The sequence below is a fragment of the Balaenoptera physalus genome, assembly GCF_965194825.1.
Source record: "Balaenoptera physalus genome assembly, chromosome: 2".
Lineage (NCBI taxonomy): Eukaryota > Metazoa > Chordata > Mammalia > Artiodactyla > Balaenopteridae > Balaenoptera > Balaenoptera physalus.
Genome location: NC_138883.1, coordinates 84,233,576 through 84,304,449, shown reverse-complemented (window position 1 = coordinate 84,304,449; position 70,874 = coordinate 84,233,576). Strand labels below are relative to the sequence as shown.

The following is a 70,874-nucleotide window of genomic DNA, read 5'->3' as shown; positions in this document are numbered from 1 at the left end:
GCAGGACACACTGTGTCCTCAGTCATGAGCCAAGAAGAGCTCTGTGGAGGCCTCATGGGGCATGAGAGACCTGCACACACACATCTTCTTGGGCACTCATCCACGGCACACATCCTGAGTGTCTCTGGAAAGGGAAGTCCAGCCTCTCTTGGCATGCCACTGGCTGTCTAGCCTAAGGTGTGATGGGATGCTCCAGAGCTGACCAAAGGGACAGAGTTAACATTATTGGCTCTTTCTCAAGAAAGCAAGGACAGAGTGAGAAAATCACGGCAAGTTACAAAGGCAGGCTCTTAATTAAGCCCTCAGCCCCATGGAGCTTGGGCCTTGATGGAAGGGGTAGGATTTAGCTAAGCCAGGGGAGAGGGTGATGATCTTCCCTTAATACACTCAGTAGGTGCTCAGAAAGTGGATATGTTGCCATCATCAACTTCAGGAAACAGGGGCAGTTGAGACTCTGGATCAAACCAGCCTTTGCTTCCTTTACCAATTCTTGGTGGGAATGTTTAGCTGACCAAAGAGCATCCCTGGCTGTGCTGGGAGGGTAGGCAAGCTCTCCTCCACTTCCATCATCCCAGGAGGTCCTTGGAGGATGCAGGACCCTCAATGGCAGGTGAGATTAAGAAACAGGGCTCCAAATTGTCATTATATACAGATGACATGATACTATACATAGAAAACTTTAAAGACTACACACAAAAACTACTAGAACTGATAAATGAATTCAGCAAGGTAGCAGGATACAAGATTAACATACAGAAATCTGTTGCATTTCTTTACATTAACAATGAAATATCAGAAAGGGAATGCAAACAATCCCTTTTAAAATCACAGGAAAAAAATAAAATACTTAGGAATAAACCTCACCAAGGAGGAGAAAGACTTATATGCTGAGAACTACAAAACATTAATAAAGGAAATTGAAGATGATTCAAAGAAATGGGAAGTTATCCCATGCTCTTGGATTGGAAGAATTAATATTGTTAAAATGGCCATACTACCCAAAGCAATTTAATGCAATCCCTATCAAATTACCCATGACATTGTTCACAGAACTAGAACAAATAATTCTAAAATTTATATGGACTCAAAAAAGACCCAGAATTGCCAAAGCAATCCTTAGAAAAAAGAACAAAGCAGGAGGCATAACCCTCTCAGACTTCAGACAATACTACAAAGCTACAGTAATCAAAACAGCATGGTATTGGCACAAAAACAGACATATGGCTCAATGGAACAGAATAGAGAGCCCAGAAATAAACCCACACACCTATGGACTATGAATCATGGACAAAGGAGGCAAGAATATACAATGGAGAAAAGACAGTCTCTTCAGAAAGTGGTGTTGGAAAAGTTGAACAGCCACATGTAAATCAATGTGTTAGAACACACCTTCACACTATACACAAAAATAAATTCAGAATGACTTAAAGACTTAAATATAAGACATGACACCATAAAACTCCTAGAAGAGAACAAAGGCAGAACATTCTCTGACATAAATCATACCAATGTTTTCTTAAGTCAATCTCCCAAGTAATAGAAATAAAAGCAAAAATAAACAAATGGGACCTAATGAAACTTACAAGCTTCTACAGCAAAGGAAACCATAAACAAAACAAAAAGACAACCTACGGACTAGGAGAAAATATTTGCAGATGATGCGACCAGCAAAGGCTTAACTTCCAAAATATACAACCAGCTCATATAACTCAATAACAGAAAAACAACCCAATCTAAAAATGGGCAGAAGACCTAAATAGACATTTCTCCAAAGAAGACATACAGATGGCCAATAGGTACATGAAAATATGCTCACATCACTAATTATTAGAGAAATGCAAATCAAAACTACAATGAGGTACCACCTCACACCAGTCAGAATTGCTGTCATTAAAAAGTCTACAAATAATAAATGTTGGAGAGGGTGTGGAGAAAATGTAACCCTCTTAATTGCTTTTGGGAATGAAAATTGGTGCAGCCATTATGGAAAACAGTATGGAGATTCCTTAAAAAACTAAAAATAGATTTGCCATATGATCCAGCAATCCCACTCCTGGGCATATTCCCAGACAAAACTATCATTTGAAAAGATACATGCACCCCTATGTTCATAGTAGCACAATTTACAATAGCCAAGACATGGAAACAACCTAAATGTCCATCGACAGATGAATGGATAAAGAAGATGTGGTATATGTATATACAAAGGAATATTACTCAGCCATAAAAAAGAACGAAATAATGCCATTTGCAGGAACACGGATGGACCTAGAGATTGTAATACGAAGTGAAGTAAGTCAGGAAGAGAAAGACAAATACCATATGATATCACTTATATGTTGAATCCAAAATACGACACAAATGAACATATCTACAAAACAAAAACAGACTCACAGACATAGAGAACAGACTAGTGATTGCTAAGGGGGACAGAGGCTGGGGGAAGGAAGGATTGGGAGTTTGGGATTAGCAGATGCAAACTAGTATGTATAGGATGGATAAACAACAAGGTCCTACTGTATAGCAAGGGAACTATATTCAATATCCTGTGATAAACCATAATGGAAAAGAATGGGAAAAAGACTATATATATATGTATAACTGAGTCACTTTGCTGTATGGCAGAAATTAACACAACATTGTAAATCAACTATACTTCAATAAAATTTAAAAAAATGAAAAAAGAAACAGGGCTTCAAACCTTTGGACAAAAAAGCAGGAACCTGACTCTGCTCTGTGGACCCCAGCAGGCCTGCTGGACAAGAAGAGAGGATCCAGCCAGACCTCCAGATTCCACTGATAGCTCTGTGAGCACAAGTGAGGATACAGCTGCGAATGGGGCCCAGGCCAGGACAAGAGCTGGAGTCTCACCTGGGGACACCAGTGGGTCACACAAATTCCATCAGGCTGGGTCAGAAGTTCCTGTGCTGAACTGGGACACTGATTCCAGACTCAAGGGAGGTGTGGCGGAGGCCTGAGTCAGAACCTTGATGACAGCTGGGGGAGGGCATGGTTTGGGGCACATGTTAAGGATGGAGATTAGTGAGGTGGGGGAATAGGGAGCCAGAAATAGCCACAGAGTTGTGAAGACTGGGAAACAGGGATGAGAATGGGGATGGGAGTTGACTACCCACTAGGGTTATTGCTAAAGCTGCTGAGTGAGCTTGAGCTGTGAGGACGGTCAGGGGTGGGGCTGAGGAAAGATCTGGGGGAGACTGGGTCACTGGGGAAGACAAGGTGATGGGGGGAGGAGGAGGGCAGGGCAGGAGGACAAAGACCAAGAGGGCAAACCCCAGGTCCATACAGATGGACACTCAACAGGTGAGGGTGTCAGAGCCAGGAGAGTTCATGACTAGCCCCAAAATAGAGGTCTGCGGGACAGAGGGGCAGGGCAGAGGCGGGTGGGGTGCGGACATGGGGAGAAGTCAAGAACTCCTGACCTCCTCGGTGGGTTGGAGGGCTGCTCTGGGACTTGCTCTGAAGAAGGCTTGGCTCTCGTCACCAGCTGAGCTCACTGAAGCTGCTGACCCTATTTAACACACTGCTGTCCAATCCAAGCAACATCGGAGCGTCGTCTTAAAACTCGGGTCTAAAACATTCTGTTCCGACCTGGCAGAGCGCAGGCCCCAGGGACGGCCCCGGGCGGCCACCCAGCTGGCGGCCCCGCCCCTCCCGGCCGCCGGGTCCAAGCGGGCGCTCAGTCTCCGCCTAGTCGGTGGCGACGGAACAGGCAGTGCGAGATCCGCTTTGGAGCTTCAAGCACGTTCCCGCCGGCTCTGCGCCAGAAGGCGGCGCTGCGAGCGGACAGAGCGGAGACCTTGACCCTGGCCCGGCCCCGGGGGAGAGCGCGCGGGGCCGGGGAACGTGTGCCGGTTCACTCTCCGGCTCTCGTGGTGGGGAGTCTGGGCGGCTGGCGGGCGTGAGGCCAGAGTCACGAGTAAGGGGCCGCAGCGCGGAAAGCTCGCGGAGCGCACAGGGTCCTGTCACCCGCCCGGGTTATGGGCCACTGTGGCCAGATCCCGGAGGGGGACCTGGAGCTGCGCGGCGCACGCGAGTCACACCAGGCCGCGGCGGGGCGCGACAGCTGGGAGGCTGCTCGGTGCTCCCTGCCCAGCGCCTCTCACCAGCCTGAAGCTAAGTGGGAGGGAGTAATTTGTACTCCAAAGAGGGGTTTTGCTGGTCCACTGGCGAGGCAGAACCGGTGCCTGCTCTAGCCACATCCCCACCGCCCGCGCGCCCACCTGGAGGTGAAAAGACACCCTGATTGTTACAGAAACATTTGTGTTGCAGCACTAACCCGAGCCCACAGCGTGGAGTGAGGCAGGTTCTTCCGCCAGGCGTGTACACACGTGTAACACGACATAAAATGTGTCGTTTTTTTAAGCGCGTTACCTGAACCCAGGACTGTGCAAGGCACATGGGTAACCCAGATTTGGATGTTTGCAGCCTATCTTTCCTCCCTGTGTCACCCTTGAAGCAGGACTTAGCTATTCCTCTCACTCCTCTCCAAAAAATCCACTTACACAAGAGCTTTAGGAAATCTTGTAGGTTTTTTTTGACGGCTTATAGGGGAGACCAAGGAAAGAGGGGATTTTATACATACAGCACAGGGTGCAGCGTTTCATTCCGTTAGACATCTGTTCCCTTAGTTGCCTTTTTGGTGTTCCTCATCCACCCTTTCTCTGAGAGGCCTCTGAATCTTACCCAACCCCGGGCACTCCCTCCAAGATCTTCCTCTGGGCTTCTGCATCTCTCCCCCTTCCTCAGGCAGAGAACAGCTGGGCCATGCCTTCCTTAACTGCTCATGGGAACACATGCTCTCAACCACACCAGACAGCCTGCTCAACAAAGACCCTCTCATCACCAGCATTCACGCTCTGCAGAGATCAGCAACAGTTTTTATTTCTGAAACACATGTCTTCTCTCATCCAGTTGTTTCAAAAATCCACATGGGGTTGTTCCCATTCTACAGATAAGGAAACTGAGGCTTAGGAAGATTAAATAACTTCCTCAATAGCATATATAATAAAAGCTGAACCAGGACTTCCCTGGTGGCGCAGCGGCTAAGAATCTGCCTGCCAATGCAGGAGACACAGCTCAGAAATCTGTGCATCTTCATCTTTTGTATTTGGGGCAGTTTAAGGCTCAATTGGGAAAAGAAAAGAGTAAAATGTATATTATTTTCTGAACCCTCAGAGGGAAGTTGACCTGACCTTAGATGCCACACTGATTTCTGAAGGATCTGGGGGCACGTTGATGCAATATTTGAGATAATGTAAGTGAAAATACTTTGCAAATTAAAAAATAAAATGTAACCATGAAGTTCTATTCACATACTGTCCAGATTTCAGCAGCAGTATCTTCATCTGATACCATGGAACTCTCAAAATCAGTGTTAACGCTATGATATAAACTTAGGTTAAGTCATATTCCCCTAAGACCCTGTGTTAAAATTCAGGTTTTTATTTCCCTCACTGATTTTCATTTTGAATAATTTCGTACTGAATTTTAAGATCCTATTAGGAAGAATAATATTAAGAATAGCTAACACACAGTACTGACCCTGTGCCAGGCACTGTTCTAAGTGCTTTATACATAGTAACTCATTTAATGCTCATAACAACCTTATAAGGTAAGAGGTACTACTCCTGATTTGCAGAGCAGGAAGCTGAGGCACACACAGGTTACTCACCCAGAAACATACAACCAGTAAGTGGCAGAGCTCCTATCCCCGGTGTCAAGCACCATCCTGCTCTTTGTGGCAGAATGCCCTCTCCTCCTTTCCGCATCCAGCCCATCTGCAGATACTGTTTTCCTCTGGTACAAAACCAGACCCCAGAGGGAGCTTAATGGTCTTTCAACTCCTAAAGCATGTTATCACTTCCACTCATCTGGCTCTTTTCTTATGCTGCCTCATTTTGTTAGGTATGTCTACATATATATTTGTCAGCTCTCCCCACCTAGTTCTGAGGACCAAAAAAAGGCTCTAAAACATCCTTACATCTCCCCTCCATGCCTATGACATCAAGCACAGTGCCTTCATAGTAGATGCTTAAGAAATTCATTCATTTGGTCTACACAAATTTGAGTGTCTACTCAAATTTGACAGAAATATGACAGAAACTCTGTAAGGCAGTGGAGATTCATAGGTAAGAAGACTTGGTTCCAGTTGTTGATTGATTACTACTTTCTCAAGCACAGTGTGTACTTAAAAATGAAGACAATAGTTTATTCTCAACTCTGTTCAACCTGTGATCAAGATGTAGGTGGGGGGGCTTCCCTGGTGGCACAGTGGTTAAGAATCCGCCTGCCAAAGCAGGGGACATGGGTTCGAGCTCCAGGAAGATCCCACATGCCATGGAGCAACTAAGCCCATGCGCCACAACTACTGACCCTGCGCTCTAGAGCCCGCGAGTCACAACTACTGAGACCGCACGCCTAGAGCCCATGCTCCGCGACAAAGAGAAGCCACCACAATGAGAAGCCCGCGTGCCACAACGAAGAGTAGCCCTCGTTCACTTCAATTAGAGAAAATCCCGGGCTCAGTAACAAAGACCCAGCGCAGCCAAAAATAAATAAATAAATTTATTTAAAAAATAAAGAAAAGCTGAACCAGCCTTCAAACGTAGGCAGTCAAGCTCCTTTTCCTGTCACAAGTAGCCTCTTAGAGGGGCAGTTTAAATAGCCACATCTGATGTGATGTCTTTTGGTGCATCTATGCGTATTTGTCATGGAATTGTTGCGTGTGTGATGTCCCTTGCATCATTCTGTGGTTCTTTGATATGTGGACTTGAAGCAACATTTCTCAGATATAGAAATTATGTCAGAAAGTTAAACTGGGTGACTTAACTATCCGCATTTATATTATTATTACTCAAATACAAATGTAGCTGAGATACACAGCCCCATTTAATCCTCACAACTCCCTACAAGGTTGGGACAGTGGTAAAGTGATTCCACCTCCTCCAGTGTGAATTCCTTTATAGAAAATTCTGTTGCCTCCAAGTTTAACAGTCTCTTCTGGTGCTAAGGATGAATACCTGAATGAACATGATGTCCTATACAGTAGCTATTATCCACATTTGGCTTTCAAGCCCTTGAAACATGGCTAGTGTGACTGAGAAACCACATTTTAAATTTCATTTTATTATGTTTAATTTACAGTTTAAAACTGATACTTGATACAACTCTTGGAGGAATTTTAAGCATCTTTGGAGCAACTTAGATATGTGAATCTACTTTTTCAACTGTACATTTTATAAAATCTAAACACAGATTAAGTATTTGTGATGAAAATTTAGCATCCAAATTGAGATAATGTGATGGCAAAATACACACAGAATTTTGAAGACTTATGAAAAAAGAATGTAAATAGCTCATTAATAAGTTGATGTGGATTACATATTGAAATGAAAATGTTTTGGATTTATTGGGTTAAATAAAATATATTAATAAAGTAAAAAAAAAGAAAATTCTGACATATAGTACTTCAAAATAAAATGTCTTTCCCACAGTGCCACAGATATCAGATTAATTATTAATACTATATATAAATGCCATATAAATACTACATGTATATACTACTGTAAATACTATATAAATACTTATATGGTAATATCCGTGTGCCAGGCATTGCTCTAAACACTTTACATATGCACTCATTTAATAATTACAACAACTCTGTAAGGTAGGTCCTATTATTTTTCCAAAGATATTTTTAACTTGAAGTTTAATTTACATAAAATACAACACACAAAATTTAAAGTACAATTCTATGATTTTTGACTAATGTATAGACTCATGTAACCTTCACCTCAATCAAGATATAGAACATTTCCATCGCTCCAGAAAGTTCCCTCTGCCCTTCTCAGTCTTTACCATCCAAAGAAACCACTGTTCTGATTTCTTAGACCATAGATCCACTTTGCTTTTTCTAGAAACTTCCTATAAATGGAATCATAGAGTCTGGCGTATTTAGTATAATCCTTTTGAGATTCGCTCATGCTGAAGCATGTATCAGTAGTTGTTCCTTTTATTGCTGAGTAGTATTCTATTGCATGAATACATTACAATGTGTTTCCAGTTTACTCGCTGATGGACATTCGAGTTGTTTCTAGTCTTTGGCTATTGTGAATTAAGCTGCTATGAACATTTGTAGACAAGTGTTTCAGTGAACGCAGATTTTAGTTTCTCTTGGGTAAATACTTAGGAGTTGAATAGAGTAAGTGTATATTTAACTTTACAGGAAACTACCAAATAGTTTTCTAAAGGTTGTAAAGTTTGATATTACTATAAAAAACCGGAAACTGAGTCCCAGCCAGATTAATTAATTGACCCCAAATAGCTTGCCCAAGCATATGTGTTCTAGAGTTTCTCTAGTGGGGAATGAATTAGAAAAAAGGAACCCTGGGGCTGGGAAAAGAAAAGGTTGTGAAGTGGGAGGGAAGAGGGTGCTAAAACCTGGGGATCCAGCCCTGAGCGCCCTCTCTCTGCCCTGGGGGAGGGGCCGTGTGCGGCCAGGGGACTGGGTTGTCCAGGCTGGGCCCTGAGGATCCAGCCTGGGGGGTGGCAGATGACATCCTTCTCACCACACTTCTCTGCCCCCCTGGCCCGCCACTGCTCGCCCAGACTCCCCCACCAGGAAGCAGCGGGCGGGCAGGGCTGTAAGCTGCCCTTTACACCCCGACTTCCGAGATGCACGAGGCTAGAACGCTTTGCCCAGGACGATTCTCTGCGGATCCTGAGGGCGGGACCCACTCCCTCCACCAAAGGTGGAGGGTGGGTTTCCACCTCTTGGAGGGGATCCGGAAGCCCCCTCCGCCCGTGGCGGGAGTATTTCAGACTTGGCTGCCTCTGCCGCCGCCAAACCCAGCGGTCAGCACAGCACTTGCTGGACTCTTCATGTCTTTTTCTCTTTGCTCTACTAAGTGATTTTTCAGGAAGCAGCTCACACGGAGGAGTGAGATCACATTTATATCGTAAAATCAAACATCTCAGCTGAATTATCTTTTGGCTGGAAAGACACCAACTTGCAGATTCTAACAATAGAGTTGTCGACATTGAAACAGGAGCGGAGGAAATAGATTTTTTATTATAGCGAGGAAATAGATTTTTAACTGTTGGCATTTGATATAGACAGCCATTTGAACCAGAAAATACCATCCAACATACAATAGGTAATTGACTGACCAGAAAGCAAACACATTTTCATCAATGAGATGGAGACTGCCCTTATTTTTAACCTGAAGATACACACTCAGGAGGCCAAATTTACCTGGCAACTTTCTACCTCACTTGTCCTTTCACTCTAATATTTTGATTTACTTGAAAGGAAGAAGTGGAAACGCATAACAGGTGCTCATGATGAAAAGAGATGAAAGTCAGAGGCCTAATCAATGGACAAGTTGTCCTCAGACCCTGGACGGATGCCTAGGTTAGACCCTGCAGAGGCTCCAGAAGAGGCGAAGGCCGTGGGTTTCACTGGGGAGACAAGATTTGAGCAGAAGCAATCAGTGAGCCATACAAGACGGTCTGTACCGTACAGTTATGTCACTAGTCATGAAAATTCACATTTTCCTTAGACCATCATCATCCCACCAAAGCTGAATTAAAATTTCACCGAGATCTTGTTACTTCTAAAAATTTAACGTATTGAATAGACAATACATTAACAAGGCTAAAACATCAGGAGATATTTGAAACATTTTCACAAAAGTCTCCCTTCTATGGCATCTCTCAGCCACCGGTTCCCATCTGTTCTCCTCCATTGTTATTAGTCTGAGTCTCTTTATGTGCCAATAAGCACATAGGAATAATCTCTCTTTTACACAGTGTAGCATACGGTTCACACTGGTCTGCATCTTGCTTTCTCCCCTTAATATATAGGTTGAGGATCTTTCTATATCAGCTCACGGAGAGCTTCCTCATTAAAAAAATTTCTTTTTCATAATATGAGAGTGTTTTGCTGTATGAATGAGCAATAAATTAATTATCCAGTCCTCTTATCTATGAACATTTAAGTTGTTTCCAACATTTTTGCTATTACAAACAATAATGCAATGAATAACCTAGTATACATGTCACTGTGCACATAAGTTATATCTCTAAGGTAAATTCCTAGAAGTAGAATTGCTGGGTGGAAAGTTAAATGCATTTTCAGTTTTGAGAGATATTGTCAAGTTGCTCTCTGCAGAGGTTGTCCCACATTATCCTCCTAATTTTCTCCACACCCTCACCTACAGCGTGTGTTATCAAAAGTTTAAAAGTCTTAGTGAAATATGTTTTCAGTGTAGTTTTAATTTACACTTATTTGATGAATGAGATTGAACATCTTTTCATACATTTAAGGCCCACTGTATTTCTTTTCTCTGTGTGGTCTTTTATATTCTTTGCTCATGTTTCTATTGGGTTATTAGTGGGTTTTTATTTTTGTTTTATTTCTAAGAGTTCTTTGTATAAGAGGAAAACTCGCTTTTAACAATGCAAGTTGCAAAAATTTCCCCAAATTTTACATTGTTTTCTGACTTTGCTTATAGTATTTTTGCCATGTGGGGATATTTTCTTTTTAATGCGGTTAAATATATCAATCTTTTTGGTGTGTGTGGCTGCTGGAATTTAGTTAAAGATAAAAATATTTTCCCACTTTAAGAGAGGAGCTTATTAAAACAGCTCAACATATTATATTTTTATAAGACTATTTACAACAAGGCATTTATTACATAAAATTGATCCCCTCCCCTGCCCCACGTTAGTACATTAGATAAATAAGAATGATATGATCAAAAGTGACTACTATTTAAAATAGAATATGTCTGTATTCAGATAGTTTTAGACATTTTATTTATTATAGTCTAGTCATATATAGAACAGAAATTTAGTACCTTAACTAATTGTCACATTCAGAGGTGGAGAGCAGATTCAAAACTAAAGACATGAGAAGACCTCAATTGAGGGTACATTTTCAAAAAAATAATAATAACAAATTAAATTTAAAAAATAAATAAAAAGGGAATTCCCTGGTGGTCCGGTGGTTAGGACTGTGCACTTTCACTGCTGAGGGCCCGGATTCAGTCCCTGGTTGGGGAACTAAGATCCCACAAGCCACGCAGCCTGGCCAAAAAAATAAAAATAAAAATAAAAAAATTTTTTTTAGTTAAAAAATAGGGTACATTTTCACATCAAAGAAAGAGTGTCCATGAAGGGGATTGATGCCTATAATATATACAAAAGTATTAAAATAAATATTTTAGAACAGAATACTCAGATAAGGCACAGTCATAACAAACTCTGGATCCACCTTAATCCATCAAAAATCAATATATACTTAGCAGGGGCCTGCCGTGGCAAGGCACTGCCAGGCACTGCAGGGAATATAAAGAGATTGAGAGGCATTGTTCATGTTTACCCTTCAAAATTTCACATTATTTTTCACATATGTATATGATCATTTAGGTATTAAGGCATCTTTCTAAGGTATTTAGCTGGCAAGTCATCCAGAAACTTTGGCCAAAAGAGAACAAACGTGAGTAACCATGTGATTTTTGTTACTAAAACTAAAAAAAGAAAACAGTTGACATTTCACTTCTTTACCGACTTGAAGGGCCACAAGAAGGAGACCAGACTGTTGCCTCCCTCATACTGATTTATCTTGCCCTCTCTCTGTATCTGCCCCCAACAATGGAGTGAAGAGAGGTGAAGGTTAGTCATCTTGCCACTCTCTATGGCCAACTCTTTCCATCTTAGGGGTACAGTTTTATGACCATTGCCTTTGATGCAATAGCGTAGTATCCCTATAAAACATAAATGATTACACAGTCTTTTATTATTTCTATTATTTCACACCATGCATTTTAAGTATTATTTAATGCATTTTGGGGGCAGTGATAACGGGTAATGATTTGTGAAGTCTGAAAATACATCTAGATTATTTTGTATGCATTTTTGCAGCCTTATGGAAATAATTACCATTTAGAAGATAGCAGAGATAGAGAGCTATAGACCAGACTTCATGCTCCTCTTTCATAGTGTAATATATTTCTATAAAGGGGCTTCCCATCCTGGATCTGTATTTCCAGCTCCCCTTATGGGAGGGACCACGTGCTAAATTTGCGTTGGTAGAATACGAACAGAAGTCATTTTATACCATTTTCAGGCCAAGTTTAAGAAATGTGGGTGCCTTCTCCAAGTTCTTTCTTTGCTGATTGGCTGCAGAGGGTAACAAGGCCCTGGGAGATGGCAGAGCCATGTGAGGGAAGGAATCACCAGAGGAAAGACAGGTACCCACTGAGCAGCAACGTTAACACCAGACGGTTATATGAGGAAGAAATAAACTGTTGTGTTAAACCTCTGAGATGTTGGGGTTTATGTGTTACAGCAGCTAGTGTTACCCTAAATAAAAAAAAATCCTTTTATTATAAGTTGCATTTTTTTGTAATATAACTCCAATATGGAATGTAGATCACTCCTCTATTACGGCTATGTAAGTTTGGTCCCTCTGTCCTTATGGAGGTTATAATTTAGTTGACTGCTCTGTCTTTAGCCATGTTCTCATTTAGCGACCTCAATGAACAATAGAGGGTCTAAAAAGAAATTTGCAGACAGACGCAAAGTTGAAAGGGATAGCATGATGTTCAATGAGAGAATCAAGATCAAAAAGTTATCTAGATTGATAAAAAGGAACAAGATGAAATTTAGGCATGCAGTAAAATGATATGCTTTCACAGACAGTGGTTTGAAACAATTATAATGATTCAGACATTATTATGAATTGGGAAAGGGAACATTTGATAAGTAATGGAAGAAAAAAGCGATCATTTCTATTATGTGTAAGGAAAAAGCAGTTCTTGTGAGATGCAGCTTACTCTCCAGTTACCCGAATAAAAAATCTGGGGCAGAATGTTTTAAATTGTCATCTATATACTTTAAGTGTATATGGCTCAGACACAGAGACCTCCCTCCACTTGGAAAACCTTGTTTACTTGAAAAACAACAATAAAACATACATCAGAAAGACTGGATTCAGGGCTTCCCTGGTGGCGCAGTGGTTGAGAATCTGCCTGCCAATGCAGAGGACACGGGTTCGAGCCCTGGTCTGGGAAGATCCCACATGCCGCGGAGCAACTAGGCCCGTGAGCCACAACTACTGAGCCTGCGCGTCTGGAGCCTGTGCTCCGCAACAAGAGAGGCCACGATAGTGAGAGGCCCGCGCACCGCAATGAAGAGTGGTCCCCACTTGCCGCAACTAGAGAAAGCCCTCGCACAGAAACGAAGACTCAACACAGTCATAAATAAATAAATAAATAAATAAATAAAAGAACGTGAATTTCTAAAAAAAAAGAAAGACTGGATTCAAAAGATTAAAACCTACAGTTTATAAAATTCATTAGAACTCACGTGTGTAGAAAAAGGAGAACTCATTCTAAGTCAGACTCTGTCTAGGTGTCTAGGGGAAATGGAATAGAGTTCTGTGTGAAATTACCATAACAATAATCACTCATCTTTATAGTGCCCTAGAGCAGGGGTCCCCAACCCTTGGGGAATGGTACCAGTCCGAGGCCTGTTAGGAACCAGGCCGCACAGCAGGACCGAAGCTTCATCTGCCATTCCCCATTGCTCGCCTTACCACCTGAACCATTCCCCCCATGCCCGCCTCCTAATCCGTGGAAAAATTGTCTTCCACGAAACCAGTCCCTGGTGCCAAAAAGGTTGGGGACCGCTGCTCTAGAGCAGTTCTGTCCAGTAGAAATATAATGTGAGTCACATATGTAATTTTAATTTTTTTAGCAGCCACGTTAAAAAAGTAATAGAAACAGGTGAAATTATTTTTAGTGTTAGATCTTATTTAACTGGTCATTTCCACATATATTCCACATGCAAAATTATTAGTGAGATATTTTGCATTCTTTTTTTCAGACAAAGTATTCAAAATCCAGTGTATATGTTACACTAGCAGCACATCTCAGTTCAGACCAGCCACATTCCAAGTGTTAGTAGCCCCGTTTGGCTAGCCGCTGCTGTATTAGCACAGTTCTGAAGAGTTCATTGTCTTGTTTAATCTTCACAGAAACCCTCCACCATAGGTATTATTATTCACATTTTACAGATAATAAAACTTTTACAGAAGCGAAGTAATTACCCCAAGACACCCAGCCATAAGGGAAGATTCACTTTCTGATGGGCAGTGTATCTCAGGGTTAAGCAGGCCAGTGTGGAGTCAAACAGAACTCTGGCTTCAAATCCTGGCTCTGACATTTTCTTAGCTGTTTTACCTCGGGCACATTTTTTTCAACATGTGATTTCATTAACCGAAACCTGGTCATAATAAGAACCCTCATAGGCTATTGTGGGATTAAATGAGATAATGCCTGCAAGGTCCTCAGCACAGCACCCACCCATGGCAAGTGCTCCCTGGAAGTTAATGGTTATCACCTTGACGACAAGCCCAGTGCTCCTCCCACCTTCCCACACTGCTGCCCGGGAGCCTCATCTTCCATTCACCCAGGGTTCATTCTCCACGTGTGACTTTTACCAGGAACCAGGGAACTGAATTTTGGTTCTGACTCCAAGACCAGACTCATCCCAATACATCACAGCTGCTTTGTTGTCATTTTTTTTGTCAAACATATTGTTGTCATTTTCCAACAGCACAGGGTGTGATGACTTGACAAACCACAAAGTAAATCCGGAAATGTTGAAAGGCAGCCACGGAGTCTCATTCTGAGACCCCTCCAAAGCGCCCCCTCACAACTGCGGGCATTGTAGGAATACCTGTCACTTGGTTCTGGGACTGTGCCACCCCTCTTCGTGCCCTTTGCAATCTGCACAGCTGAAGGGAGGAGATAGAATGTCTCTAGGCAGGAGCTGGGGCGTTCTCACAGCCTCCTCCCTGCCTGGCACCAGTATCCCCACTTATCTGCAGTGTCGTAACATGACCCCTTCCCCCAGAGCCAGGTTGAACTTCCCGCAAGGCAGTAACAGAGTGTTTTTTACCACCCTGAACGAAATACTTTAATAAACTATGGGGTTGGAGTATTGAACCCACAAGTAGTAATATGGTGGTGCTCACACACGCAATGCACGCTGGTTAGGGACTGCCCCCCAAAGTGCTTTCTTTCGTCATAGAGCAATGGTTTTACCGAAGACAGGCTCTCAAAAGATTGACACATAATGAAGTGAATCTTAGTTCATTCACTCATTCAACAGATACTTATTGAGCCCCTACCACGGACCAGGTGTCGTGCAGGGTGCTGGGGATGCGATGGTGGGCATGAAAGACAGAATTACCGCCTTCAATGAACTTATCTTCTAGAGGGGGATGTAGATAGAAATCAAATATAGAATTACAAACTGTAGTAAGAGCTGGAGGAGAGGGAGCAAACCGCAGAGAGATCTGATCTGGTCTGCAGGTCAGAGGAGGCTGCCCTGAGAAAGTAAGGACCGAGCTGAGGAGGCTTAGGCTATGTGAGGGCCTGAGGGGATAGGGGAGGCATCTTGGCAGAGGCGAAAGTGTAGCAAGGATTATGCTGGGGTCATCTCAGGTCTAGGATAACAGAGCTGGCTATCAAGAACCTCTTTTATACAGAGGCCCACTGTGTATCCTGTGGAAATGGCAGAGGGATTTTGGGGTTCAAAGTTGGACTCCGGAGGTTCCAAAATCATCTCTCCTACGGAATTCCCTGGTGATTCAGCGGTTAGGACTCCACACTTCCACTGCAGGGGCCCGGGGTTCGATCCCTGGTCCGGGAACTAAAATCCTGCAAGCCACGCAGCGTGGCCTAACAAAATAAAACAAAACACAAAATCAACTCTCCTAAATAAGAAAGAGAAAAATGCTGCCCAAAACTTCTGAGAGAAGCAAGCTGGGTGGGCAGGTATGAGAGGGTTAGGCCACTTGTACACACCATCCCGGGGCACTAGCTGGTGTCCCACTTGCAGGCCAGACGGTTCAGGGTTTGCCCAGACTTGAGAAAGCTGAGTGTGGTGACAGTGGAGGAACCATCCTCCCACCCCTGCCTTGATGGCAGCAGCAGTTGAATGCCATGAGGGCCAGGGTGGTGGCCCTGGCTTCTTTTTGTCACCGGGTGGCTGGAGCAATAAGGAAATGGCAGCTACAGAATGTAGTAGGGTGGGAGAGGCAAGCACAGCGCGGGCAGCTTCAGCTGAGCTGAAGAGGGCAGATCAGGGGTGCTGGGATCTCACCCAGTGATGTCAATGTATTGGGGGCTTGTCACGAGAGATCATTGCATTTTTAATGCCCATGACTGACCTCCAGGTTGTCAGGTTGTGAGAACATAATGATAAAGCTCAAAAAATGTCCAGACTTGGGAGGTGTGTTCCTCTTCTCCCCCGCTTCTCTCTTCCTCTTCTCTTCTTTTCCCTTCGCTTCTCTTTTCTTCCTCCTCTTCCTTTTTCTTGGGAAAAACATGAGTTTTGGACATGTTGAGTTGGAAGTACCTTTGAGACATCCAAGTAGTGATGTTAATTACCAGCTGGACATGTAACTCTGTAACTTAGAGGGCGAGACCTGGGCTAGAGATCTGTGTGTGAGCTCATTGACATACATGGTACTTGAAACACTGGGCATGAATGCATGGCTGGGGGAGAAAGCAAGAGAGAAAGGGGCCCAGGAAAGGTCTTGAAGAGCCTCAACATGCAATGACTGAATGAAGATGAGTCCACAAAGCAGCCAGAGCAGTAGGGTCAGAGAGTGAGGAGGGACACCAGTAGAGGTGGTTGTCCAGAAATCTAAGGAAAGAGTGTGTTTCAGGTAAGAGTGTGGTCCACAGGGTTGAATGCTCCTGGGAGGTTAAGAATGGAGCCTGAAGAGGCCCACTGGATCTAGTGAGTCAGAGGTCATTGGCGATCTTGGGGAAAGATGTTTCTATGGAGTTATGGGGGCTGGAGTTTAGGAATAAATAGGAAGTTCGGAAATGGAGACAACAGGTGTAAACAACTCTTTTCTAGAAGCCTGATTATTCTGTTAGAGCATGCAGTTGTGACGTTGAAATCTGTGCATTAGGATTCACTGAAGGAGGTACCATATTTCAGTGGAAAGAGAGCCATCATTTGTCAATGGGAAATCACATACTAACAGAATTGGCGCCCCCCTTAATGAACCTGTGGAGCATTGACTCTGGTGGGATTGCTACATACATCATGGCAGCAACAAGACAAATGTTCTTCATTTTGGGTATGCACCTGTAAACCTAAACAGCATGATCTGTACGTGCAGATGGTTTTGTAAACAATTACTGATATAGGGGCATTTTTAGCCCATTGATCTACTGGGAACAGGAAGTGACAGGAAAAGAGACTAATCACGGTGATGGATGTGTGCATCAGAATTCCTGACTCACAGCATGCCTCAGCACCCAGGTCTCAACACCATTGCCTGTGACACTTCAAACGGCATTGAGGCCACCTTAAAGCCAAGGGGGAGGGTCTGCCATGGCAACACAGGCATGTGGCATTCATTCAACTCTGACAAATGTGAACTGTGAAGGCGAGAGTGTGGGACCAGATTTTTGGAGACTGAAACATTTACTAACACCCACAGCTTTGATGCCCAAAGTCAAAGTCAGAGGATTATTTCAGTCATTTTTGATCGCAATACTTCAGACATTTTGACCCATTTGAAGACGCTGACAACACTTACTTGGTTCTGAATAGGAATCAGCACTTTTTAAAAATCTGTGTGCATACGCCTCAAATCTCTTAACTCTAATTTCTGACACCCAAAGCGTCCATTTTAGAGGCGGATACTCCTCTTTCTATTTTATCCTTTTTACCTGGAAAGAAGTGGATCCTGAAAAGCTGAACTACATGTCAGGAGAAGGGAGAATGTTTGAAACTTTCAAATCAGTGTTCATTAAGATAAGTATCTTGATGGCACATCATACTGACGGCAGAGACGCCATACACTGAGAGCGTTGGTACTCACTTAAAAACGGCTTCGGGCACATTTGAAACGTACTTATTCATAGACTGTGCATAAATTAAAGGGAAGGGTTTTCAGAAACAGTTATCTGATGGTGACAGTTATCTATGTTCAGACATCTGGTGCTTGTCTCTCCTCATGCCTGAGCTCCTCGTTGAGTTTAAGAAAGATGCCAAAGCTGCCAAAATATCTCTTTTGCGCCCAAATTCACTTTAATAAACACTTACGTCTCCATGTCTTCGGGAGGAAGAGAACGAAGTAGGTGGGCTGAGGCAGGACACCAACGTGGGCAGCACCAGAGGACCCCGGGGTCTCCTTATTACCAGGGAGAGAAGGTGACCTCCTGCCTGGGGTGATTTTAGAATGCCTGGAAAGGACCCTCGGGGGGGAGGGTGGGAACCATGACGAACTGAAACCACAAAACTCCCCCACCTGTAAGTCAGGAATCCCTCTAACAGGAGCTAGAGATAAAATGTAAATGCTTATGGCTCTGTGAGAGATAATTCAGAGATTTTAATTCACCCTCAGGTGTAAATGGTGCTTCCAGAAATCTGGTCAAGCCTGAAGGAAGGAGCGTGGGAGAAAGACCCAGGCAATAGGGCAAGGGCTGCCTCAAGGGCCCAGGTGTCCTCCGGGGGGAGGCAGACAGGATCCACATTTTAGCTTTGGTTCAGGGCTGGGTCTGACTGGGAGGGAAGCGGAGAGAGAGGGAAACTGTGAGAGATGGGAGTGGGTTCTTTGTACTCTTGGGAGCAGGGTGGTGGGTTGTCGGATAGTGGGCACATCAGAAAGATACCACCCTTTGGCTGCCTTCTCTGCAAGCTTCAGGCACTTCTTTCACAAGGACGCCTCCAACGTCTTTTCATCAGTCTTGACAACTGCCATGTCAACACAGGACCTTAAAATTTGTTGCAAGATACCATTTTCGGATATGCTCAGAAGAATCAATCCTGTCCACTACCTTCACTTTCTGAGAGAATCAAAGTGATAGTTGGTGGGGACCAAACCAGATTTAGGGGAAGGACCCCACTGAACTCTTCTATCCCTAGTTTAATATTATGGTTTTAGCATTTGCATATATCTTCTTAAATAACATTTAGGACTTTGGGCGATTGGGATTGACATGTATACACTGATGTGTATAAAACTGATGCCTAATAAGAACCTGCAGTATAAAAAAACAAACAAACAAAACAACTAATACTAAACTTTCATTGGGTTATTTGTATGAAGATGACTTTTTTAAAATTTATTTTTTTAAAGGTTTTTTTGATGTGGACGATTTTTAAAGTCTTTATTGAATTTGTTACAACACTGCTTCTGTTTGGCTGCGAGGCATGTGGGATCCTAGCTCCCCGACCAGGGATTGAACCCGCACCCCCTGCATTGGAAGGTGAAGCCTCAACCATTGGACTGCCAGGGAAGTCCCTAAGTTCATAGCAATATAAACTCAAGTTTGAACACAGCTAAGTTTCAATCAGTTACAATTATTATCCTTTTTGAAGTTAAAATTGTCCCATCTTTGGCTTGTGGGAGCCTTTTTAAGTTGGCTCCTGAGTCTTTTGACATGACTGAAGTAGATTTTGATCACTTCCTTGCTACCCAATAAAACAAGATGCCCAGGCTGATCTTGTATACCTCTTACCCCAGACCTGGAATCAACCATCTCTCCAAGAAACTGTGGTTTCTTTTAGTAGAAAATGGTATTTCAAGACTACAGTCTGGGTACTATAGATACTCATTGCTCCTAGGTTGGTCACTGTTTCTAGGCCTCTTCAGTTGACAGAGCTAGGATGGATAGATCAATTGACAGATCAATCAATAGATAGGTATAAACTATCTCATGAGTTCCTACTGATACTTCCAATTCAAATTCAGGACCAAAGGGGTTTTTTTTGTTTGCTTTTGTTTTTGTTTTTTGGTTGCACAGCTTGCAGGATCTCAGTTCCCTGACCAGGGATTGAACCTGAGCCAAGCAGTGAAAGCCCAGAATCCAAACCACTAGGCCACCAGGGAACTCCCCTGTTTTTTGTTTCTTTAATCTTAGGGGGTTTTATTAGTCATGTATACTTTAGTAAGAATTAGCTAGACCCTTTCCAAATTGACAGATGAGAACAAGTTCTCAAGCAAGCTTAGGCAGAAAAGGGAAATTTAGTATAAGGATACACAGAGCCCAAGGACAGAAATGCAGACAGACCTCAGGAAAGTGGTGAAACCAGGGACAAGAAAGTTATCAGGGATCAGGGCAGCCCTTCTCTATGGGAAGCTTCTTGCTTTTCTTTCATCAGATCTACTTTCTCCACTTCATCATCCACGTGGTTGGTAAAAGGTGTCCAAACACTTCCAGGAGATGGGCATTTTCCTGTGTTACAAACATGGCTACTGGGGGTGGAGACTAGGTAAGGAAAAGGAAGGGCTGTTCCTAGGCAAGAGGGAATCTCAATCACCTGGAGTCCATGTCATGAGAGGTGTGAGTGCATAAAGTCTGTGGGCACAAGGGAGGGCAACCATGCTCGTGAAAAGAATGCAGGACGGGGTTTTCACTTAACCTTTTCTGTATCACATTTGTATCTCTTTTCTTCCACTCCAAGAAGCCTGGTTCTCAAGGACACAGGGCAGGATAAAATTAGAATATCACATAATTAATAATCTACTTTAGGACTTCCCTGGTGGCACAGTGGTTAAGAATCCACCTGCCAATGCAGGGGACACGGATTCGAGCCCTGGTCCAGGAAGATCTCACATGCCACGGAGCAACTAAGCCCATGCGCCACAACTACTGAGCCTGCGCTTTAGAGCCCGCGAACCACAACTACTGAGCCCGCCAGCCACAACTACTGAAGCCCGCTCGCCTAGAGCCTGTGCTCCACAACAAGAGAAGCCATTGCAATGAGAAGCCCACGCACCGCAACGAAGAGTAGCCCCAGCTTGCCGCAACTAGAGAAAGCCCGTGTGCAGCAACGAAGACCAGCACAGCAAAAAATAAATAAATAAATAAATCTATTTTTAAAAATAATAATAATCTACTTTATCCCACTTCACACACACAATAGTCTCAGAGTAACATTAATACCACCACTATCAATGTAATTACTGAGAACAGTTAAAACTCAGTTTTCACATATGTTCTCCCCATTCTCCCATTTTTACAGTTGTCTGTAGCTACACTGTATGAGCATATGGCCTTTGTGCCCTATATTTTCTGTTTTAACCCTCACTCAGTCTTAGTTCTATGAGTAACCCTTTATTTAATGCTCACACCAGTCCTTAGGTTGATGTTTTTCTAGTCATTTTTATTGTCTTAATTGTGAAAATTTAAGACTATCCATCAAAATTGTATTAGTATGGTTTTCCAAAGAAATACAACCAATAGAATGTGTGTGTGTGTGTGCGCGTGTGTGTGTGTATTTATTATAAGGAATTGGCTCAGGCAAATATGAAAGCTGAGAAGTCCTAAGATCTGCAGTTGGCAAGCTGTAGACCTAGGGGAGATGATGGTGTAAGTTCCAGTCCAAAGCCAGCAGGCTCAAGTCTCAAGAAAAGCCGAAGTTTCCATTTGAGTCCAAAGGCAGGAAAAGACCAATGTCCCAGCTTAAGGTAGTCAGGCAGGAGGAGCTCCCGCTTACTCTCAGGAGGGTTGGCCATTTTTTCATTCAGACCTTCAACTGATTGGATGTGGCACACCCACATTAGGGAATTTAATCTGCTTTAATCAGTCTACCAATTTAACTGTTAGTCTCATCCCCAAACACCCAGAATAATGCTTGACCAAATAGCTGGGCACAGTGTGGCCCAGGCAAGATGACACACAAAATTACCCATCACAAAAGTAGAGGGCAGGAAGACTTTTTGCTGCCCCTAAAATCAACAAGAAGTCATTCATTCTGCCTGCTAGTTCACAAGGCCAGACCTAGTAAGGGTGCTGGTATTATAATGAAAGGTTGCAATTTACAGAGCATTACATGTATTATACCATCTAAATCTCCAAACAAACCATAGTCTACAGATCCAGAAACTGAGGCTTCGAGAACTAAAGCAATTTACCCAGTGTCATACAGATAAGTAATGAAGTGGGGATTTGAATACAGATCTCCTTGATTTCCAACCCTGTGCTCTTAACCACTATGCTAGATGTCCTGGAAAGAACACAGGCTTATAAGGATAGAAGGTGAAGTTTTTTACTCTGTGGCACACAGTTCAGCTGAGTGATATTTACATGTGTTCCAAGCCTCACAGTCTCTTTAAGTATCCTTGGAAAAAAACAGGTTTAAAATAGTAGATAACTGAGAAAAGAATAAACCTGTCATGACCATTTTTTTTTGGCCATGCTGTGCGGCTTGTGGGATCTTAGTTCCCCAACCAGGGATTGAACCTAGTCCCTTGGCAGTGAACGAGCCGAGTCCTAACCACTGGACTGCCAGGGAATTCCCATGACCAATTTTTAAATTTGCTCACTACAGTTTAAAACTTCAGGAAGCTCATTTCTCCATTTCTAGAGTTCACACAGAATACCAAATAGTGGTATGTGGATTATAAAAGCTATGATACTTAGAATTAAAGCAAGAGAAAAATAATTTTTGACAAAATATATATACAAAAGAGCATACATAAAATATACGTACAGTTCAAAGAGTAATAAAATAAACACTCATGGACGCATCTTTCTACCTGAATTATGTCTACTAATTTCTACTACTTCTGGAAATTAGAAGTAGATGGAAACACTTAGTACATGTGTTTATCTGCAGGAGAGAGTCAAAATTACAAAGCTGATTTAAGAGCTGGTCTGAACCTCCTAGAGACTTGTCTTTCCCAAAGTGGATTCAGAGGAACCCCAGACCTGTGAAAAAAGGGATTCTATAGTCAAATAAGTCTGGAAGAGCAGTGCATATTCCCCTGTCTCCACCTTCCACTCAGATCTACAAGGGACACATTAACATACCAGGAAAAAAAGCCCTGTAGTAACCTTTTAAATTCTGTGTAATGCTGGATTTCCCCAACATATTTGACCACCAAAACTTTTCAGGAGGCCTGTTACCACCTGAATGCAACTTGTGTTCCCCTGGGGAAATGCCAGCACAGGTGCCCACTGGTGACAGGGGCATGAATGGAAGCTTTCCTGACCAGTGATGCTGATGAGAGCACAGTCTGAATGGTCAAATACCTCTAGACTCCTGAGAAAAGTAGAGGTTCAGGAGGGAGTGGGGAATGGGAACAAAGTCATAGCCACTCTAGTCAAGGAGATGGGCGGAGACGGGAGCCAGCACAAGATGAGCAAATGTGCTTTGCTGCTCCAAGGCAACATTACCTTCAAGTTTGCAATTTAGGTGGTGGTTTCCAGGAGGCCTATGAAAAATAAAGGCATAAGATCCTGTTATTTGACTTGTGTTTTAACCGGTAAGAGTCTCTGTCTTAGTTCAGGCTACTGTAACAGAAAACAATAGACCACAGGCTTAAACAACAAACTTTCATTCCTCACAGTTCTGGAGGCTGGGAAGTCCAAGTGCTGGCAGATTTGGTGTCTGCTGAGGGCCCTTTTCCTGGTTTGCAGATGGCCACCATCTCACTGTGTGCTCACATGGCAGAGAGAGAGAGAGAGAAAACTCTGGTCTCCATCCCATCATGGGGGCTCCACCCTCATGACCTCATCTAAACCTAATTACCTCCCAAAGGCCCCACTTCCTAATACTATTACACTGGGGATTAGTGCTTCAACACATGAATTTTGAGGGGAGTACAAACATTCAGTCTATAGCAGTCTCATTAGCAATGATTGCATTAGCAATTATTGTACAAAGCTTTGTTGTCCCATTATGCAACAAAAGCAAAAGCAAAAATAGACAAATGGGACTACAGCAAACTTAAAAACTTCTGTGCAGCAAAGGAAACAATCAGTAGAGTAAAAAGGCAACTTACAGAATGTGAGAAAACATTTGCCAAACATATACCTAATAAAGGGTTAATATCCAGAATATATAAAGAACTCATACAACTCAACAACCAAAAAACAAACAAACAAACAAAAAAAACAAATGACCCTTTAAAATGGGGAAAGGACTTGAATAGATGTTTCTTCAAAGATGATATACAAATGGTCAACAAGCACACGAAAAGATGCTCAACATCACTAATCATCAGAGAAAGCAAGTCAAAACCACTATGAGATATCATCTCACATCCATTAGGATGGCCAATATGAAAAAGGAAACACAAACAAACAAACAGAAAATAACAAGTGTTGGCAAGGATGTGGAGACACTGGAACGCTTGCACACTGTTGTTGGGATTGTAAAATGGTACAGCTGCTCTAGGAAACAGTATGGAGGTTCCACAAAAGAATAAAAATAGAACTACCACATGATTCAGCAATCCCACTTCTAGGTATATATCCAAAATAATTTATAACAGAATCTTGGGACTTCCCTGGTGGTCCAGTGGCTAAGACTCCATGCTCCCAATGCAGGGGGCCTGGGTTCCATCCCTGGTCAGGGAACTAGATCCCACATGCCACAACTAAGAGTTCACACGCCGCAACTAAGGATCCTGCATGCCGCAACTAAGACCTGACGCAGCCAAATAAATAAATATTTTTTAAAAAAATCAACAAAAGCCCCCAGAATCTTGAAGAGCTATTTGCACACCCACATCCATTTCAGTATTATTCACAATAACCAAAATGTGGAAGCAACCTAAATGTCCACCAATAGATGAATGGATAAATAAAATATGGTATATACATACAATGGAATATTATTCCACCTTACAAAAGAAGGAAATCCTGGCATATGCTACAACACAGACCTACCTTGAGGATATTATGTTATGTAAATAAGCCAACCACAAAAACATAAATGCTGCATGATTCCACTTATATGAGTTATCTAAAGTAGTCAAATTCATAGAAACAGAAAGTAGAATGGTGGTTACCAGGGGCTGGGGGGAAGGGAAACAGGGAGTAGTTTAATCAGCATAGTTTCAGTCATGCAAGATGAAAAAGTTGTAGAGAGCTATTGTAGAACAATGTGCATTTATTTGACAAGACTGTATTGTACACCTAAAAAATAAGAGGGTAAGTTTATGTTATGTGTTTTTTAGCCACACACAAACAAAAAAAACGCCTTGTCTAGGAACTTCCTCGGATGCTGCTCTGAGTAATATTCCTCAAGCAGTATCCTCCAGCCAGGCCCCGGGAGACTTATTTTCCAAGTTTCTTCTAGAAAAGGAACGTAAAACTGAGTTTTCTGGGTACTTCAAGAGCCAGAATGATGGAAGAGAAACCATCCTGACCTCAAGGAGTCAGGCAGGGCAGTACGGGGAGCTGTACTTGCAAGTACGGACACGACAGCCTTGAGTACACACTGGTGGAGTGGGGAGGAGTTGGTGCCAAGAGGAAGCTGCCCTGAGGAGGGGCAGAGCTGGGGCCAAGAGCCACTCTACAGACTGGTGTGCAGCCTGGAAGCAGAGGAAGGTCACCAAGACAACTGGAAAAGCCCCCACAGCAGGGGAAAGGCAATGTGAGCAGCTGGGACTCTTAGAGAGGGAGCCTTTAGTTCTGGGAATGACACTGCTAGAATGAATGGGACTCAAGAGTCCAACAAGGGCTACACACCATTTTAAAATGCCAACACTGGTAAATTGCTTGATATTTAATCCTCAAGAGGGTCAAAGTTAATCACCATTTTTGACTCCTTTGAGACAGACCTTAAAGTTGAACCCTTTGACACTTTGTAGGTTTTCAAATTTTTAGGTCTTACTACAGGGAAGAAAAAAAAAAGTATATATATATATATATATATATATATATATATATATATATATATATATATACACACACACACATATATATATATACACACATATATACACACACACACATATATATATACACACACACTTTTTTCTGTAGCATATATATACATATATATTATATATAATTTTTAAACTATGGCACTATAGAAAACATGACTTAAATGCCTTCCAAAGTAGATTGGGAAAGGAGGAATATTTCATGTATACCAGATGCTCAGCCCAGCCTACCCCCTTGACTCCATGACAGGAGGGCACCCCCAACTGCCACCCATGATTAGTGCTTACATCACGAGGAAGCCATATCTTGGGAAAGTCAAACTGTCCAAAGTGCTCACTGGAATAACACCATCCACACACTTCAGTCCTCAAAATATGGGAAAGTGACTTTGGACAAGTCAAGGAATCATACACTTGATATTTCTAGAAATTACTAGGTAATTTGCTGTTTAATCCTGTATCTGGCAAGCCTTTGAAATAGAGTCACTCTAATACTTGAGACCCTAACTCAGTTATTCTTCAAAAGAAAAAGGGGTAAGCTAGAGAGGGAAACATGAAGAGTTACCAGTAAGTGCCGGAGCCCAGCATTTCCCACCCTTGAGGAACGTACCCTCCTTAAAGGAGAAGAAAAATTGCCCAGCTCTCTGGCGTCCACTTGTTACTCAAGTAAGTACAAAACCTGAAGCTGAGGAGACTTATGCTAATACTTATTATACTGCTGTAAAAAACAAAACAAAATTACAAGTTCAAACAAAATCGCAACTAAAAACCATTCAAATTAAAGTCATTAATTTTATGTGATAAATGATATTGTGTTGCTACACTGAATTCTGCCCACCTGACTATGGTGCCGACCGCAAGGACACAGGTTCTTTGAGTTCACCTTACTTCCTTCTACCAACTTCCACACCATTTTTTTTCTTTTTTTTTGTACTATCATCAGGGAACAGTTCTGGTGGAGCTGCTTGCATCACCTCTGCTGTAAATGCAAACTTGGAAGCTGAGATGATATGGCAGTACTGGATTATAAGGTAGTCGTTCAAACCATCAGGAATGTTATACGATAATTCGTTTAGGTTAGCATCAAAGCTGAACATTCAAAATTAGAAGATGTCCCAGAATACATCCTTGGGTCTTAAATATTTTGACAAAAACTTCCAAAGCCTAAACCTGAGGCTCTTAACTTTTTTGTACCACAGCTCCCTTTGGTGATCTGGTGAAGCCCCAGAATAATATTTTGCATAAAAAATGATAGGATTGCAAAGGAAACCAATTATATTGAAATTTGGTTATCAACATATTAAAAAATGAAAATGTGGTATTGATATATGCTTCTTTATGAATATATTATTCATAGGATCTAGTGGCAGGTCTGGTAACTCATAATTTCTAGGTAGTGAAAAATGTAATTGATAGTTTGTGATATCTTCAATAACTGTAAAGTGGTATTAAAAAGTGCTATATACACTACCAAATGTAAAATAGATAGCTAGTGGGAAGCAGCCGCATAGCACAGGGAGATCAGCTCGGTGTTTTGTGACCACCTAGAGGGGTGGGATAGGGAAGATGGGAGGGAGATGAAAGAGGGAGGAGATATGGGGATATATGTATACGTATAGCTGATTCACTTTGTTATAAAGCAGAAACTAACACACCATTGTAAAGCAATTATACTCCAATAAAGATTTTTTAAAAATAAAATAAAATGAGACCTCTTGGAGAGTTAAAAAAAAAAAGTGGTATTAAAAATATCTGTGATTTCTATACATGACAAAGCTACCGATTTTACTAATATTTCATAAAACTATGAATTTATAATATTTTATGCATTTCAGAAGAAGTTAGAGAAAATAAAGATGTAACTTTCCCCCAAGTTCTTGAATTCTGTCCACAGACCTCTAAGGGGTCCCAAGGACCCCAGAGAAGGACCCTTGCTCTAAATCTTACCCGAATAAAATGGTTAAAGTTATGCACACGTATTCAAGGTTCACTGCAGGCTTAGATGATTAAGGAGCTGCCCAGGTACATGGATTATCCATCTCTCTCCCTTCACAGAGCAACTGGCCAGGACCCAAACCCAGCAGACCTCTGAACCTCTGTGGCACCACACCATGAGAAGCTGGAGTGTCCTGGCATGATGTTCTTACCTGGATCTTCTCCTTTCACCCTCTTCTCTTCAAAAATTCACTGCAGGGTGAGATGTGTGTCCTCCCCTTAGCTCTCAGGAACTCCTCCCTGGGAGGAGCCCCACATTCTGTAGTGCACTTGTGTGGCTCCCAAGTCAGGAGGAAAGGCCCTGAAGAGACTCTGCTGATCTCCTATGAGGAAGGGAGTAACCACACAGAGCACAAGGACCTCCTTAGTCGTTAGGCAACTGGTCAAGAGGAAGTAGGGCCAGGAGACCTCCTGAGCAAGAGACACCCAACCAGTCACGTGGTTGCCCTCTCTACCCACCCTCTGGCTGGGAAGGGCTGAAATGCCCTAGGATTGCTAGGCAACAGGAAAGAATTCACTGATGATGGTACCCAGAAGACTGTTACACCCTTGGTAGTCGGTGGCATGTGGTATGTGTGTGTATGATGTGCCCCATCACTTCCCCTGGAGGTCTAGAAGGGGGCAGAAAAAGTCAAATTTCTAAAACAGCTTAAAGGGGCTTTTGGGGGTTCCAGCCAGGCTATGAAGGCTAGGGCTCACCACAGTATGTTGAAGGCGCCCCTCCCCTGGGGTGTCCCTCTTCTTCCCGTACTATTCTGACTTCCTGTCAAAATCTGCTCTCCATTCGTGGTCAAGGTGCTAAAAGGGACTGGTAAACAAATCCATCATAAGAACCCAAGTGATAAGACTTCCCAGCTGCTCCCTGCAGTGTGGAGAACGAGCACAGACTGAGAACCAAGCTCTCTGCGTCAGCCCCGGCTCAGCCTCTCAGTAGCTGTGTCGTGACCGCCCTCTCTGAGCCTCAGCCTCCATTTCTGTAAAATGGAGCAGTAAAAACCATCAGAGAGTCACTAGGAGCATCAAGCATGCAGGCCAACCTGAATCTAACCAGGAGGAGACCATCCGAAAATCCAAATTGAGGGACATTGTGCAAATGACTGATTCGAATGCTTCGAAATGTCCATGGCATGAAAGACCAAAGAGGGGGAAAAAAGGTGGGAGACTGTTTTAGATGAAAGCAGACTAAGAAGTCATGACAACTGAATACAGGGCATGATCCTTGATTTGGTTCAAAAAAGAAAAAGTCAAAAGACATTATCCAGACAATTGGGAAAATTTGAATATGGATTTAACACTGTTGTATTAATGTAAAACGGCTTAGGTTTGATTGTGGTATTGGGTTACATAGCAGAATGCCCTTTTCCTTAGGAGATACATGCTGAAATATTTTGAGAGTGAAGTATTACGATGTCTGTAGTCTATCCTGAAATGATTCAGCAAAACTTATATACACAGAGAGACAAAGCAAATGTGGCAAAATGTGAAATGATGAATCTAGGTCTATGAGTGCTAACTGTACGAATTTTTCAACTTTTATGTAGGTTTGAACATTTTCTAAATAAAAGATAGGAGAAGAGGAATACAGACATCTCTTCACAGAGGGCCTGGCACAAGGAAATAGTTAATCAACTATGATTGTTTGACCTTTGCATCTACAAAGGGATGATTTCATAAACCAAAAGAATGACTATAGAAAATGGAATGACAGGCTCTGGCACGGGATGGTGTCAGGACTCCGTGTGCTGGGGCCTCCCTGCTCTGCCTGCCCCTCAGGGGGTGATGACAGTGTCCCTGACACAGAGCGAGAGCTCCTCCTCTCACCTCTGGGAGGAGGACATCCTGGCTAGCCCAGCCCAGGCCATCGGCCGTGTTCACAGCCTGGCCTTGAGACTTCTCTGTGGAAGGTAAGAGATTAGAGCTGGAAAGGACACTTTTAATCCCAGGCTTGATGGCTGCAGCCTCCCAGGTGAGGAAATTGGAGAGCAGACGGTACCTTTGTGAGAATGAGAAACAGGTGCTCCTTCCTCTGGGAGACCCAGCCCGTGTCCAGGCACTGGCCGTCCAGTCGCACACAGCAGCCCTGATTAATCCCGTGTATGTAATATTAGCTTCCATTAACTGAATGCCAGGCATGTTCTGTGACTTATTTTGAAACCTCACAACTCTTCAGGAAAGATGTTATTTTGCTCATTTCAATTGTGAGGGAAAAGGCTCAGAGGCTTGTTCGATTGGCCCAGCTAGTAAGTGTCTGAGCAAGAGAGCAAGTATCTGAATCTAGGACTACTAAGCTCTCATCCCACTGCCGCTCTCCAGCCTTCTGTTTGTGCAGAGTTTTATGCCATGCCGAACTCCTTTCCTCGTGTGGTCTGCAAGTCCCCATAACTCCACAAAGTAGAGAAGGTAACAAGTGAGGAAACTGAGAGAGAAGGGACTTGCTCCAGATCATCAGAGGCATGTGGCACAGTCTGGAATGTAGGAATCGGGTCACTCTGTGTCCTTAAGGGACTCCCTCCCAAATAACCATTGGAGGCTGTGACCCACCTCCTCTGGAAGCCTAAATGGGTTAGGAACAAATGAACACGGCCCCCTTTCACCTCTGCTTTAGGGAAGCCGTTTGACTGTCGAAAGTTCCTCCCTTTGGGGAATTCACATGGTCACGCTTTGACTCCCAGGCTCCTCTCTTGGTTTTACTTTTCATGACATCTGTCTCTTACCTATGTTCCTGCCAGTCTGGGTGGCACCCCTTCCCTCCTATATCTCAGCAAGCCCAGGACCTAGCCCTGCCTCAGCTGTTTCCTCCATCTCCCAAACCTGTGCTATTGCTTCCTTAGTGGAACATCTCTCCTTCCTTCCAGGCTTCTCGTTTTAAGAAGCAATATGCTAACCACCAGATAGATGTTCACTGTGATTCTTGATTTCTCTTCCTACAGAAGTTCTTCTTCCTCTATTCCCCTTGCTGCCCATCTATCCATCCATGTACTTCCTCATCCATCCTTCCATCTATCCATCCATCCAACTACTTATCCATTTAGCCATTCATCCTCCCATTCATATATGTACACACACACACACACTTACTCACACATCTATCGATCCATCCATCCCTCCATCCATCCATCCATCCATCCATTCATACATCCATGTATTCATCCATCTATGTATTCATCCATCTAATCATCTGACCTTCCACTTATTCAACCTTTATTGAGCACCTATGATGTGCTACAAATACAAAGAGAAACAAAGTCTGGCCCTTGTCTTTGGGAAACTCCTGGCCTATAGGGCAGGGGTAGACAAGTATCACCATGGGTTGAAAGCTCTCCTAGAAGTATGTACTAGGGACCATGGGACTTCAGAGGAGGAAGGGGCTAACTGGCCAGTGGCTGAGAAAAGCCTCAGGCAGGGCCAGGCATCTGAGCTGTGACTCTGAGTCCCCTTCTTCGTTCTGTTCCTCCTCTGTGCCCATCGTTCCCCCAGTCTTCCATCTAGTCATTTTGTTATCTGTATGTGCTTGGGCTGAAGGCAGTCTCAGTGGACAAAAATCGAAGACTCCTCCCCCAAAGTTGCACAGGTGCTGGCTTTTCCCTCCTGGCTTTCCTTCTTTAGTTAGGCCAGTCTTCCGTTTCATCTATCAGAGCAGCTCTCTTTTTATCTCTGGACACTTGCACTTAGGCAGCAGGAGACAACCCCCCCCCACCCGCCGCCACCTTCCAGGGGACGAGCCTGCCACTGAATCCAGCAGTTTCTGTAGAAGAGGCTCATTATAGCTCCTCTCACTGGGAGGCGGGGAGGGGTGTGTGTGTGAGGGAGGCATACCTGGACTTCCAGGGATCAGCTGGCGCCCAGTTTGGCTTAGCTCCTCAACCGGAAAGCCTTGCCCCATTCCCGCCACCCCTGCCTAGCCAAACCCACTGTTCTTGGGCCTTCCTCCAGGGAGCCTGTGGCCCTCAGCAGCACTCAGGGGCCAGCCTGAACCCCGGCTCCCATGGACTCCTCTGTTCTGATGGCCCCTCTGGCCACAGTGCCTGGACTCTTGGGACTCTGCTGGGGCTCTGGTGGGGGTCTCAGGGGCAGCTCAACTCGCCAGGGCTGCAGATGGAGAAATGATCCAGTGGATACTTGATGACTTCCTGCCCCTTGGGCTGCTGTGAGATTGAAACCTGGCTCCCTCTATCTGCAAACAGTCACTGAAGTAGTGGCCCAGCAGGTCTGGGGGCACGGCAGGGCCAGTGGTAGGAGTAATACAACAGGTTTCTCCTTCCTGAGCTCCTCAAGCCCCTCATGTCTTTCTGTCCCCCAAGCCCCACCCAAAGGCTGAGGCTGGCAAAGCTTTCCTGCTGGAGGGTTGAGGGGCAGAAGAAGACCTGGCGTGACCTTGGTCCTCCTTATCTCCTCACAATGGCACAATCAGGACTAATGCTGTGATTCTCTTTGTTTCTGTGGGGACTCCTCTGCAGAGGGGTCCAGGACCAGGCAGTATGAAGAGCTCAGCAGGGGGATTCTGCAGAACACCTGGTGCTCCTGGGCATGAAGATCCCTAGAAGCTCCCTTTAGGGGAATTTTGCTTCCCTCTCAGGCTGCCCCTGGCATTTAAGTCCAGCTGGATGATCATGTTGGGAGGAAGCCTAGACTGTATCCCCTGGGAAGTCTGGGGCTCCAGCAGCCAGACTCAGTTTTTGGGTGAATCTGCTCTCAGCTGAAAGGATGTGAGCCTATGAGAGATGGGAGCTAAGCTAAGGTGATCATCAATATCCACCCAATTCATGACAGTGACACAAACCAAAGGTAATCAAAACCTGCAGTGAGTTGGGTAAACTGCAAAGAAAACATCCTGAAAATTACAGTATGGGCATTTGGGCATGATGATGGCACATGTCTTCCAAAGCCCAAAAGAAGAGCCGGGCCAGCAGTCCTGCTATAAAGCCAAGGAATGGCCATGGGGAAGAGTTTAGTTCAAGATCCCCCAGACATCTACTAGAGGCTCTTGCTAGGCCAACAGCTGTTTTCTGTTTGTTGAAAAGGTCGTTATGTCAACAGAACCTATGGGGACCAGTGCCCGTAAGCTGGAGTAGCCAAGCTCGGTCTGTGAGGCAGCTGGGGAGGTGCCCTGCTCACATCTCCTTTCAAGAGAACCTGCTGTGAGAAGTGTAATTGGCTGATAGTCCCCAGCCGTGGCACCTTTCAGTCTGCTTCAATGGTCAGGTCCCCCCATTTCTGCCCAGTGGAGGAGGACTCCAATAGGCAACCTTTGCCACTAGCCTTGCTGAGATTTTCTTAGAGCTGCACTGTAATCTGAGACTCTTCCCACCTAATTCTTCCTTCCCGCTCTCCTTTCACAAGTGTCAGGAGACACTTCCTGCCTATTCCTGCTCCCTTCCCCCTTTATCCTTCACAGCTGTTTTCTCCTATAATTCTCTTTTATTTTATTTTATTTTTGGCTGCGTTGGGTCTTCGTTGCTGCGCAGGGGCTTTCTCTAGTTGTGGCGAGCGGGGGCTACTCTTCGTTGCGGAGCACCGCCTCTAGGCTGCACGGGCTTCAGTAGTTGTGGCACGCGGGCTCAGTACTTGTGGCTCATGGGCTCTAGAGCTCAGGCTCAGTAGTTGTGGCGCACGGGCTTAGTTGCTCTGCAGCATGTGGGATCTTCTCGGACCAGGGCTTGAACCTGTGTCCCCTGCATTGGCAGGTGGAGTCTTAACCACTGCGCCACCAGGGAAGCCCCTCTCCTGTAAATCTCTTGCACGTCTAATTCTGCCTTGGCATCTGCTTCTTGGAAGACCCAAACTGAATATCTACTATATTCACGGTCTAGGGCTTCCCTGGTGGCGCAGTGGTCGAGAATCCGCCTGCCAATGAAGGGGACATGGGTTCGATCCCTGGTCCGGGAAGATCCCGCATGCCGCAGAGCAACTGAGCCCGTGAGCCACAACTACTGAGCCTGTGCTCTAGAGCCCGTGAGCCACAACTACTGAGCCTGTGTGCCGCAAGTACTGAAGCCCGTGCACCTAGAGCCCGTGCTCCACAACGAGAGAAGCCACCGCAATAAGAAGCCCGCACACTACAACGAAGAGTAGACCCCGCTCGCCGCAACTAGAGAAAGCCCGTGCGCGGCAACAAAGACCCAACACAGCCAAAAATAAATAAATAAAATAAATAAATTAAAAAAAAAAAGAGGGCTTCCCTGGTGGCGCAGTGGTTGAGAATCTGCCTGCCAATGCAGGGGACACGGGTTCGAGCCCTGGTCTGGGAAGATCCCACATGCCGCGGAGCAACTAGGCCCGTGAGCCACAATTACTGAGCCTGCGCATCCGGAGCCTGTGCTCCGCAACAAGAGAGGCCACGATAGTGAGAGGCCCGCGCACCGCGATGAAGAATGGCCCCCGCTTGCCGCAACTAGAGAAAGCCCTTGCACAGAAACGAAGACCCAACACAGCCATAAATAAAATAAATAAATAAAATTAAAAAAAAAAAAAAAAGAAAGAAACAGAAATACTATATTCATGGTCTGGATCTACTGGAAAGTAGATTCTCAGGGTGGGCAAATCTGGAGAATTTTATAATAGCTGGAGAGGTCTGTGGAGTGTTGGGAAAGAGGGTTGGAGAAGGACACAAAAATTAGAGAAAATGAACACAATGCTTATCAGCAAATGCAATGAGCTGGATAATTCGTGATGCATTCGACGGAGCTGGATTTTCATCTCAACGCCACCACCTCTTTGGGCAAGTCACTTAGGATTACTTTCTTCATCTATAAAATGGGAATACTTTTACTTACCTTGCTGGGTTGTTGTAAGAAGGAAGAGGATGATGCGCGTAAAGTACTTCACAGCACGGCTGGCACAGGTGCTCTCAATTCAGAGTACCTATCGTTAATTCTTATTTCCCTTTAGGAAGAGAAAGAATGTCTTTCCTCTTGTTTGAAGCCAGGCAGGGACTGGTTCGATAAATAAAAGCACTGGATCCATCCTGGGAGGGGGCCCGCAGGCTTGGTCCCCTTTCAGCCTCTGGGAAAGGGGAGGGCTCTGTATTTGCCCAGAGGGCAGGTCAGCGACTCCACTTGGACCTTGTTGCTTCCTGCAGAGGGTCCGTGCGGTGGGTGTGGGACAGAGGTGGGAGGGGGAAGGGGAGGGGAAAGGACCTTAGAATCTAAGGGGAGGTGGTCTCTGGGCAGTAGCTTCAGACGCCATGGAAGATGGACCAGAAGTGGAGCCTGGAGGTGGAGTCAGGACCCAGACCTGGAGGGCCGGGCCCCTCTGGGCTCCTCCCCTCTCCTTGTTCATCACCCTCAGCTGAGAGAAGTTAAGCTGCTAGCCTCATCCCCCTTGCCCAGGAGGACTCAGTTGTCTGGGGACTTCTTCTTCAGAGTCACCAGGCAGTGGCGTAGGCTTGGCTCCATGTGGGGATGAGGGCAGACCCAGTGAAAGGGAGAATCCCAAAAAGAAACAGCCCAGGCGTCTAGTCCCGAGAGTGCCCTTGCCCCGCTCCTGGTGACCCAGAGCCTGTCACACACCCCCAGCTCGGGCCCGGGTGCCCAGTGTAAGGCAAGCCCCACTAGGGCTAGCTGGACCCGCACAACTCTCTGCCACCTCCGTGGCAGCTTCTTTTAAGAAGTCCGTTTTCCTGAAAGGAAAGGTAGATGACAAATTAAGTTCCTCAGGGGCTGATTCGAGGGAGAAGAACGACGGTAGGTGGCAGTTCACCTCAGGAGGCCCTGTCCCTCTTACCTCAGACCTTCCTCCCCACACCACAGGTGTCTGGTTCTGGCTGTCAGGATGCTCTGTGGCCTGGCACCCTTTTCCGCCTGGCAGAGAGTAGCCAAGGAGCTAACCACATCAAGGACTTCATCTGTCTCCCACTCCTCCAGGGCAGGGACTGGTAAATGTCAGCTGAGCTGAATTGGGTTCTCTGCAAATGAAGGAATGAAAGAACTGCAGAGGGAGAACGTGTGCAAACACCCCTAAATCCACCCCCATTCACCCTTCTCACCCTTCATCTTCCTTAACCTTCCCATCCCCTCTTCTCTCTCCCCCCACCTTCCATAATCTCTCTCTCGTCTCCTCTCTCTCTCGGTCACTCTCCACATCACCCCCCCATCCCCATAATTTGGGAGGCACACGGACCTGGGTTGCACCTGCTCCCATAATTGGGAGGCACACAGACCTGGGTGGGACTTCGGGCAGGTTACTTAACTCTCTCTGTGCCGGTTTCCACGTCTGTAAAACAGGATAGCACCTGTGGAACCGGGCTGTTGTGAGGTTGAAAGGAGATGAAGCAGACACAGCAGCTGGGCTCCAGGCTGCAGGGCCTTGGGAGGGGGACTGAGTAGCTGCTATGGGTCCAGAGTGGCAGTTCCCAGCCAAGGAGGAAGAAGCTGGGGGTGGGAGGCTCCTGAGGGGCCAGAAGCTCAGAGAAGATCTGACTGGTTAGCAGAGGAAGTGGGTCATGGGTCAGAGGAGCCCTGCCCAGAGGCAGCTCTGGTCTCCAATGCTGGGTGGACGCAGTGTCCTGGCTTCTCCCTTGTCCCCACAGGTCTCTGAGGGATCAGGTGTTCAACTAGCACTTCAGAGAACACCTTTTGAGCCAGCTGCTGGGATAGGCCCTTTAACTCATTTTGTCTTCATTCTCACAGCGATCTACATAAGATAGGCATTATTATTCCCACGATACAGAGGAACACATGGAGGCTCTGAGAGATAGGCAGCTGGTGAGGAGTAGAGGTGGGACTTGATCGGTCCAGATGACTCCAAGCACAGTGCCGTCTGTCCTGCAGCAAGATGTACACCTTGGTTCTGTTGGGTCATCGACCTCCTGCCAGCCCCTTGGGCTAGGTTCTGGGAATGTCACGTGAACAGGACAGACACGGTCTCAACTTTCCACAATTCACATTCTTGGTGGGAGAGACTGACAAGTAACTGGACAGATACAGCAGCGCATGGTAGGTGCTATCTGAGGTGAAATCCCCAGGGCCAAATGTGAAATCCCAGAACCTGAGGATCAGGTCCTGTACAGGGGATCAGTTAAGGCCTCCTGGGGAGTCATGGCAGAGAAATATGAGTGCCTATAGGAGCCCCCTCCCCCAAATTTGGGGAATATGGTTGGTTTACTCCTCCAAAGTCAGGCCAATAGCAAGGCTAGGTATAAGTGACATTGGCAAGGAGGCTCTTCCCACCTCCGTCCCTCACCCCCTTGGGCACCACTTCTCACCCCAGCCCCAGGTCCCTGAAGTACAGCAGTTCCCACTGGGGATGTATGAAATAGGACTAACAGAGAAAAGCCAGCTCTGACCTTGAATCTCTCCCATGGGCATGGCTGGCCCAGCCTTCTATTCTCCATCCCCTGGTGGGTCTGTGATCTCTGGAGAGCAGTGGGGAACGGGTCACACTGAGGCCTGTCCTCTACTACCCTGACTGTATTCCTCCCACATTGCCCACAACTTCCTCTGAATCTAAGTCAGCAAAAGCCCGCCCCTCACTCAACCTCCTTGCCTTCCTTATAATTCTCAATGCCAGGAATAACCTCCCCTTGTTCACACAATGATCCCCTTTTTCATCTGAGGGCCTCCTCAGTCAAGTATTCCTGCCGAAGAGGAGGAATATCTCTTACTTAGCTTCAGGGAATAATCGTGTAGACGTGCTCTAGACCTGGAGCCATTCCTAACGGGGCTTGCCCTTTGGTGGCATCCCAGAAGCTGAGTCAGTGATCCGGTATGGCTTATGGGAAGCTCCCAAAGGCTCCATGGTATGACGATGGCCCACTGCACTAGCCCTAGCAAGTTACAGCTTATCTTACTTTCTCTACCTTCAAGCTCCCTCTCCTGACCTGGGGAAAGAGACATCAGGGGGACTTGGTGGACACACAGGAGCTCAGAGGGAGAATCAGAGATGTTGACTTTGTATACAAAATGGCTTTATTAAAAACTCAGTTATTAGGAAAACAAAGCCTTCTCAAAGGTTCTATCAAAAAGTACAAATTTTAAATAAATGCATCAGAAAAGTGGCAGCCAGATACACAAGCCACAGTCACTATCCTGGGGGACAGGAGAGAGTGCCCAGAGTCCCAAGAAGAGGCTGGGCACAGGGGTCTTTGGATGCTGCAGGGCCAGGTCCTGGAAGGGCCCTTTCAGTTTTCCTTTCCTTGGAAAAAAGGGAAAGAACCCGGCAAGTGTAGGAAATTCTAAGTCTGAAGCGGAAAGATACAAAAGTCATTTCTAAGGCACGACTGCTGACTCCAGCCCTGAGGCACATGGAGTGGATGAATGGGTGATCAGAGCCACAGGGCCCCCCCGCTGTGGTCATCTCCTGATTGGTGCCTCCTCTGGATTTGGCTACAGGTTAAGTTAAGGTGGCTCAAGTGGACTGCAGAATCCCTGCAGGCAGGGCCATGGAGACAGTCTTGAGAAGAGATGTGTTGCTACACCAGCAAACTGGTATCTAGCCCTGCCAGGGCAAGAAGGATCACACTGGCTCCCAAGAAATCCCCCTATGGAGAGCACCAGGCCACCTGTCCAACCCTGGCCTCTGAACCACTGTGTGCACCCACCCTGGACAAGGAACTTCCAAGGGCAATTCTTTCCACCTAGGCATCTGGAGAAGCCCCAGGCCCCAGAGCCAGGATTTCTCTGTATGGCAACACAGAAGGGGGCACTGTCAAAACCAGTCCCCAACAACTGCTGGCTCACACCCATGGTCACTTATGACAGGACTCCCTGGTGACGTTAGGCAGTGGGTAGGCAAAGAGGGAGAAGTCCAGGATATACTTAGGCAGCACGTCCTGCAGCAGGGCCCGTGGGGCACTGCACAGGTGGTAGTGCAGGCTTTCGGGGCTGGCCGGCCGGTACCAGGCCTGGCGAGCTGGGAATCGGACATGGGGCGGTGCCCGCACCCACTCCAGCACCTGGTTGGCATCTGCCTCCAGTCTCTCATAGGAGCCCACAAAGTCGTAGCGCACGGCACAAGGCTGGCACAGGTGGTACACGGGCATCCAATGCTCGTTCATGCGCTCAGGGTCCTCGTCCACCAGGTATCTCAGGAACTCGGGGAAGGTGACATCGTCCCCCGCAGGGCTGGGCCCCGCTCCAGCCCTGTACCGCCTCACTATCTCAGCCCCATAGCGCTGCTGGTACTCTCGGATCTCGCCAAACTTGTTGCGGTAAGCAGAGAGAAGGCGTTCCAAGGGGTCCCGCACAAACAGGAACTTGAAGTAGTGCTGCAGGCGGTAGCGAATCTCATCAGGCCTTAGGTCAGCCAGGAACACCAGGTCGCTGCGGTGGTCCATCTTCAGGCGGACGTCCACGTTGTCCAGGACGCCCGCCAGCACCTTCAGCACCCGCTTCCAGTTCGAGCAGGCCACCTTGGGCACGTAGCAGTAGAGGAAGCGGTAGCGGTCATTCACGAGGATGTGGCGCAGCAAGGTGCGCCGCTGCCCCACCGGCAAGTCCCAGGGGTCCCGGGGCATGCCTGGTTGTCCGCACACTGCCCGCAAGGTCCGGTTACGGACGTCCTGCCTCACCTGTAAGTCCGAGTCCCCCGCATCCAGGGACAGCCTCCCAGGCCTGGGGACGGTCCCACGCCAGACCGCGTCCTCGCGGTTGGGAGGGTGCAGGGGAAGGGGCTTCATCTCGGCCAGGATGCCACGCTCGATCATAAGCAGCAGCCCGCTGGAGGCCACGATAACCGCGAACATCAGCATGGACGGCAGCAGCAAGGGCGGCCCGCCCAGCCCGGCCCGGGCCCTGCCCAGGGGGGCCCGCCTCAGCGCCCGGCCCAGGGGCTCGGCGCCATTTGGGGCCGCCAGCGGGGTCAGCGGGCGGGGGAACATCGTGCTCCCGGGGCGGGGGCCTGCGCGGGCCCAGCCGATCCGAAGGCTGCCCGGGAGGCGGGCTCGGGCTGGGGGCGGGCCCGAGGGATTGGGCCCGCGGAGCCGGGAGGGGGTAGGGGAGCGGAGCGCTGGCGGGAGGCCCCGGCGCGCGCGGGGGTGGCCGACTCCCGGGCTGCGGCGCCGGAGCGGGCGGCGGGCAGCGGGCGGGCGCGGCGAGGGACCTGGGCCGGATGTCCCGCCCGGCCGCTCTCCGCCCCCGGCCCCGCCGTGACACAGGCGCGGGGGCGGGCCCAGGCCGGGGGCGTGGAGAGGGGCGGACGCCCCTGCAGCGAGGGGGCTGGGAGGGCGCGTGCGGACCCCCACCCTGGAGAGGGCGCCTGAGCTAGGGCCGTCCTAGTCCTCCGGGCTTCGGGTTCAAAAGCTGCCGAGGCCGCGAAGGCAGGAAAGACCCAGGCCGCGGTTCCCTCTCCCGCGCAGCGCGTGCCCTCAGGGAGCTGGAAGGAGAGGACCTGCACGCAACGCCCTGCCGCACACTCTGGCCCGGCCGAGCCCTTACTCCAACAGCGGGTCTGGAGGCAAGGGGCTTCCGCAGTGCTCTCCACCGACTCCCAAATTTGAGTCCCAAATTTCTGGAGGTCTTAATTGCTGGAAGCAGAGTCCCCAGTGTGCTCCCCCTACCCGCCGTGTCCTGGCCACTCCAATAAAGAGGAACTAGACAGACGGTCAGGCACTGACAATGGCTCAGCTCTATGGTGACCCTTAGATTTAAGACAGTACCTAGTGGTTACAGTGTTTATCCACTGGGGAATGCTGAAATGTCTGGAAATGGAATCTTCTCTCCTCTGTCTTCCCTCTTCCAGGCCTGAAGAGGTGGGACACTCTCTGGTGAGGGGCCAGTGACAAGTTGGTGCCTCGTGACCACTGGTGTGGTCAGCACACATTTTGAAGGGTGAGGAGCTGGGGGCACAGAGCAGCAGCCTCCTTGCCTGGAGTCAGACGTGCTCAGGGGCACCGGGCTGGCCCCGTGGACTAGAGGCAGACATGGGGAATGCCTGGGAAGTCAGGAGCCAGCCTTTACTGATCTGAACTGGGCACCTAGCTAAGTACCCAGACTTCACCCTGTTACATGTGGGGAGCCCGTGAGGCTCTGAACCAGAGTGTCCACATTATTGAGGCAGGTGTCATCTGTTGTATTCATTACCTTCTTTAGTGGTCACAGCCACCCGGGGTGGTAAGTACTATGCGCATCCCCGCTGCACAGCTGAGGAAACAGGCTCAGGGAAGCTGAGACTCTGTGTGGGTTGGTCTGATTCTAAATCCTAAATTCCTAATCACGATCCTTCAGAGATGAATGGAGCACAAACACGGAGGGAGAAAGCAGCTGACCCCAGAACACACTGTACTGAGGGGGTGATGGAACAGGAGATGCCACAGGCTTTTAGTGAGAATGGAGTTACCACTGATAAGAGGAATTCAGAGGATGAGGACTCCTGAAGGACGAGATGAAGCTAAAAGACGCACGCATGGCCCGCCCAATCCTAGCAGTGTGAGCACAGCAGATGCGCAAGGGTAAAGAATGGGAAACCTGGTGGCCTTCCAGCTCCTCAGGATAGGCTCCCTACTCACTGTCTGAATGCTGGGGTGCATCTCAGGATGCACCATTCACTGATTTAGAAGTCTGCATCAGGGTTTAGCCCTCACTGAACTGCTCCTTGCTTCCAATAGCACTGAAGGTAGATTTCTGGTCGTGGGATTATTTCTACTGAAATCTTTTATTTCTTTTCTTTTAAACGTCTTCTATACTAGGAGAGGAAAAAACTTTGAGAAAGATTTTGGTAACTGCGTCACATGTGCTCATTTCTCTGAGCAGTTTTCTGTGTTAGCAGTCACAGTGAGGCAGTCTGAATACAGGAATAGCCACTTACTCTGGGGGAGTCCTTAGACAAAGTACTGGTCTCCACACCAGTTTCTCGTCTGTAGAATGATGGGATACTGCCCATCTCATGGGACTCTTGTAGGCAGCACGCTGATGGCAGTGCTGCAGTATGTCCACAATGGTGTCTGTGCCACTAACAAGCTCTATGGAAGCGCAGCTGCCCAGATGTCCTTACAAAATGCAGGAGCGGGTTGGGCAGCATATCTGCCTCCTAGAAACCCCGACAGCCTTAGGTCCACCCCACCTTGAACACAGTCAACACTGAGGCTTTGGGGCTAGGGCTAGGTTGACTGAACTAAGCGTCCAGGCGGTCTGAGCCCTCGGCCTCACGATGTAGCCTTCATTTCCTCAGCAAGGAGTGCCAGTTGCAAGATACCAAGGCCCTCGAACGGTTTCTGCTGGCCAGGTCTCCAGGGGCATGATCCAAGGTGATGAGGCGGTATCTTTACCATGCAACCACTTGGAGACCAGTTCCCAAGGGTTTCACTCAGCCCACCACGATGGGAAGAAGTCACCTCCAAGTTCCCATTCCCTTTGTCTCCTCTCCTCCCGCTGTTTCCCCGCACATTCCTGTGCTTTTTGCTTACTGACCTCAGTGAGCCCCTGCACTGCAATGGTTAAGGGTGGTGAGCCCCTCTGCACCCACACACAAAAAGATGACACAACACACAGGAAATGGTCCTTTTCTAAATCAATACAATTTCTCAAATTTATTATTTTTTTTTCTTAAAGAAGTACTTCTAATCTCTGTCAAAAGGGAGGTGAGGAAAGGTCCTCCCTCCCTTGTAAACACTGAAATACAGATCTGAGAAACCAGGGTCGACACACACAAAAAGTGCATTTTACAAAATATCAACTAAAATATATTTTACATGAATTATGCTTCCATTGAAATTCTACCAGCTGCATTTTCAGGTTCGAAAAAATATTTCCACATCTAAGAGATTTCAAAAGCATTTAAGTTGTGGGCAGTAGACCCTGCCTCCTGGGAGACGAGGGGCCTGATCTCCTGCTGGGTGAGGCTGGGCTCCTTGGCAGCAAGGGCCCAGCGCCCTGGGAAAGAGCAGGCTCCAAGGCTGGGTCTCCAGAGCCGCCACGGCCCCACCCCACGGCCACCCTGCCAACCTCTCTTACTGCCCCGCCCTCCTGGACTGATGATGCCTTCCTCCAAACAGCTTATTTAATACAAGGGGACCCAAGTTCCTTCCCTTCAGGTTTGGGGTTGGGCTTCCCATGTGTAAATTCACCTCTGAATGGTCCAGGCCTCACCCAGCCTAATAACCAATCAGGAGCAGCCATCTGCTCAGGGACAGCACAGGGCTGGGGGATCGCTGGGAGAGCCCTCAGGATTCGCTTCCACCTCCCGCCCAACTGTCCTCACCCAGTGCCACCTCCTCAGCCTGCAGGGTCTGTGTCTGCCCCTCCCTAGGGGAGGGGGACCCAGTGCTGCCCTCCTTGGCTCCTGTCCCCAGGGTTGTGGCCTGTGGAATCACTCACGAGCATGTGCCCAGCGCCGGGCCCAAGCCACACTCCCTCTCCCCACCAGGCTCCTCTTTGGTACAAATAGGAAAGAACCAGACTGCTCCAGCCGCCACACGGAGTGCCCCAGGGCCAGGGCCTAGTTCTGGCAAGGATAGCAGGGGGCTGAGTCTCCTAATCTACTCTGGGGAGCAGCATGAGGTGAGAACAGGGCCCCTGGGCAACAAGAACAAACTGAAAATGCAGGTCCTTAGCTCCTAGAGTGAGTGGCTGCAGCTCAGCAGGTCTGTGGACTGATACAGTGTTGATTCTCGCTGGGATGTAAATTAGTGCAATCTACAAAAGACTAGGGTAAGAGGTGGCAGGGCAAGGGGAGCCACAGCACTCCTTTGGTTTGATTTCAGGTGGGTGTGGCTTGAAAAGTCATGTGTGAAGTTCTGCAAGAGGTTTCCTAAACCTCCAAGTGTAAGGCAAGAGGAAAAGTCTTCAATAAATCAGGTAGCAATTTTCCTTGCCCCCTGCCCCCACCCCCTCCCAGCTCCCTTCTGCTCTCCCAGACATGACAAACCCCATGTTGATCAGTTAATGTCTGGGAGCCCAGACCTGCTGGGTGGCCTTCACCAGGAGGGGGACAGGAAGCTGACTCCCACACGCGGGCCACACCCATGACTGTGAGGGCTGGTAACTTGTCCCAGCACCAGGGGCTGCTGCAGGGGCAAAGGAGGAATGCCAGAGAAAGGCCCCAAGTCCAGGAAGAGAAAGTCAATGCTCTGGGAGCCAGACTTTGGCTCCCTAGGCCTCAAAGGAATGAGCTCGGAGCTGTGCTAGAATCTGGGAGAGCCTGGTCCCAGGCTAATGGGGAAGCAGCGGGTCACAGTGGGTGAGGTAAAGCTGGCTCCCACTCCCCCCTGAAGGGCCCAGGGGAGGATAAAGAAGGGCCTGGTTCCTGAAGGACCTTCCCCCAACCCCCCCAGGGGCCATGCCCCTGAGGCTTGGCCCAGCCTCAGGGAAGACTGCTTCTTCAGGAGCCTCTGTCCAGGGGACCACAAAAAGGCGCCCTGGGCCAAGCTGAGGGCTCTGATGCTTTTCTTATACCCTGGCCTCCCCTTCCCTCCCATGGGGCCCAAACCCATAGGGGCCCCTGCCCTCCCCCCACAAGAGAACCACAGGCCAGCCACCTCAGGCTCCTGTGGCCCCTTAACCAAGTGCTGTGCTTCAAGCAGTGCCCCCTGCCCTGAGCCCCACTTGCCCGTGGGCAGCCCCAGTGTGGGCGTGAGGAGGCTACTGAGGGTTCTTGAGGATGCGGCCATGGCGGAAGTCATAGACATGGCGGCAAAGAAACACCAGCTCAGGGTCCGTGTCCTCGGGCACTGTGCGGTGTGGCGGGGTGGAGTAGTCCGCAGAGGGGGGCACCAGTGCTGTCTTTCGGCTGGGGAGACCCTCGCCTCGACGCTTGGCCATGGCACAGAATCTGCAGTGACACACCATTCGCTGTCTTTACCACAGCTATCTTAGCAGGAAGACCAATTCCTTCCCCACCCTGCCCAGAGGGCTGGGACACCCCCTCCCACCTCCACAAGGGCAGGTGCTGCCTCCATCCCTGTCCTGGGGCCTATGCCCTCTCTGCCAACCATCTTCTCTGTCACTGGGGAACCACACCTACCGGGGCCTCCCTCCCAATCACCTGTCAATTCTCCTTGATTTTTTCTGAGAGCAGTACTGTAACCATCCCCGCCTCTGCAACTCTGCCCCAATCACTCTGCGTCAGAGGGGGAACAATTTTTCTTTTTTTTTTTTCCATAAAAATTAGATGATGGAAGCAGACTGTGGGAAGAAAGTTCTAGGAGATCAGGCCCAGTGAGTCAGATCCCCTTGGGGATCACAGGCTGCCCCCAAATAGCCCTGGGAAGTCTGAAGGGAGAGGCTAGCCAGAGGTACAGGGCACCACCCACCTGCAGTACTCAGCAAAGGTCAACACGTAGCACTTCTCTTCAATGCAGGCCACACTATTCTGGTCCTGATGTCTCGATGCAAAGACTTCATTCTGCAAAGGCTCAAGGGGAGGGAGGAGGAGGTTGGCTACCAGGGTGGGAAGCACCTAGCTCCAGGAGCAAGGCAGACATTAACCACTCTGCTGGGACTCCTGACCTGAGATAGACAACTCCAGCTAGTGCCCAGAAAGCTAGGGAGCTTCCCTGGAATTTCAGCCTAACTGCTCCGCATCAAGCAGCCCAAGGCATTCCTCCCAGGTCCTGTCCTACTCAGGAGCAGCCAAGTGCCTGCTCCAGCCTCTGACTAACATCAGCCTCCCGACCCCCACCCCAGCCCAGGGGAGGAGAGGGGAATTGGTGTGCATTCTCCCATTTAGATGAAAAGTCCCAGCGAGGGAAAAAAAAGTAAAAGGGAGCCCAGACCGGGGGTGGAGCAACCCACACACACGGCTTGGTAGATACCAAGGGATGTCAGTAGAGTCTTTTCTCCCCTCCCTCTCCTGCTGCAGACAGTAAAGGTGTGCAGCTCCACCTCCCCTTTCCTGTCGCCAGGAACACACAACTACTTGCTCCCATTCTGGCACCCCTGCTCTTGGGGGCTCCCTTTCTGCCCCACCTTTCAAGACAAAGGTTACTATTCCCTTCAAAACATGAATTGGGGCAGTGTTGGGAAAAGAGGCTAAAACTCAGGCCTTTCCCCAGGTTCTCTGGTGTCCAAGGTGATGAGTCCAGGGACCTGAATGCCCAGGCTGCCACCCCATACCACGTTCTCAGTGCCCCAGCCTCTCCCCCGCCAGGCAGCTCACCTCGTGCATGCTGGGACTGCGGCCTCCCTGTAAGTGCTCTGGTCTGTAATACCACAAGAGGCTCATCATCAGCTCTCCTAGGGGGGAAAGAGAAACAATCAGGGCTTGAGCTGGCAACTCCAGAGTTACTTAGATAGGCAGGCGGGCTGGCCACCTGCCCTGGAGGCTCATCCAACTTCAAAGCCTAGGCCAATTGTGCAGGCTCCGGCCACCCCTATCCCCTGCCTTGGGCCAAGTCTGGCAATTCAGTGGCCTAGAATGCTGTTAGGTATGGAGGAAGGAGGAGGAAAAGGCACTGACAGGTGAGGCAGGGTGACAGGCGCCCAGGCCCCAATGGCTGGAAAGGTTAATGAGCTGATCCAACCCAAGCACAAGGCCGTCTGCAGCCCTGAGCACCAGACAGACGCTGGCTTAGTGGAAGGCCGACTCTGACAAGGACGCAGGACACTAGTGCCAGGCCGAACTCTAGACAAGGGTACCTGATTCCGGGTTCTCCCAGAGGGCAGAGATCTTGGCCACATAAGGTGTGGACGTCTTTCGAGGGCCTGACTTGAGCAGGACAGTGTCCCGGACTCGGATCGTCTCTCCATGCCGCTCCACCGCCTGGTAGCTCTTTCGGATGGCTGGTTCTGGTTCATCCTGAGCAACAAACCGATGACACAAACAAGGCTTGTGGGGCCGCACTCAGCATGGGGAGGGAGTGACATCCTCTCTGTGCTCTCCTCAGGGCAGTCAAACCACTGAGGATGGGAGACTGCCAAAGTGGTTTGCACTCTGGCCCCTCCTCCCTGAGCCTGGCTTTCAGGGGCAGGGAAGGGAATCCTCACCGTTGGAGAAAGGAAGAGAAATGGGAACAGGGGTAAGAAAGCGGATCGAAACTTCTGGGGCTGCACTCTGACCACCACACCCACGACAGCCGGCTCTTGTGCTCCAAGCCCCCAGCACCGGGTAGGTCCTCAAGCTTCCTAATGGACAGTCTGGGTTTGACTCTTAAACCACCATGGTATAAGCGGCAAAGCCTTATCACGGGCAAATGACTTAATCTACTGCTAAGCCTGTTTCCTCGTCTGTGAAATGAGGGTAGTTCTAGGACCACGGGGTGTGTGCGTACCTCACGGGGCAGCGGTGACGATGAAAGTGGATAATGCACGTAAAGTGCTTAGCTCGGTTCTGGCACCTAAGAAGTGCTCAATACATTTCAGTCTACATTCTTTTCATCATCCCAGATGTTCCTGTATCACCAATTTTCTCTGCCTATCCCAATTTCCCCTATACATACTTATCCAAAAAGCCTCCAGGGAAGTCCTCCACTTTATAATCCAGGATGAGAGGTGAAGACACTTCAGGAGGCTTCCCTGTGTCGGTGACAGAGATGGCAGCCACCAGCTGTGACTGACTGTGCATTCCGTAACTCCCCAAGGCACAGGGCACAGGATCAGTAGGGGCTGGGGGAGCAGGCCGGGCCAGTGTGATCAGTTCCTGGGGTACAACTGAGCTGGAACCCCTTGTCACTTCCCAGAGTGGCTAGAGCCAGGGGTTCCTGGGACCCAACTCACTGCAGGTCCTATGTCCGTACCGCCACCCTCCCTTCTCCCCATCAGCTGAGCTGGCACTCACCAAGACATAGACGGCTTTCTCACAGGCAGCCCCAACGGGCACCCAGCCGTTAGTGCGGCGGCGGCGGCGGCGGCGTGGGCGTGGGCGCTGGACGCGAGGCTGCTTGGGGTGGCTGGGCCTGCGGGCAGCCTTGCTCCGCGCAGTGTGCCTACAGCTGGAGCCCGTGCGCAGACCTGACTTGGAGCCGCTAGGAGGCTTGGCGCTCTGAGGGCACGCGCGAGCTACCGTCTGGGGCTCCGAGGTGGGTGTCTGAAGATGGGGGACAGGCTCTGCTGCAGGTGGCACGCTGGGCACAGGGCATCCCAAGAGGGGGTGAGCAGGTGAGGCAGGGTGGCCAGCTTCCGGGAGAGGAAATTCCAGCTGGCCCAGGGACCTGCAGCCTTCTGGGAAAAGGAGAGAAGGGGGTCAGGGAAGGTAAAGCAGGGAACCCCCGGCCCCTCTGCTTTCAGAGCCTGCTTCTTTTAATTCTAAGCATGAACCCAAAGGCCACTGAGGTGGCAGGTGGGGTCAGAGGCTGTTAAGGTAGATGATCAGTGACAGGCCAAGGGTTTTTCTTGACCTTGGAAACTGGCCCACAGACATCTCCATCTCCTCTTCTAGCCTGAGAGAAGGGGAAGTAATGGGAATGGCATCTCTAAGCTCTGACTTAATCTTCCTTCTCTAAAGCTTCCACTGTACTTAGGAGCAGGGGATCTGGAGTGAGACCAGGATATGAGTCCCAGATCTGCCACTTACCAGCTGTGTGACTTCAGGCAAGTCACTTTACCTTTCTGTGCCTTGCAACAGAAGTAGTAGTTATGAGTATCATATAGTGTGTCCTAGGTGTTTTCCTATCAACGTATTAACTCTTCACATCCTTACAACAACCCTATGAGGTAGGTACCATTACCCCCATTTTACAATTAAGGAAACTGAGACACAGGGTGGTTATTGGTTTGTCCCACAGTCACGTGGCTGAGGAAGTGGGGAGAACATTTCAGTCTGGCTCCAGAGTCTGTGCTCAATTAACATGCCATATGGCCTCCCATATATAAAGCACTAAGAACAAGCGCCTGGCACATGGTGCTTACTGGTGTCCCAGGGCAAGGGGCTAAGGGTCTTGGGTCCCACAGGTTAAGTGACTAGACTTAGAGAGTGGTACGGAAGAAAAAGAAAAGCCTAAAAAGAAGCTTGCTCTCATTTCTTAGAGCTCCAACTCATGCGAGAACCTGAAACAACCAGTCTGGCCAGAGTCAACCGGTCTATAAAGTTGTTTTATAGACCCCTTCAAGAAGGGCTGTGCAGGGGAGGGGAGAGCCCTGAGAAGGCCTGGCCCCTCACATCACCAGCAGCAGGGCAGACCTGCTGGCTAGCATGGCTCTGGTCACCTCATTTCCACCCAGGAGCCAGGAAGGGAGCCTGGAGAGGCATGTGAGGACACTCCTGCCAGTTTGGGGAAAGAGAGATCACTTAGGGGTGTCTCATCAACTATGGCACGAGACTCTCAGGTGTCTGGATCTTGCCAAGAAGGTAGACACCAAAGCCCAGGCCCTGATGGCAGCCTGTCTGTTCTCAGAGTGTGCCCACCTAGTCTGCACCTAGCAAGGTGATTCTAAGTCTGAGCATTACTTCCCCTTCAAGGCCTGTATGGCCAGGACAAAGCTGTCCTATTGCAGCTGGTACCACCTACCAGGCCTGGTGCCCACCACCCCTCCCGTGAATGCTGAACTCGGTTGGCATGCAGATGGTCTGGGTTCCCGGGAAGTAAGGAATTCTAGCTTTCCTCGAGGAAAGCAGAAGGACATGGGAACAACTTGGCAAAAGTGCTAATTTCAGCATCTAACTTGCTACTCAGAGTCTAAGAATGGGCATCCCAGTGGAGAGGGAGGAGAGACACTCCCTGCCCACTTCACCACCACAATGCTACCTAACTGCCATGCCGAGAAACCTCCATAGACAGTGGGGACGGAGCAGGGCTGCTAAGAGCTAAACACGGGCCTCTTTCCCGGGAATCTCCTAGGCTGGGGGCACAAAACTAGAGGAATCCTCCCTTCTCAAAACCCCCGACTCTCCCACACAGTAGACAGATGCCAGTGCGCCCCACCCTCTTGGGACACTGCTTCTCAGAGACTCCCTGGTGTACCCCACCTCCAGGAAGGCATACCTGCTGCAAAAGGCATTTTGTAGGGGCAGCCGCCACAGGTAGTGCCAATGTGGGTAAGAGACGGGGGCAACATTTCACAGATGCTGTAGCCATTCACTCCAGTGTCCTCACTGGAGCAGTAGCGAGAACCCCACGGAGGGTGCTGGAAGTGGGTGCCCGCGGCGGGCACTGAGCTCGGGGCCAAGAGGAGCCCCGCGTTAGCTGCAGCCACTGGGGACAGCTTGCCCTCGGGGAGCACGGAGCAGGAGGAGTAGCCCCCACACCGCAGCCCGGCCTGGCTGCAGTACAGGTAGAAGCTGCCTAGCGCGGTGAGCTCAGGCCCACCACACAGGCCACTGTAGTCGGCGGGGTTGCCAGGCATCGGTAGCGGGGAGAGCTGGGGTGCAGGGAAAGAGGGCTGGTGCAGTTCCTGCTTGGGGGCAGGTGACTCCTCGCCTGGGCGCCCGGGCTCCGGCTTCAAGGCTGCTTGCCCACCCATCAGCAGGGGCAGGTGAGGGCGCAGCCCCAAGGGGCTCTCCAGAGCCTCACTCAGGGGCTGGTAAGGTGGCTGGCTGGACGGCCCACGAGGGGTGGTAGACGGCCATGGCTCCTCGGGGTGTCCTTGCCAGCTGGGTGGGCCCGCAGCCTCCCCAGAGCCAGCCCCCTGCCGGGCCTTGGGATAGTTCTTGCCATTGACCTTGGCCCACTTTGGCCTCGGGGCCCTCAGTGCTGGTGGCTCAGTGGAGTGCCCATCTGCTTCTGGGTGGGCACGAGGCGGCCGCAGGGGTAGCTCCCGCTCCTGGCTCAGCTTTAGGAAGGCAGCTGCATTCAGGCTGGCCAGTCTCTTGGGAGCTGGATCACCATCTCGGCGGGCCCCTTCATCCGGTGCTGGCTCTGGGGACAGGTCCCGACTTCCTCCTCCGAGGTCCCCCAGCCGGGGCCGCTTCTTGGAGGAGGCCCAGCCTCCAGTGGCCCGGTCACGGTCCCGGCTGCGGTGGGGGTCTCCCCCTCGGCTGCGGCGGGTGCCCATCAGGCTGCTGGTCTCTTCCCGCTCCAGCAGCAGGTTATTGAGGGCCTCGGCGTTGAGGGAGGCCAGGCGCCGCTTGCGGGGCTGGGGGAGGCCAGTGTCCTCACTGGATGGGGCCGGGCTAGGGGGCTTGGGCAGGTCGGGGGGCAGCTCATCAGCCTCATCTGCGCTCCGTGGACCAGCCACATTCTCCAGGCGGGTCAGCAGCACTTTGCAGGCCTTGGGCTTCTCGGGAATTAATGGGCGCTTCCGCAGTGGGTAGTTCTTGCGGCGCCCCGTGAGGTGCCCCGGGCTCTCAGGAGGTCCTGGCTCCACACCCTCTGCCCCCTGCTCCATACTGCTGCCCTCCATCTGCAGGGGCTCCTGGCGGCCCGTGGGGCCCGAACTCAGCATGGGAAGAGACTTCCTCCGAGTGTGTGTCATGGAGTACCTCCAAGCTGCAGGACATAAGGCAGGCAATGAGAGAAGCCTGCCCTGGCCTGCTTTCTCCCCCACTGCAGCCCATCCCACGTCCCCTGCAGTAACTCTGGCCTACCCTCACCCCAGCTCCAGCTTGGATGTTCCCGGGACCCCCCCCTTCCAGAGTGCAAAGGTCTAGCGGGGTCAGGCTACCAGCAGCTGTGCAAGGACTGGCTGCCCCACTCTCCTCTGAACGAAGCCCCCTGGGGACCCTATGGAGCAATGCAAACCCCAGAGCTGGAAGACAGAAGAAGCTGGGGGCAAAGCTCTCGGTTGTCTCCACCTGTTCTTCTCCCAATAGATACTCATCGCAAGACAGGAGGAGACTGCCCTGAGGACACAGAGCCAGGATAGGGGCTTGGGCGGTGGGAGCCCACCAATTCCTTCAAAGACATTATCAGCCCCCTCCCCCGTCTTGAGGCTTCTGAGATTGGCCACAGGAGGATAAGGAGATGGACAGTGAGGAGCTGAGATGAGGAACTGCCTGCTGGGCCGTGGAGGAGGCAAAGTCCAGCCTGTGAGGACACCTGCCTGGCACAGACAGCAGGACAGCCATAACCTGGGTATTGCTGGAAAGCCCCCTCAGAGTGAAGGCCTGGCTGTGAGGAGCCTGTGGGGGGAGGTCTCAGCCAGCCCGTGGAGCCAGCCCCACCTTAGCTCAGATTCCAAACAGCTCAGTGCCAGTGCCTGGGGGAGGGATGTCAGTAAGGCTAGGGCCAGCATTCCCAGGTAGGAAACCCAGGGACCACACTCTAGACCTGTGGTACAGCTTTAAAGGCCCACCAGCCACTAAGAGCTGGGAAAAGAAAGTACCAAACAGAAGAACTAACTCAGGCGACAAACCCAGGCAGCCTTGTTAGTCCTGCCTTATTCCTCAGGACTCCCTCCTTGTAGGCAAGATGCCAAGCAGGAGGCAGGATGGGGGTGAGTCACAGGAAACCCAGAGCGCCCCAGACAGAAAATGCCCGCGACCAGGCATCATCCACCCCTTAACTTTGCTTAGCAGACACACCCCCAACTTCCAACATACCTGGGCCCCCCGGGTACCCCCCTAAATGAAAAAGGCAGCAGGCTGTGTGCAGGAAGCTGGCACAGCCCAGGCAATGGAGAGCTGAGGGGCAGGGTGGTGGGAACGGATACTGCCGGCATCGGTGGTCAGAGACTACTATGCTGTTCACTCCCTACCTACACCCCAACAAAGCAAGATGCTGCCGAGTAAGGTGTCAGACGGAGCTCTGCCCTCCCCAGCACTCCCGACCCCTCCTGCCCAGCAAGCTTTTCAGCTTGATTTCTCCGCTGCTATTGTTATTCACACTCGCTCCACCAGAGGAGCTGGGAGCAGTCCCTGCAGGGCCAGGATTTAACCCTGAAAGTCCCAAGCCTGAGGACTCCCAGGGAATCCAGAGCCCTTCCAGGAGCTCCTGTGGCCTTGGGCCAGTGGCTGGGGTCACTGGGTGCCCTCTACCCTCTCTCCAGAGACATGCCACACGAGTTGAGAAAGAGTGCTCCAAAAACCAGGCTGAGGGCAGCGGGGGTGTCCCTCACCCCTGAGAAAGAACTTGGAAAACTGGAAAAGGGAGGCGGGGTGCCAGGCACTGCTCTGGCCACATGCGGGGACCTGCATACCCAGAGACCAGGCCTCAGGCAGGACAGAGAGTCACAGAGGCAAATCCATTCATTCCTGAAGCACAGACTGGAGTGCTCCTGAAAAACCCCAGGCATCTGCTAGGCTACCTAAGACTCTTTCTTTCTTCTAATCAGGGTGTCCACCCATCCCTGATTGCTCAGCACACTTATTAGCAATGCCTTTTTTCACCCTCAAAAGAATCCCAGTTGCTTATAACCCCAGGCCCTTCCCTCAAGGGCAGGGCACCCCTGTGCCAGAGGTGAGGGAGCAGGAACAAGGAGAAGCACATCTGTATTTCCTAGGGAAGCCTGCGCCCAGCCCTCCCCCACCCCCAAAGGGCCTGGAGAAGGAGGACAGTGCATAGACCACACAGCTGAGCAGGGGCCAAAGCCCCTCAGCAGGTCCCAAGTTACCAGAGGAGTCAGACCTGGGAATGGCCGGTGGCCAAGGCTGAGGTCACCTGGGCTTATGGCCTTTAAGGACATGGACACCAAGCAGAGTAAGGAGGGGTGGATGGGAAAGAGAAAGCGAACACAGGGAGGTGTTTCCAAGCCTGGCCAATGAAGAGCTCTTAGCGGACCACGGTCCTTGGTCTGCCCTCGCTTCCCCCTACCCTCAATTTGCTGGTAGACTTGCTACATGGATGGATGGCCCAGGGATTCTGGGATACTTGGTCCCACTCAGTCTTTCCCTTGCAATGTGAAAAAGACTAGGAGGAAAGCCTTCCACTTTCGGGAGCCTGTCCCCAGAACCTGGGAATTTGTTCCTGGCAGAGTATCTCACTCTTTCACCTCCCTCTTAGTCCCTCAGGGACACCCACTGTCCCTGAGGCTGATGATCCCAGGAAGCTTCTAAATCACAGGGTGCAAGTCACATTTTCAAATCAAGCATATGGGCCTCCTGCTAGCCTCCCTTGAATTTGCCAAATCCCGTCACCCGCAGAACTCCTAGCTTTCACGTGGTGCCTAAGGCAGCAACGTCACTCACGCTCCTGAGGAGAGGCTGGGGACTCTGCTGCCTACTGCACTGCACTCCAGGCTGAAGAGAGTCAGTGAGTCATGCTTTGAAGCCAGATGGATGTGTGAGAACGTCGGCAGCAGCTTTTCCCTGGGGTGGGGCTGGGTGGAGGGGCGCCCAGCCTGCCAGGGCCCCTCCAACCTGCAGGGGTGGCCCAGCTCAATGGGGGAAGAAGATCCCGGGAAAGCAGGAGGCTTGGTTCCCATTCCAGCTCTGCTAACCATCCTGCTGTCCTGTGCCTCCCACTTACACACCAGCTCAACCAGGAACTTTCTACCACTACCAACAGGCAAGGGTGCCTTGCTTCTCTCAGACTACCCTCCTCTTCTCTGGGAAGCCCTGTCCTCCCAGGGGCAGGTAGTTCAGGCAACCTCCGGAGAAGGTTCCTAGGAGGGACTCCCCAGGGCGTCTTAGAGCTCGCCTAGACCATGTCAAGCAAGCCCTCACTGAAGAAAACCAGTCTGAAGCACAGTGGCCGGCCAGTGGTCCTCCGAGCCAAAGACCCAACGAATCACAAGTTGAATCCAAAATCACAAGCCTGACCAGGGCTGGGAGAAGTCATCTCCACAGAAACAAAAAAGGAGGGAGGCCTTGTCTTTTGCCCTCAAGATGCAGCAGCACCTTATATGTAGCCCCCACGGCCCACCAGGGCAGGTGGAGGACACCCAAGGTACTGTGTGCAAGGGCAGTTCAAAGGCCTGGAGGAGATGGGCTGTGGGCACCAGAGGGGAAACGAGGGCAAGGGTGGGGGCCTGGATGAGCAGGTCGAGACCAGATCACTCCCCCAAGCAGAGGCTGCCCTGGGGCAGAAAGAGGCCCTCAGCCTTGGCCATGGCTCTCCCTAACTTACCCAGCTCTAGGCCACACCCACACCCCCATCCTTAGGGGTTCAGGACCCAGGGCTCTGCCCCACTGCTCTTCCTGAAACCTCTCTTACCCACTGCACTTGAAATTTTGCTTTTCAGGCTTTTTGGTTTATTTGTAGTGGGAGGGAGTACTTGGGGTGGGGGGGCGGTCTTAGGTAAGAGCAGACCAGGTGGTCCCCTGGGTGAGGGTCAGGAAGGGCCCTGACCCAAGCCACCTCCCTCCAATTACACCTAAAGCCACACAGTGGGCACCGAGTAAGCAATGCCCACTTCTGCAATCTCTCTTGGAATAACCCCCTCCGCCACCCCTCAACGGAATAATACTTTTTCACGAACACTGAGTTTCTTGAATCTGCTATCAGAGAAGAAAAGCAGCAAGAGCACAAAGGCAAGCTCCTGTTCTTTTAAATTTAGTTGATGTTACTTCATGGAAAAACAGAGAGGTGAAGCTGCTGAAATTCTTGTGATAAAGCCAGATAAAGATGTGGCTGGTATCTTTTGAATCCCCCAGAGCTGGTAAAATGGAAACAACCAAAGCTTTAAGTCAGCCAGACCTGGACCCAGCACTGGCCCTCATGAGCAACTTACCTAACTTTGCTGAACTTCAGATGCTTCATCTCAAAGAGACACATCAGAAAGAACTTTACTTAAGAGTGGTGGCGAGAATGACACTAGGGACCACGCAGGAGCCTAGCAGAGTAGGAACCGGGCAGGCCGACATCCTGGGGATCCCCCTCTTTCAGACCCACAGACAGAGGAAGGCAGCCTGCCCTCGGCCCTCGAATCCCCACATTAGGAGTCCAGAGCCACTGGGGGTGGTGAGAAATCTGAAAACGCAGCCTGTACCTGACCCCTGCTCTGCTACCGTTCCATTGAAAACGCCCGAGTGTCCACCCCGGGAAACGCAGCAGTGCCACCCCTATCCCACTCGGGACCCAGTATGGGGTGAACTCTGTGGGGCTCAGTTTACAATGCAGCGAAGAGGGCAGGGGCAGAAACTGTATCCCACAGACCCTGAATAACAGCTCCACGCCTCCAAGAAACAAGAAAGGCGAGATCTTCAGATGCCAAAGGCCCAGGGGATGGGGTCAGAGGGCACTCGCTCTGCCTGCTGCTGCCATCTGACTGCAGCTTCAGTGCAGGCTCCCAGAGAGAGCAGAAGCCTTGGCTCCAGCAGCTCAGAGCTCAAGCCCCAGGGTACTGCCCCGAAGAGAGGGCCTCCCTGGTGCCCATTCAGCCTCACTTGCTGTGGGTACTCAATTCACTCTGCAGTCAGGCTGGGATCCTACAAACACCTGGGCAGGAAGCACGGCGCCTGACCAAAGGGAACTGGCCTGACCCGTCTGGATGCGGCTTGTTTTATAGACTGCCCTCGGGTCGTGGCCATCTGAGAAGCTGGGCCCGCCTGCCCCGGAGGCACCAAGCCTATCTCTGGCCTGTCCACCACCTGCTCCTCACACTTCACACTGGGGGCTCCCAGGAGCCCAGAGAGGCAGGAGCAGCAGTGCGGGGGAAGGCCCACCCCCACCCCAGACAGGGTCCGGTGCGGCCACCAGCCCAGCCCCACAGCCGGGCCCTAACTCTGGCTACTCCTGTCCACGCTGAGCATCCCAGCAGGAGCGCCCAGACACACAGGCCCAGAGCTACACCCGAGCGTCCAGAACCTCCAGGTACTGCTGGCTCTGGACACAAAGCCAGATATCACACCTCTTGGTAACTGTAAAAGAACATGAATCTCTGTGGGGAGGGAGGAGAGCTTTAACTCAGACTATGAAATGGACCTCTCCATTTGACATTAGAATTGCAATTAAGTACAGGAATATAGTAACAGTAGAGTTGGTGGAATCTCCTTCACCTTCTCACTGGAAACAGCCAGTCCCTAGTCTCAGGGCAAGGCCCTTCGTGCAGGTAGGGGACTGAGAGTGAGGGAGACAAGACTTACCCCTGGGACCCAGAAGTCAATATATACACACAGACCCCTGAGCGAGGACACTGGGCAGAGAACACTGTATTTCAGTCATACCACAGTGCTCTGCTCTAAGAAACTCAGACCTGACAAATTAGAAGGTAATCACATGCAATACAAAACTAGCCTGTAGAGGCTTTCTTTAAAGGCACATGTCCCTACTGAAAGCAACCTACCTTCCCCTAGCTTCTTCTCAGTGCCCAGCTCCTGTGTGCACGAGGCAGACCTCTATGTGCAGGTGTCGGTCCAGCTAAGCCAGAGCACCCGCCGCTCACTCCCAGGCACACGGCACCTCTTGTGACCTTTGCTCATTCAGCCAACGTTTGCTGGCCCCACGCCACAGCTCAGCAAGGCGAGACCCACACGGGGCTAGAAGCCACTTCGTGCCACTGCTAATCCGAAGTGGGCTTGGTCAATGGCTTGAACTTCTCTGAGCCTTGGTTTCCTTACCTACACAGCAGGGTTGTTATGAGGATCAAGTTAAATAAGAATGCGTGTCAAGTGCCTAGCAGAGTGCCTGGTATACAGCAGGTGCTCAACACAAGCTCATTCTTTCCCCATACATGTCAAGTATCAGGCTAAGTGCTGAAGAAAAATGCAAAGCAGACTGAGGAACTGGAGCTTGGGCTGGTAGGAAGACAGAGGACAAGACAGTGTGACAGGGCTGTGACTGAGGGCTCGGAGCTCGGTGCAGAGAGCTTGCCTCCATGGCAGCTTCCTAGAGGGCACATTTGAGACAGGACTTTCAGACTCTTGCTGAGGGTTCTACGGTCTACTTCTTGCCAGGTGTACTAAGCCCAATGGGAAATGGGCAGCACTTTGAGAAATGTGCTTCCTAAACATTTGGAAAGGGCGGGAGACAAATCCAACTTTCCCCAGACTCACCACCATTGGCTCCATACAGGATTACTCCAGGCTGGGGGACAGGGAGCGCCAGGCTAAGGCTCCCTCAGACCCTCCCACCCAGACTCCACAGTGCACAGACCAGGCCAGAAGCAAATCTCCTCCTGGAGCAGGACCCATTTGCTCCCGGCAGTTAAAGTGTGGAAAAAATAAAGCAGGAGCAGGGACGGGGAGCCTCAAGGCTCAGCAACAAGTCAACCAGGAGGAAAGCTGCGGACTGATGCACCGTTCTTCAAAAAACACAACAGCTCACCAGCCTGCTCTGGGCACCTGCCCAGGAGTGGCAAAGGATATGTGCTGGTTCAACCACCAGGACACTCCAGGAACCAGTAACTTAGATTTCTAAGATGGCTTGCTGAGACCGGAGGTGCAATCTCTTGTCCTGAACACAAGAAACTGGCCAGCCAGGCCAACATGGGAGCTCTGCCCTTAGCCTCCCCAGCAAAGTGCCGACCTCCTGAATGAAACAGCCATGAGGAACAAGACCCAAGACCAGGGCTTTCCAATACTCCCCCAGCGTGAACAGGAACACAGGCAGCCAACCTGAATATCTCAGGCCTAACCAATTAACTGTTTAGTAACACCCCCATTATGCAAGCTCTGCAGGGACAGGCGGGCTCTGCCTTCCTTACCAATAAATCTTATCCACAGGGCTTAGTAAGAGCTTATTGAACAAATGAAGATCTGGTGCCCACCTGCTCCATCCCATATAACATTTCCACCCTAGACTGATGGCACAACTTACAGCCCAGAGAAACTCTGACCTCCAAACTATCCCTCATCCCCAGGAGTCCACCTTGCCTCTTCAATATAATCCACAGTTGAATAGGCTACTTTAGGAATTCTCTCATATTACACAGCACAACCTTCTTCCACTACTGTCCTCTTTCTTCTCTCTCCCAACCTGCCCAGCTATCTCAGGAGAATATTCCTCTCGTTCCACTTACTTCTTACAGTCACCGTCACTCTCATTCATCCTTGCCACCCCCCACTCCCGGTGGCTGGTATCATCTCACCCTAACATGGAGAAAACAGAGGCACAGGGAGGCAGAAGAACTTGCCCACACTCCCACACCATCGAGGGCAGAGGCGGGGCGTCTGGTGTCAGTCCCCAAGCCCACGCCCCAAACCGCAACACAGGACGGCTGCTGAGTCACAGACCAACATTCGAGATCAACTTGCATGTGCAATTCTGCTTCTCTGTGCTGTTTTAATTATTGGCATTAACACATTATTAGTTTTTCCTGATTTTTCACCACAAAGGAATTGAAAATGTACTACGATTAAAAGGCATCTGTATACTGGCCAGGGAACATAAACATAATTTTACAAACTGTTTCTACAGAAAAGTCTGCTCAAAGTTCCCAATATGCTCTTAGATGCACTTCTGAAACAAACCCATTTTATATCCTCGAAAGGGGTAAGGGCTACAAAGACGTGTTTTCTTGATTTTAACAGTCAATCCAGGAAAGGAGTCTACAGACTTCTCCCCCACCCCATGCATCTAACCACGTCTCGAATTAGATGAAATCTCCATCACGGACTGCAATGAAGACTGAAATTTGGTCATCACACTCCAAACAGCCATCTTAATATTTGAAGACATATTACCTGACCTCTTGGCTACCTCTTTGGGCCGAATAAGTCCAAGTCCTTCCAATTTTCTCTGACGATTATCTTTTACAGTCATTTCATCTGTTTTACAATTCTTTTCTACACTTCGTCCGAACTGTGTGAACCCCTTCAGGCACAGAGCAGGGGACACCCCTCACTACTGAGGAGGGCCTGCTGACCCTGACTATAGTGGAATCGTGACTCCATCTTCCATTCTGGCGTACATGTCAGGATATCCTGGCATCAAGCAACACCCTAATACCTTTGCTGTGATATCTGCAAAGATCCTCTAAAAGCTAATAATTCACCTCTAGGGAATTCCCTGACAGTCCAGTGGTTAGGACTTGGTGCTTTTCACTGCTGAGCCCCGGGTTCAGTCCCTGGTAGGGCAACTAAGATCCCACAAGCTACAAGACACAGCCAAAAAAACAGTAATAATAATAATTCACCTCTAAACCACCTAGCTGGATGAGAATGTGATTAACAAACTGAATTTTCCCCAAACATTTAGACAGGCAGCTGCCGTTGGAGAAGGGCCATCCCTCTCCTCTGCAGGTAGGAAACTGAAAGAGCTGCATCTAAGGAGGGCTGGGGCTCAAACAGGCACTGAAGATGAAAGGGAAGTATGGGGTGGTCAGTACCACTCCAGGTGAGACCCTGGGGTCACAAGAGGCAGCACACCAGGTGTCTTAACACACCAGGTGTGTTAAAGCCCCCACCCCCATCCCGCAAACCTACTGGAAAAGAAACATAAGAAAAAAGATGTAGACCTCAAGTTTCTGCCCGGCATTGATCCTGTTAACTAAGACGAGTCCCTTGTCATTTTTTCATTCAGGTAACTTGGTTATGGTGCCTCAGAAATAAGTTCCTATTTCAAACCTCAGAGAGGCTGAGACACAAACCCATTCTTTTATTCCTGGTGCCTGCAGAGGATCTCGAGGGCAATGTTATTATTATTGTTATTATTATTGTTATTATTACTTGTGGGACGCTGAGACAGGTTAATAACCAACCATCTTTGCAGGTGTTTCCCACTGGGAAAAATGGAATCTGGATGAAAATGCTTCCCGGGACATCACACAAAGTCCTGGATGTGACTTTGCCCTGAGGCCTGCTCACTAAACCCACCACAGTCAGATCCCCAGCCGCTAGAGCAAGTTGCCTAGGGCAGGACACCAATCCCTCCACTGCAACCCCAGGGCCAGGCTAGTACTCAGCCACTCTGCAAAGCCAGCTCAGTGGAGCCAAGGGCACTTGTCTGGCCCTGAGCAGGTCGCCTGCAGCCTCAGCCTCACGGCCACTGCTGCTCCTCCTCCTCCCTATTAGCCGGTTTACTGCTCATTAGTGGCAGTACCAGGAGGTGAGCAGGGGAAACATAAAGGAGCTGAAATTCAAACCAGTCTATTTTACTCCAGTTAGGTGCCTCCCCTAAAAACAGGCAGGATTTCATCATCCAGGACCTCCCTATCCCCTTTTCCGGGGAGGTTGAAGCAGGCTGAAGGGTGAGGCGCTGCAGAATCTCAGGACCCCAGGTGCCAGGAGCCTATGCTTCTAATCATCACAGGCTCTTGACTACATGCTGTATTGTCCACCTTTTCAGGGTTAGCAGGCACTTCCAGCCATGAGGTGGCCCATCATGGCAAGGCCGGGGACCTGCAGAGCAGGAGTGCTGGGGCTGCCCTCCGTGTCAAAGCACACTCTTCTTGTCCCTCCAAAGTCCCCAGCACCATGGCAAGTTCACAAAGGAAGTGAGTCCTGCCAGACTATGCTAGCAAATTCCCATAAATACTCGGGCTGGGGTAGTACTGCTTATGTAAAATGCTTCCCCATTGAGAGATGCTGCTTTATTTACATTCTTCACAACCCATTCATAAAAAGGAGGCCCTTTAATGTTGGGGCTGTTCGTATAATGCTCCATAAACCCAGCAGCTTCAACTGGCGGCCTTAGCTCAACACAGGCAACTTCTCAACTCCGGAGACTTTTTCCCCTTAAGCTTTTTTTTTCTCTTTAATGACACCTTGCGACAGGGCGCTGAGGCCAGATGTTGCCGGAGCAAGGCCAAGAGGAGTAAGAACAGATAAAATGAAAACACACAAGTCCTCCTGAATGCTGGGACAGAGGTGGGGAGGAATGAAAATAAAGAAATCGAAAATCCCCACAGAACTCCAACGTGAACTATGTATGCTGGGAGGTTTAATCCCTTCCAGGTTTACTGAAACTTCCCTTATGGATGTCAAAATGCTCCCCAACTTACACCTCTATGTACCAGAGACAGTGTGGAGGGGATTTTTTTTTTTTTTAACCCCAAAGGAAAAGATAGAAAAAGGGTCTTTTTGGTTTTTAATCTGCATTGTGGCTGAATAAAAAAAGCAGAAATTTTCTCTGCTTCTTTGTAAAAGTGTTCCAGGGGCTGCTAGATCCAAGAGGGGCACAATCTGCTTAGAGTGGAGAAACTCAGACCATCCTCAGAAAGACAGGAAGAGCCGTGTTCCAGGACACACAGCACAAACAGCCCAAGCAGCTGAGAAGAGAGGCCAGGAGATGCATTCTGAGGTAACCTGTCTCCTGCTACTGTAGAAGCAAGGAGGAGAGAAGTGGTGCGGATTTTTTTTTTTTAATTGACGGGGGAGCGGTCTGCATTGCCATGGCAACTGTGAGGGGTGGCATTCCTGCTTGGAAGGGAAATGCTGGTCCATTAATCATCAAACTGGGGCACAAAAGGGAGGTTTGGGGGAAAGGGGATGGATGCGGAATTTATTTTTTCAATGTCTAGACTCAAACCAGTCACCAGTCCTCTCTCCCATTTCTCCCATGGCCCAGGGTTGGTGGTAAACAAAAACGGAAGTTCCAAGAGAGCCGGGATCATAAGCTGTCCTTTCTGATGGGTCTAGTGTGGGACTGATGGTGCCCCCCATATCAGCAATGCCTCTATAAACAACTCCTCCAACATCAGTCCCCAAAGCCCTGTCCACACGCCAGACCCAGGAATCTTCCTTTTCTGTTCTCAGAACCGTGTTTTCTCCCCCATTTATACCCAGGACTGAGAAGAGATAAAACATATGGATTCATTTAGCATGGACAACAAGGAAAATTGCATAAGAGCAGCAAAGCCGGGTAGCGAGAACGGCCTGGTAAGGTAGGAGGAAAACAGGATTACAGTCCTTTTCCAATTCATGTCTATATGGTATCATGTGAGCAATCCACAGGACAGACTCTTCACCAGCTGGAATATCAGAAGCAATCATTTGCTCCCCATGCTAAAGCACCCCAAACACACGCTATGTATATGCCTTAGAAAAGGTCAGAAACCACCAAGGACTCCTATACTAGCATTTCTAGGGAAACAGAAGGGAAGGTTTCTCAACTGCATTTATTCATTCAATAAAAACGATGTGCACAGCACTATACCAGAAATCCTAGAATACTCACACACACACAAAGGTTTAATACTCACACTGTCCTTGTCCTTAAGAAACTTCCAACTGACAAAAGCACTCAAGAAGACACCATGTTATAAAATCCAGGGTCACAATCTCAGAGGCAAGCAACGCTGGCCTGGAGTGGTCTGAGATGAAGGATGAGAGTAGGGTTCAGGCAGGAGAAGAAGGCAAGGGGCTCCTAACTGGGGACAACTGGCGAAATCAGCAGGAGCAAAGATGCAGGGAGATAAACATACATAGCGCAGCATGGCTAGGGGAGAGCCTTAAGGGACACTGTCTAGGATGAGACTGCAGGAAGAGGGGAGTCACTGCAAGTTTGTGGGTAGGGGAGTGACATGGGGAAAGGAGTGCTTTACAAAGAATGATCTAGCAGCTGTGTACAGAATGGATCAGAAGGGCCAGAGGAAGCAGGAGGGACAGGGAGGTCATGACAACAACATAGGCCTGACATGGGAACAGCAGGGCAACAGAAAGGAAGAAAGGGAGGGAGATATAAAAAAGAAACTCTTCACTGGCTAAACTCTCCAGAGCAAACCCTCTTCAACACTTGATCTGACTGACATGAGTCTCCTGCCAGGTAAGAGCCTGTCAAAGAGGGAATCATTGTTTTGGCCATTCTCCTTTAGGTTCTGGTGGCCAGACAGGTCACCCCCTTCTGACTGCCACCAAAAGAAATCACATACATACTGGAGAGCCCCTCAGGAGACACAAAGACCTTGAGATGCTGCATCATCCTCTGGATCTTAGACATACAATTAAATTCTCTCAGAAAAAACTTTAGTCTCCTGCATGAGGTAACACCTCCCTTTCCCACAAGCCTCAACTCCACCCAGGCTGGGGTCTAGACCCTATTGGGGAGGGGGATGGAGGGTGGCCATGAATTAACTCCATGCTCAGACTAAGCAAGGGTGACAGGCGGTTTTCCCAAGGAGGGATTACAGTCAACCACAGCTGGAAGCAGCTCATAACCAAAACCTTCCTGGGGTGGGACCCAGATTTTAGCAAATATCTACATTCTAAACACCCTAAGTCTCCCTGTTTTTGTGGTCCCAATTCTAAAATTAAGTATGGGATCACAGGAGAGGGCACAGGAGCTCTGAGTGGGTTTTTACATATGCAAAAACAGCATCCAGCTTAGAACTAGTAACTGGTGGGGTCAGAGGCACTCATGGCTTAAGCCACTGGTTCCCAAATGTCCTCTACTTGGCCAAGGACAGTGGTGTTCCTCCAGGACATGTGGTCTCTATGGGGCCCTTTTCTCCTTTTTGCAGAAGGCATGGGGATGGAAAAGGTGGGAGGAAAGTCTCTCAGATGATAGAAAATTAAATTCCTGCCTGGGTTTATAAACTCAGCTTCTCATTTCTCTATGTGAGTACCTTCTTTCGCTAAAGAAAAGTGCTGAAGGCAGTTATCCATGGATTGCTGGAGCACTTCTGGGAGGTATTTCCTAGTCCCCGGTCCAACTGGTCTTCTGCCCTCTTAAGACTAGTGACAATGGGCGACTGGGAGATGTCCCAGGTGAGATTAACCCTCTGCCTGTGGACAGAGTCTTCTTGCTGAAACCCCTCAGTCCTGGCAGGCTCTAGAGCTGCTCACCGGACTCTCTCCTGGTGAGTCCAGCAACCCGGTCGCCACCGGCCAGGCCCACCATGTGCACACCCCCACCTCTGCCCCACTGGGTCGACCCCACTCTTCCCAGAACAGCGAGGTGATCCGAGACTGGAGCCGTGAACCAGTGCCGCAGCTCCTCCCGGCGGTCGTCCCGGCCCCCGCAATCCCCAGGGCAGAGTCCGGCCCGGTCGCCCTCCCCTCGGGGTGGGTGGCTCGGACCCGCTCCCCTCCCCGACGCCACCACCTGCGCCCGCTCCGGCGCCGCCTTTGTCCGGCGCTTCGCCGCCAAGCGGGCCCCTCGGGCCCGACCTGACCCGGCCCCCAGCCCTAGAGAAGAGGCGACGAGGCGGGCAGGGCTAGGCCCGGCCGCGAGCACTGGGTCCCGCTGTCACTTAGAGGCGGTCTGACAACTTCGATCCCCCCGCCCCACCTCGGACTCGGCCGCTGCTCCGCACGGTCCCCGCCGGGCCTCCCGCGGCCCACACTCGCTTCTCGAACCGGTTCCCTGCCCTCTTCGGCGCCTCCCTTCCTTCCAGTCCGATCGGGTCCGGTCTACACTACCCCCGCCCCGGCGTGGCCCCCATCCCCTGCCCCCCATCCAGCAATAACCGGTCAGCTCCCTGCGCGGGAGGGCGCCCCCCACCCTGTGCTGGCGATCCCGCGGCGCCGCCCCCAGCCGCGGCCCCTTGCCTCGGGGACCGCGATGGGGGGAGGGGGCACGGGGGGGCGGGGGCCTCGCCGCCCGCGCACTCGGAGGCGAGCCGGCTCTGCCTCGGCGGAGAAACGACCGGCGTCCTCCCGCCCTCCGCCGCCCGGGACGCCCGCGCCGCCGCCGCCCGGCCAAGCTGCCACCCTGCGGCCCCCACCCACCCCGCCCCCGGCCTGCGAAGCGGGCGGCCCCCGGGGGCTGTCACCTCGAGGCGCTCCGCACTCCCCGATGGCGGGACCGTGGCGCCGGACCCGGGGAAGAGAGGCGGCACGAGCGAGCGGGCGGCCGCACCTGCTTCGCGTCGTCCGTCCGTTCGTCCGTCCCTTCCCGGGCTGGCGGGGGCGGCGGCGCGGCGCGCTCGGTGGGGCGCGCTGACGGGCGACCGGTCCTCTCCCCTTCACTCTTCTGCCTCCCTCGCTCGCTCCCTCCCGCTCGCTCGCCCCTTCCCCCCTCCTCGACCGCGGCCCCTAGCTCACCGGGACGGCGGCGCGGACGGCGCGGCTCTGGGCTCCCGCAGGCCCCGGCCGGGCTGGAATCCGGCGGCTGGAACCCCCCGGGGGCGCTCAATTCCCGGGCTCCACGCTGCTGCGTCAGCGCCTCCTCCTGGGGGCCGGGGCCGGGCGGGCGGAGCGGGGGCCGCGGCCGGGCGGGGCCGTCGGGGGGGCGGGCGCGCCTGGCCGGGGCGGGCGGACGGCGGGGGCCGGACGGGCGGGGCAGGCAGCCGGACGGGCGGGCGGCGGGGGCCGGGCTCCGGGATCCGCTACGCCGCTCGCGGTTCCCCCACAAACTCCCCGAGAGCGGAGCCTCCGCCGCCCTCCTTCCTGCTTCCTCGTCCCCAGCCAATCAGCAGCGCGCCCCTCGGCCAGCTCCGCCAATCAGCCGCCCCGCCCTGCGCTGGCCCCGCCAGCCAATCCGGCCCTCGGCTCCCCCTCCCGGTCTCCAACCAATCAGAACCGTGGGTCGGTCGTCCCAACGCAGGGGGCAGCACGAGGCGGCCGCGGGAGGCGGTGCGGGGAGTGGTGGGGCCTGGGGGGAGGGGTACGGTGCCAAGGGTGGTGGAGGGGGCGGTTTTCTTTGCCGGCTTCTTGGATTTTCTCCTCGTCTCCAGAACATGAGCCCGTATCCCATGGTGACCCGACCCTGGAGCCCCAATCCCCTAGCTGCTACCCGCCCCCCCCCGAGAAATCTAATCTCACCCCCGCCCTGGCCGTCACCTCTCTACATCCCTCGTCCCCCTTCTCCTCTCCAGCACCCAGTGGAGAGAACTGCGAGCCAAGGAACACCCCCACGTCGCCAGCGGCTGCTGCCCCCAGGGCAAGGCTTCGGGAAGACCAGCCGAAAATCAAGCGAGGACAACCCCCCTTTCCTGCAGAAAGGGCCCCAGACTCCAACGAAAGGGCCCCGACTGCTGAGAAGCCCCTCCCGCCCTTGCCTCATCTTTCCGACTTCCCTGCCTGCCACGTCTCCTTTCCTTTCAAGCAAGGTCGGTCCTGGCTCGGTAACCCCTCACCCGCATCTCTTTTTCCTCTTTCTCCCCTTCACCTACCGCCCCCCACTCCAGCTCCTAATTCACCCTTCTCAGAAGCAGAGTGTGGAACCCTCATCCATTTCCAGCCGACAGCAGAGCCTGGTCTGTGAGTCCTTGACACCCACACACCCTCTTCCACCACCGCGGGGAACATCAGAGCTCTCCGGGGGAGGGAGGAGGGGGTGGGCAGCCTGACAGCCCAGGCTGGACTCCCTCTCTCGCGTCCCCAAGCCAGGATGGGACCAAGTGTGGACACTTACCTGGCTTCCCCCTAGTCACCGAATGCTGTGGCTCCGTCTCACACCCACAGACGTGCCTTTCCAAGCCCGAGCACGCTCGCGGGGTCAGCGGGGTGGGTGGGCACAGCAGGCTGAGGTCACACGGAGGTGTGGGAGGTCCCTGTGAGGTGCGGGAAGGGGCTGTGTCTTCGGCACCTTGTATCGCCAGAGCCGGCAAAGGGCTTCACTTCAACAAGCACTGGATGCGCACATAGTAGGTTCTTGAGAAATGCTGAGTCCACCCTAGAACAAAGCCTCATTCCCAATTCAGGCGGGGGAGGGGAGCTTTGGGAAGTAAAAGGAGGAGCGGCAAAAAGGGTAGTGTCAAGTCACCAGAGCCTGGGAGCAGCCCAGGGAGGGGCTGAGTGGAGGAACACCTCTGGCAGAGAGAAGCACCCCCAGTGCTGGGGCTGCCTAGGCAAGAGGAGAAACCCAGCCTTGGAGTGTGGCTGAGGGACTCCTCCTGCACCACACATAATGCCTAGCCTTTCCTAGACCTTGAGACTCAGCACTTTAAGAAAATCAGGGCTGCCAGCCCCTATGGCTGGGAAATAGAACCCTAAAAGACAGTTGCCATCTGCCTCTGGAGCTGTCAGTGGGGCCCAGACAGTCTTAGCTGTGTTGGGGGACATGTTTAAAGGAGAGGGCCACCCAGGAGGGTGTGAATGGAAGCTGAAAACTAAGACTGTGGCACAGCAACTTCTCAAAGGGCCAGGTTCTCCGAAGACAACTGCCCCTACTTCTCCCACCTCCCACCCTTAGGGAAAGCAAAATCCCCGAACCTATAAAAGAACACTAAAGGATTTCTCCCCTCCCTGAGCCTCCCAGGACAAAGATTCCTGGCAGTACCCCACCACCATCAGGCCAGCCCTACCCCCACCTCACGAAATACCCCCTCCACCTGTCTGTCCTGTGAGCTGATGTCCCCCACCCCTCATCAAGAGACTGGTGGTAGAGGGTAACAGCAGAGGTGGCTGCTGGTGCTGAGCCATGCCATCTGGCAGACTAGAGCCAAGGCAGAAGAGGGGAAGGGGCCCCTGTCAGCAGCCCAGCCTATGGTGACCTTGGCTTCATGCCCACTAATGGGCAGGGATTGAGGCCAAGAGGGTCAGAAAAGAAATGTACCTAGTCACAGGAAAAGGAGACCCAAAGGGCAGGAAGCCTGTGCTCGGCCTAGGAAGTGGTTGCAGGGTGAGGTTGGAGGACTGGACTTCTCCCCAGCATCCAGGAGTGAAGATCCAATGGCCCTAGGCTGGGGAAGTGGGGAAAGAGTTGTCTTTATTTGGGGCCCCGGTGGGAGGAAAAAAAGGGAACATTGATTGGAGAGAAGGCGGAGTGGTCATGAGAGCCCATTCCAGCCTACCCAGCCTGCCCAGCCTGCCCAGCAGCTGGAGGAATTCTACTCTCAGAGCCTCCCCCATGTGGGTGGCTGTCTCCTTTGCCCCAGGAAGCTCTCACTATGGTTTGGAGACAGAGGCTGGCTGAAGGCACTTGATGTTCCTCCTATGCCAGCCCACTGATCTACCTCTGTTCCCCAACCATTTTGTCAGTGCTGGTCAACGAGCCAGCAAAGAGACCAGGGGCTGCACACCCTGCCTGTTCCCCAAGGGACCTTTTGGTCTCTCTTCTTCACCCCACTTCCGGGGACCTCTTCACCTGGGCTTCCTTCCTTTCCAGTCCAGAGCCGTTTCCAGGTGTGGAAGGGCTCCACCTCTTCCTCTAAACCTTTCCTGAATGAATGCTGCCCCCACCCCACTCCACCAAGGCAGCTGTGCCAACGCCTGGGGCCCCTCACCTTTCCTCACCCTGGCACACCCAGTAGCCCAGAGGTCCCCCACTGAAAAGGATTTGCTGCTTCATCTGGAGAGAGGAATGGATTCATCAGGTCTCCAGAGCCACCCCTTCTCTGCCTCCAGGCAGGGGGCTCTCTCTACCCAGTCGCCTCCAGACCCATCAGGAAGGGTTAACTGCCTTAGAACGGGAGAGCAGAGAGAGAGAGATGCGGAGAGGAAAACATCCAGGGCTGAGAGAAAACACGCTGCACACCCCTCCCCCACCACGTACGACCAGACTGACAGCCAGGACAGACTGGCTGCTCCGTCATCTCCAGTCCAGCCGCCAGGCACCTCCCCCACTGCCCGCCGCAGTCCCTGCAGACCGCCTGCCCTCGGGTCCAGCCACCTGGCACAGGGCAGGGCACCACAGCGGGGCAGCGCAGTCCTTGCAGTGGTGGCGGTAACCACTTTCCCCTTCCTCCATTCCACGCCCTGGTCCTGTCTTTCCTGGGAGTGGGGCAGCTGTTCCCTTGCCCTCGCCCCCCCCCCAAGAGTGCCTGAACTCTAGGTGTCAGGATCACTGACTGAGCTACCTCGTCCCTCATCCCCACTGGACAAACTGGAGGTCACGGTGCCTTGGGGCAGGGATACCAGGACACCAATTAAATGCGGCTGCAGCACTTGCCCCCCCTCCCCCGTCGCAGGAAGGGGGGGTGTTGGGGAATAAAGAAAGCTGGACTTTTATAGTCCTTTTATCTGACCCACTCCCTCTTAAAGGGATCGAAACCCCCTGCTTAAAGGGATCTCCAGAAATTATTTGCCCCCAGGCAAATCCAAGTGCAGCCGTCTGTTTGGTCTTTACCTGCTGGGGCCCCTTTCCCTAGGGATGGGGGAAGCAGAAGTGCTCTCCCTGTGACTCTGAGCTGGAGGGGCAAAGCCCCCTCCTGCCGCCAAGGAGCCAGCTGTTGAGCGCCCAGCACGGAACAGGACCTCTCTCTCCTCTAATGGCACCCACTGCCACAGGATGAGGGGGAGGTCAAGGTGAGGCAGGAGCCTGTGTGGGCCCAGTCTCTGCATAAGAAGGAACAAGGGGGGCTACATGTACTCAGACCTTGGGGAACACATGTCCATGGCGCGGTGTCCAAAACCCCCATCTGTCCAGTGCTAGCCTCCAGATTGCTGGCCAGGGGAAGTCTTTGCAGGCTGCCTGCCGCGCCCCACCCCCCCCCCCCCCCCGCCCCGAAAAAGCTGTTTCTGCGTTCTCCTTCCTTCTCCCAACTCCCAACTCCCACCCTTCTTAGGGCCTCAGGCCTTCCCCTTGGGGTGCCCTCTCTGCCCCTTACCCAAGTTGCCTCCACCGAGGCCCCAACAACTGCAGACTAAACCCCATTTCAGGCTCTTTCCTGTCCTTGTCGTTGAGTCCCCGGGGTTCGTCTCACCCCCGTGGGCCCTCCAACCCCCCTCCCAGCCAAGAGGGTGGGGGATGGGCACCCTCGGCTCCCGGGAGCCCGGCGGAGCTGCATCCTCGCCCTCCTGTTAACGCGGCACCTCAGTCCCACCCGGCCCTTGGGGCCGCAGGGTTCGAGGAGGGGGGTGTGTGAAGGGGGGGAGGTGGTTACGAGGGCACTCCAGACCGAGAAGGAGAGTCGGAAGCAGGCTTCCAATGAAGCCACCCCTTCTGCCCCTCCTCCCTTCGCCCGTGGAGGGTCGAGGCTGCCGCCGGAGGGCTTCCCGAGCGCTTGGGAACCCGCCAAGGCCCCCACCCGTGCCACTCCCTGGAGGAGAAGCTCCCCCAAGGACCGGAGCTGCGAGCCCTCCCCCCGCACCTCCCGCAGCTGCTGCAGCCTCCGGCTGAGGTCAGGCTCCACCTCCTTTCTCCGGAGGGAGAGCGCGAGGGTTGTTTGTTGTTGGGGTGTGAGAGGGAGAAGGTTCGAGATCACCTGGCCCAGTGGACACCGGCCCCGGGAGCGGGAGCGGGGCCGGTGGGCTGGGTTCGGCGGGAGCCGATTGCAGAAGGTCGAGGACTCACCTCACCCACCCCCACCCGCTCCGGTTCTGCAAAAGCGGCCCCATCCGCCGCTCTAGTTCTTCCATCCAGCCGCCCACTCGCCCTTGCCCCCGCCCAGCTGTCCATCCCCGGAGGGATTCTGGAGGGGCCAGAAAGCCCCCGGCCAAAGAGCCAGACCTTGGGTTACCACGAGGAACCAGACTGGGTTTTTTTGTTGTGGGTTTTTTTTTTTTTTTTTTTTTTTTTGCTCTCAAGAAGCTTCCAGTCGGGGGCTGGGATGTGTTGGGGTAGAAGGACAAGTAGACAGAAAACAGCTTGACAAACATAACTTCTTGACAGGAACACGCAATGGCTGCTGAGGAAGCCAAAGGAGGGGTGCCAAGGTCTGCCCCTGGTGTGGAGCTGGGGTGAGGTGCGAGAACGTTCGAGAAAGGGCTAAGCAGTGAGCAAAGTCTTTATGAAGGAGCAGGCATTCCCCACGCAGACCTGCCATCGGTAGGGGCAAAGTTAAGGACGCCCCGGGCAGGGGTCCTGGCTTGAGCA

General features: G+C 50.6%; 2 protein-coding genes across 7 annotated transcripts; both read right to left on the bottom strand.

The window, feature by feature from the left end:
• Nucleotides 1-37,623: 37,623 nt before the first annotated feature.
• CHST14 (carbohydrate sulfotransferase 14) lies at nt 37,624-39,804 on the bottom strand. The gene has a single exon (XM_082449379.1). It carries the CDS (start codon nt 39,549-39,551, stop codon nt 38,421-38,423), a length of 1,131 nt encoding a protein of 376 aa, XP_082305505.1. The 5' UTR covers nt 39,552-39,804; the 3' UTR covers nt 37,624-38,420.
• Nucleotides 39,805-42,166: 2,362 nt separating this feature from the next.
• Nucleotides 42,167-66,626, bottom strand: BAHD1 (bromo adjacent homology domain containing 1). Of its 6 annotated transcripts, none has more exons than XM_082449324.1 (7): nt 66,531-66,626; nt 49,524-50,966; nt 47,381-47,763; nt 46,243-46,402; nt 45,764-45,840; nt 44,919-45,019; nt 42,167-44,437 (listed from the first exon to the last, which is right to left on the bottom strand). In XM_082449324.1, exons 2-7 carry the CDS (start codon nt 50,950-50,952, stop codon nt 44,248-44,250), a joined length of 2,340 nt encoding a protein of 779 aa, XP_082305450.1. In that variant the 5' UTR covers nt 50,953-50,966; nt 66,531-66,626; the 3' UTR covers nt 42,167-44,247. The 6 variants fall into 6 exon arrangements, with proteins under 6 accessions (XP_082305450.1, XP_082305445.1, XP_082305448.1 ...); XM_082449319.1 differs by lacking the exon at nt 66,531-66,626 and adding an exon at nt 65,219-65,587; XM_082449322.1 differs by lacking the exon at nt 66,531-66,626 and adding an exon at nt 65,219-65,587 and having other exon boundaries at nt 47,381-47,760.
• Between the last annotated feature and the right edge of the window lie 4,248 nt (nt 66,627-70,874).

Excerpts from the sequence above, each read along its gene's own strand:
- BAHD1 (XM_082449324.1), bottom strand. The coding sequence starts at position 50,952 with ATGACACACACTCGGAGGAAGTCTCTTCCCATGCTGAGTTCGGGCCCC. Across the intron at positions 46,403-47,380 it reads AGAAAGCCGTCTATGTCTTG|GATGAACCAGAACCAGCCAT; the intron begins GTGAGTGCCAGC and ends TTTGTTGCTCAG. Across the intron at positions 45,020-45,763 it reads GCAGTCCCAGCATGCACGAG|CCTTTGCAGAATGAAGTCTT; the intron begins GTGAGCTGCCTG and ends CCTCCCCTTGAG.
- CHST14 (XM_082449379.1), bottom strand. The coding sequence starts at position 39,551 with ATGTTCCCCCGCCCGCTGACCCCGCTGGCGGCCCCAAATGGCGCCGAG.